Genomic DNA, 67,340 nt, shown 5'->3' with positions numbered 1-67,340 from the left:
GAAGCGGTGCTTGAAGCTGCCAGTTCCTTGCAATGGATCCAGGAGCCGTCAAGTTTGTCCGATGATCATCCGGAAGGTCGCGACGCGGCCGTCCAACAGATTTATGTTGAGCTACGGCGTGGAGAGCTTGCCGAGTGAAAAGGTTGGTTTTCCGAGATGGATCTCCATCTTTCATGCATGTTGCCGCGATTCCCGCGGAACTGGCGATGTGAGATGGGTTTTCAAGATTCTCATGCCGGCCCTTGCCGGGGTGAACCCCAAGGTTGCATTGCTGACGTCTCGAAATGAACGATAAACTGCATCTCAGAATCTCTCAGCTGGGTCCAGCTGCACCATATTCCCGGTCGAAGTCTCGTGAAATCCAAGACGACGTGGCTCACAATCGACGACGTGGGATGTTGCGTGGGATGGACTCAATACGTGAGCCTTGCCAATATGCAAGGCCGACGATGGATCACCAGACGCCCCTGCGGATGGCGTTACATTGTTGAGCGAAACCACTCCAGCTGCGACATGCGCTGCGTGGCACTTCACATCCCGCTCTCTCCACACGCCATACCAGGGCGGTGAAGTCGAACTGCGAGGGGCGGCAAGGTGGTCGCAAATCAAGGCTCAGCAGGAGGTTCGACAAAGAGGACGTCTCCGACCCCTGGCCAGCCAATCCGCGTCGTCGGGGAAGCCATGTTCAGGAACCCGGGCCGTTGTCCCGCAGCCCAAGGAGACTCCGATAACATTCACGTTAAGGGCTTCCCCACGCTCTCCATTTTTTGCAAAACCTCGATTCATGATTCGGGCTTCCCGCTTATCCACAGCACACAGTATGGAGCCATATTCGACTCAACACCAAAGCTGTTCCACCGAGTGTCCGGCCGTGTTGATCAGTACGTGAAAGTGGGTTTCTGCATCCCGCGAGCGATGAGAAAACAAGCGGTTCCGTCGATGGACTTGCAGCGTTGAGGGGGCCCCGGGGCAAATCTAGTCAGGGTGAGCTCAAGCTGTCGTCGCACCCGCGCCGTATCAAACTCCTGAAAATGACGAGATGCGATGGCTAGCGGCCGGCCGCGGGGGCGAATTTGTTGGATGAGCTGTTGATGAAAGATGTTGGATGTCCCGTGAGCCATCAACAAGGCCCTTCTTCTTGCGCCAAGCCGGTTGTTACGCCGAGCACCGACAGGGGTCCCGGGGTGAGGCTAGAAGTGTTTTCGGCTAGCCAGCCGGCCGGGAAGTGAGCTCCTGACGGCGACGCCGTTTCTGTTTCTGCGCACACTGGGCCCGGACATTCCCATCATCGCCACTCTTCGCGTTGGAGTGATCAGGATCGGGGGAGTGCACTACACGTGTAATAGGACCAGAAACCAGAGACCACCTTCCATATTGGCCGCCAATTGCTGCCCAAAGAGTCTCATCCCCCACGGCCGTGTTTACTTTTACGAGCACATGTCCACTTGAAGGCGTTCGCACTCCCCTCGCAATCCTGGCATTGGCCAACAACCCGCGGGGGACAATGGCCATTTCGCGGATCTCGAAGGGAAACAACCTGTCCTTTGGGCCATCACACTTGGCGCCGGCGATGCAACCAAGATCCCCAAGCTCGCCTCTTTTCGTTCCCACTCTTCAAACGGCCAACCTTGAAGCGGGATCCCTGCTTATGCAACAATCGCGGGGAGTACCTGGCCATCACCTGTGTGGAGGTGCCAAACGATGTTCCCGCACACTCGGTCCGTTCCTACCGATGTGGCTATTTGCACCTGGTACAATAAGCAGAAATCAAGGACGGAAACCACGAAATGGCGGAACGGTTCTGGTGAACGTTAACTAACCAAGATTTACACCCCGTTTAATCTCCCACGGTGCGGGCACTGCGGCCAGCCAACCATTCCCTATCTTAGAACTCTTACCCGTACCTCAGAGTACATACACAGTGGATGCCGTAGTCCGGCCGTGGTGGGCTGTTGTCGGCCGTGGCCCGTGGCCATCCACTTGCCCCCCCCTTCAAGGAGCCACCCCCGGGGCGCCCCCCCCCATTTCCTTACCAGGGCCCGGCGTGCTGTCATCCCGGAAAGGACCTTCGATGTCACCGTTTTCCGCATCTCACGGGTAATGTTCGGGTAACTGAGGTCCGCGGTGAGGTGCCGGTCGACTTATAAACCTTTAGTCCTTTCCTTATCTTGTGGTGTTTAATAGTTTTCGGAACGAGACGTCCCAGGACCAGTCCAGCTGTGCTGCGTGTGTCCACCTTCCCAGTACCGCCCCTTACGTCGAACAGGAATCACTTGTTCCTTCCCTCATACCAGCTTGCAGGGCTTGCCTTCGGAATTAGCAGACAAGCTCATCCGCCAGCACCCTCCTTAGATACACACCCAGCTGCCCTGTAACACGAAAAGCTCCCAGCACAAAGCTTGATCTATTCGCCGTGATGGCTTCTGTCAACCCGAATGCGTCGCCGGCCGGCAGTGTTGATACCAACACCACGCCTGATACCGATATTTCGCCCCCGGAAAGCCCAGTCCAGAAGAATGGGCCGTCCAAGGATCCTCGGGGGTCAGCTAAAACCAAGCTAGCTACCTTGACCCTGGAGGAAAAGGTAGTTTTTTTTTTTTTTGGCTTGCCCCTGAAGCTGGGCCGCACCGTTGGCTAGAACAAAGAAGGAACATGGTACTAACACGGAGCAGGTGTCTCTGCTAACGGCCGCAGACTTTTGGAGAACCAAGGGCATCCCGGAGAAGAACGTCCCGGCCATCAAGACGAGTGATGGGCCCAACGGTGCTCGTGGAGGTATCTTTGTCGGAGGGACGAAAGTGAGTTGACTTAGCTGGCAACCCCCCCTGGAAAATGGACAACTACCTTCGTCTTGGTGGTAATTGAGTGAGTGTATGGTTTACTGACCAGTCCTCCTCGCATATCTAGGCTGCGCTGTTCCCTTGCGGGATCTCGCTGGCTGCCACCTGGAACAAGGAGCTCTTGCATCAGGTCGGCTTGCACCTTGCAGATGAAGTCAAGGCGAGGTCGGCGGACGTGCTGTTGGCCCCGACGGTCTGCATGCACCGGCACCCGCTGGGCGGGCGGAACTTTGAGTCGTTCTCTGAGGACCCGATCTTGTGCGGCAAGCTGGCTGCGCAGTACATCAACGGTGTGCAAAAGAAGGGTGTTGCTGCCACCATCAAGCGTTAGTCCTCATCTCCAGGGAAATCCTGTCGTCTTTCTTACCCATTAACACGCACTAGACTTTGTGGGCAACGAGCAGGAAACGCACCGGTTGACCATCAACTCGATCATCGCCGAGCGACCGCTGCGCGAGCTGTACCTGCGGCCGTTTGAGATTGCGGTGCGTGAGGCTAAGCCGTGGGCGCTTATGTCGTCGTACAACCTGGTGAACGGGACGCACGCCGACATGAACACGCATGTTCTCCGGGACATTCTCCGCGGCGAGTGGGGATACGAGGGGTAAGCCAGCTATCCAACCATCCAGCTTTATCTAGTGGGCTGGTGGTTGAAGAGGATTACGAGCAGTAGAGCGCTAACCAGATACTTACACAGCACCATCATGTCGGATTGGGGTGGTGTCAACTCCACGGCCGAGTCTATCAAGGCAGGCTGTGACATCGAGTTCCCGTACTCGGACAAATGGCGGTTTGAGAAGGTCCTCGAGGCACTTAAGGAAGGGAAACTGGAGGAAGCGGACGTCGACCGGGCGGCCGAGAACGTGCTGACACTTGTTGAGCGCACCAAGGGCAGCGACTTGACACCCGAGGCCGAGGAGCGGGAGGACAACCGCGCGGAGACGCGGCAGCTGATCCACGAGCTGGGCGTGCAGGGCATCACGCTGCTCAAGAACGAAGGGGCCGTGCTGCCGATCGACCGTGAGACGGCGACGGTGGCCGTGATCGGGCCCAATGCCAACCGGGCGATCGCGGGCGGCGGCGGCAGTGCCAGCCTCAACCCCTACTACACCACGCTCCCGCTGGACAGCATCCGCAAGGTGGCCAAGAAGCCGGTGACGTTCAGCCAGGGGTGCCATATCCACAAGTGGCTGCCGGTAGCGTCCCCGCACTGCTCCGATAAGTCCGGCAAACGCGGCGTGTCGATCGAGTGGTTCAAGGGCGACAAGTTCGAAGGCGCTCCCGCGGTGGTGCAGCAACGGCCCAACACAGACCTGTTCGTGTGGGACTCGGCGCCCCTGACCGAGGTCGGGCCGCACTGGTCGGCCGTGGTGACGAGCTACCTGACGCCGCCGACGACGGGCACGCACACGCTGTCGTTCATGAGCGTCGGGCCCGGCAAGCTATACCTCGACGGCAAGCTGGCGCTGGACCTGTGGGACTGGACCGAGGAAGGCGAGGCCATGTTCGACGGCTCGGCCGACTACCTGGTGGATGTGGCCATGCAGGCGGGTCGCCCCGTCGAACTGCGCGTCGAGATGACCAACGAGCTGCGGCCTGTGTCTAAGCAGAAGGAGTTCAACATGACGCACAAGTATGGCGGTTGCCGTATTGGTTTCAAGACGGAGGACCAGGTCGATTATCTGGCGGAGGCGGTTGAGGCCGCGCGGGCTGCGGATGTGGCGGTTGTGGTTGTGGGTGTGGACGCCGAGTGGGAGTCGGAGGGTTATGACCGCAAGACTATGGATTTGCCCAAGGACGGTAGCCAGGATCGGCTTGTTGAGGCCGTGCTTGCGGCTAACCCAAGGACGGTGGTGGTTAACCAGTCGGGCTCGCCTGTGACTATGCCGTGGGCTGACCGCGTGCCGGCGATTATTCAGGCGTGGTACCAGGGGCAGGAGGCTGGCAATGCGCTGGCCGATGTGCTCTTTGGGCTGCAGAACCCGAGCGGGAAGCTTCCGGTAGGTTTTGCACTTCCCATTTTCTTACTTGAACCTGCTTTGCCTTGCTTTACACTATGATGATTCTATCATAGTTCAGTTACTTGATCAGCTGCTAACCTACTACTAGTGCACCTTCCCCCGCCTCCTCTCCGACACACCCGCCTACCACAACTGGCCCGGCGAAAACCTCGACGTGCTCTATGGCGAAGGCCTGCACATCGGCTACCGGCACTACGACCGCGCCGGCGTCGCCCCTCTCTTCCCCTTCGGCCACGGCCTATCCTACACCACCTTCGAGTACGGCCGGCCCTCGCTCAGCGCACGCGTCCTCGGCGCCGAACCGGGCGCCTCTATCGACTTGATCGTGGGTATCAGCAATGTGGGCGGCCGCAAGGGATGGGAGACGGTGCAGGTGTATGTGCATGATGATAAGAGCCGGTTGCCGAGGCCGGAGAAGGAGTTGGTGGCTTTCGAGAAGGTGGAGTTGGAGGCGGGTGAGACGAAGCATTTGCGGATTCCGATTGATCGGTATGCTGTTGGGTACTTTGATACGAGTGTCAATAAGTGGGTGGCGGAGGCTGGGACGTTTAGGGCGTTGGTTGCGGCTTCGGCGGGGGATGTCAAGTATGTTCCCTGTTTTTCATCACCTACCCCTTCGAGTTTGTTTACTAATGTGGTTTGCAGGTATGGTGCGCCGTTTGAGGTCAAGGAGACGTTTACCTGGGTGTTCTAAGGGTACTTACCTCCAGAACTACGATGATTGAGGTACGGATGACTGGTCCAATGAGATGATGATCCAGCGAGATTCTGGGCTATGGATGGATGACGGATGACGGATGAATGGTTGGAAAGGGGTTCCGTCGGTTCTTGTGTATCTCATCAGATGAATCTGAGTATCATCATGACCGCCTACTGATTTTTCCTCACTTGCGAGATGGGATGTTCGGCCGCTGGTTTCTGGCGTCGTTGATATGTGCCCGATGTGAATTCAGCCTTGGAGCTGGAACTTGAAGAACGAAATACCTCGTTGCCTTATCTGTCGATATTCCCTGGACTACATACAGTACTAAGGAAGGTTTACTTTACGACTGACCGGGATGCTGGGTGCTGGGTGCTGGGTGCTTCAAAAACAATAGGTCAGCCCGCTGTGGCCGGGAAAAGCGGCAGACTAAAATGGATAGCTCGAGTTTAATCTGTCAACATTCGATCAAATCTTGACGTTATATTCGGAGGCTGTCGCGACAAGGTGACCCCAGAATAGCACATTTTCCCAAGCAATACATTATTTCAAAGGTGGTTCAAATCTATGTATGTATGTACAAGGCAAATATTCTCGTGTTTCTTTCTCATTGGAGCTGGGGTTATTGTTACGTCGGGTTGGGACGGGACTTGGGAGCTTGGCTCGGGTATGAGATGCCGAGCTGGGCGTGTAGTGCGTGTAGTGTTGTGTCGTGTTATTCATGTAAGTTCAGGTTGGAGTTCATGCAGGTCTTGGCCTGCCCGGGTCTGGGCAGTGCGGGGACTGATTTCTTCCAAAGAGGGAGACTGGGTATTGGAGCGGGCGGGTTTGAAGCTGGGGGGAAGTGGTTGGTGGTTTATTTTATGGGTAGGGAGTACGAGGTCTTTTGGAAAGAACTTCGATATCTTTCATGAATCAACAACCTAGAGCTTGTTGTTTGCGTGTGACAAGTTCGAGAGACAGGACCTGAACTGGGTGCTGGGGCTGCACTAGGTACGTACCAGTCTGCCGGGTTACAGGGGCAGGAGCGCCTGAGCCAAGACCGAGAACCCCCTGCCAGCGGCTCTCCAGGCCTCCAATCCGGGTCGGGCGGATCCGTGGACACCTCAATCGGAGCTTTTGACAATTGCCCAGCTCGTTCCATTCTTTAGGCACCCGATCCGACCCCTATTCCCAACAACCTAACTTTTGTGTACTGCATTTGGCAGTCAAGCAGTTACCGACGACCGCGAAGTAGCCTCGAAAGCGCGCGCAAGACCATTGAGTACCGGCAGTGCCGCAGAACGAACAATCCGAAATTCATCAAAGCAGAAATTGTGTGGCGTCCGATCTCGATTTCGCGGCTCGCTGATCGACAACACGCCTTGGGTGGTTCCCCTCTCGCGCGCTGCGGGTAAAGGGCGATCCCTGATCTTCAAGACACCAACCCCAACCACAACCACTGGCAATCGACGCAAGATACGGATATAACCAAGTCGAACCATAACCGCACACGCGCAAGACACAATTCCTCGCGTCCAGGGCATGGCGGCACCGTACCGCCATCCTCAACACCATGGCTCGACCATATAGCAGCAAGCAAAACCCCAGCTCCTACTACTCCTCCTCCTCCTCCTACGGCTACTCCTACGCCCACCACCCCACCTCCCCCTCCTCCTCCACCTCCCTCCTAGACGACATCCACACCCTTTTATTCCGCGCCCTCCGCGCGCTAGTGCGTTTCTGGCGTGAACGCGGGCAGTTCATCGTGCGTGCGGCAGCGGCACGTGCGGTGCACCGGTTACGGCTGAATTTAAGCTGGGCGCGCGTGGTGAGCTTTCCGCATTTGTTGGTGGCGCTGTGGGTGGTGATGTTGGTTTGGGGGGAGAGGTGGGCTTTTGAATGGGGGGTTGGGGGGTGTAGGTGGGAGGGGTGGGAGGATTGGGTGAGTTTTTTCTCTTTCTTTTGTTTTCTGGCGGTGGTGGTGTTATGGGTGGGTGGTGACTGACGATGAGGTGATGACAGCCCGCCGGCGCGAACCCGCACCGCGTAGCCCTCGTAGCCGACCCGCAGCTCATCGACCCGCACTCGTACCCCGGCCGGCCGTGGCCGCTGAACCCGCTGACGATGCTCATCACCGACAACTACCTGCGGCGGTCGTACGGGCAGCTGCAGCGCCAGCTGGACCCGGATAGCGTGTTCTTTCTGGGGGACCTGTTTGACGGCGGACGGGAGTGGAAGACGGCGCATGGGAAGTTTGAGGACCCCGCTTGGGGGCCGCATCCGAAGGGTGAACAGAGGTATTTGAAGCAGTGGCATAAGTCGTATGGTGAGGTGTACTGGTTGAAGGAGTATGCGAGGTTTGGGGATATCTTTTTGAATCCGTGGGTCAAGACGGTTGGTGCTGGGCAGGAGGGTGGGAATAATAATAATAATGGTGATGGGCGGGATAAGAGGAGGAAGCTGGTGGCGAGTCTGCCGGGGAACCATGATCTCGGGTTTGGCGACCAGATCAAGGTGGCGGTGCGGGACCGGTTCGAGACGTACTTTGGCGAGGGCAACCGGATCGATGTAATTGGGAACCACACGTTTGTGTCGGTCGACACGGTGTCGATGAGCGCGGCCTCGTCGACGGAGGCGCAGCGGCATGATCTGAGGGAGATTTACGAGCCTGTCCAGCGGTTTCTGGGCGGGCTCAAGACGGAGAAGCCAAAGGCGGTGGAAAGGGAACTGCGGTATCTAAGGGGGGAGATCCCCGGGGGGCAGCAGAAGCATGCCATTGAGGATCTCGAGACGGCTACGTTTGACCGGGAGGGCAAAAACAAAGACAGACAAGCCAACGAAAATAAACCAGCCGACCTCCCCACCATCCTCCTCACCCACGTCCCCCTCTACCGACCCCCCGGCACACCCTGCGGCCCTCTCCGCGAGAAATACCCCCCGGCAACCCCCCCCAAAGGCCAAACCGACCCCGTCGTCCCCGACCACCGCAACGCCATCTCCGTCTCAGCCGGCTACCAATACCAAAACGTGCTCCGTGAGCCCGACTCCGAGGCCCTCGTAGCCCAGGTCGGCAACGTCGTCCACGCCTTCTCAGGCGACGACCACGACTACTGCGCCGTGACACACTCTGCGGCGCAGGCCTCGGTGCCTGAGATCACGGTGAAAAGTATCAGTATGGCGATGGGCGTGATGAAACCCGGGTTTTTGCTCGTCAGCTTGTATAACCCGATCGACCCGGCCACGGGGGAATCGTTGCTATCCTCACTCAACCCCAACACCGAGGGACCAACACCAAACCCCCCAAAAACCCTCCAAACACACCTCTGTCTCCTCCCCAGCCAGCTATCCACCTACCTCCGCTACGTCACCTTCGCGATTGTCTCCATAGCTGTGCTAGCCATCCGGGCCGTGCTGGTGCCGATACTAGGCCTGACACCGTTCGCCCTAGACCCGGCCCTGCTCAATGCCGTTCCGTCGGTATGGGCGGCCGGTGCTGGCCGGGGGGCACGACGGCGGAGTGTGCTGCTGCCGGTGTTTAAGGCTAAGGTGGAGGACTATGAGGAGTATGCGGTGCCGTCGCAGGCTCGCGGGTATGGGTATCAGCAGCAGTTTTCGTCGTCTTCATCTACGAATGGGACTGCTGGATTCACTGCTGGGTTTAGTGGTGGTGGTGGTGGTGCGCGTGATAGATCAGGATCAGGCAGTGTCCCGTCGTCAATGACCACCCACCAAAAATCACCTGGCGGCCATCAGCAGCATAGTAGGCGTAAGAGCCATGGGAAGGGGTCGGCGGCTGGGAAATGGGGGTGGGCTGGGGCTGGTGCTGGTGGGAGAGCGAGAGCGGCGCCGAGGATTGAGATTGCGAGTGAGGGGGAGGAGGAGGATGATGATGTTGTTAGGGGGGAAGGGGGGAAGTGGAAGGCGAGAGGGAAGAGGAGGAAAGGAGGAGCCGGCGGTGGTGGCGGGTCGGTGGTGGGTGTTGTGGTGAGGGAGTTGTGGACGACGGTGTGGAGGGTGGCGTGGATGGTGGTGGGGTATTTTGCGTGGTTGACTTGGAGGGGGTGAGAGTACATAAGAATACATATGGGATGATGGGTGCGGATAGGTGAAGGTGCAGTGTGGTGTATGATAATACCGGACGGACAGGTTTACTTCGGTTCAGGTTTGGGGGTAAAATACATAATGGGCGGGGAGACGATGTGAACTCCTTGGCTTGGGTAGATACGGGTTGCATATAAGCAAGCATACACATATTCAGCATAAAAAGGGATAGTCATAACGTCCTTGTTTACCATCTCCTTCTCGCCCTAGCAGATCATCATATGACCTCGATGGATAAGCCTCCACCCCATCACGTCCATCTCCATTCCAAATTCCCCCCCCGTAAATCCCAAGAAATCCCAGGAAATCCTTGGAAATTCAAGGCGATCCTCAGCTTCCCCGCCGCGCGTGCCTGCCTGCCGGTTCCATGCGAAGTGATCGTTTAGGTCGTTTCGGCACGCGTTTAAGTGCTTGCAGCAAGGCGTGCCTGCGGGCCAATGACGTCGCGTAGGGCTGGACGCGTTCGCCTGGGTTGCGGGGCTGGGGCCCGCTTTTTTCAGCTTGGATTGAGCTTGGTCCGCTTGGATATTGGGGGATTGGGGATTGCATTTGGAGAAGGGAGTTTGAGCGGGGATAATTAACGAGGAATTGGAAAGGGATTGAGGGGGGAGAGATACTGGAAATTGAGGATTACAGTAATAGGTTCGGAGGGTCAGTGAAAGTCAACCTTTTGGCGTTGAATTGGTTAAGAAACGAAAGTTTTCACAGTCATTAGGTCAAACAACCCCCAGAGGTCGGCCTGGTCAGCCCCCCGCTCCCCTGCATCGACCCCGTGCCCATTAATGAGGTGACGCCAAAAACCGCGTCGAACGCGCTTTTGCTGAACCCTGGGAATGGAGTGGTTCCTTCCCCCGAGCGGTTCCCCGTTCCTTGGACCCTCGCGTGCCCCCGTCCGTCAGCCTGGGTTTTTCCATGGATTGCTGCAAGGTTGCAAGGTTGTTTTTTCTTCTGCGTTCTCTGCATGGTCATGCCTGGTCTGAGCTGCGAGCTGCTGCAAAACTGCGTTTGCTTCCAGGTTGGAGCTCTTTCTCGCCTCCTTTTTCTTTTTGTTTGCATACCTGGACCGACTCTCACCTTTTGAGTCGTTGACTTTGGGAGCTTGCAACACTTTTCTCTTCTCATTCATCTCGACGACTGCGAACTGCAGAAGATTTGAGTAACGTCAATCTGAACACACCCATTTCACAGAGATCAATCGAACGCAAAGTTCGTTCGTTCAATTCTCCGACTGTGGCCATCAAGTTCTCAGCCTCCGCCATTTCACGGTTGTTGTCGTCCCCCACCCGACACCCGCTCTCCTCCACGACTGCCACTAGCCGTCAATTCCGACGAAGAAGACTTCTTCTTCTTCCATTGTCCCCATACCGGACTCCACCACCCATCCCGCAACAACACCACCACCACCACCTCACAACAAACAACAACAACAACAACACCATGTCCACCCTCAAGCGCAAAGCCGCCGCCGACGCCGCCGCCAACGCCAAAAAGGCAAAGCAAGGCAACATCATGTCCTTCTTCGGCGGTCCCAAGGCCAACACGCCCGGAAAGAACGGCACAACCGCACCCGTGCCGGTCTTTGAGCCGGCCGTGAAATTTGACAAGAACAAGTGGGCGGCGACGCTCGATCCGGAACAGCGCAAGCTGCTACAGCTCGAGATCGATACCCTGCACGAGAGCTGGCTGGCCCTGCTAAGGGATGAGCTGGTGAGCAAGGAGTTTTTGGATTTGAAGCGGTTTCTTGCGAGGGAACTTGGGGCGGGGAAGACGGTGTTTCCTCCTATGGAGGACGTGTATAGCTGGTAGGTCTTTTCTTCACTACCCCCCTCCTCTACCCCCTCTGCCTTTAAGAACAGAACTAACACAAAAATCCCCCAGGTCCCGCCACACCCCCTTCTCCACCGTCAAAGTCGTAATCCTCGGCCAAGACCCCTACCACAACCACAACCAAGCCCACGGCCTCGCCTTCTCCGTCCGCCCCCCGACCCCGGCCCCCCCCTCCCTCAAAAACATGTACAAAGCCCTCCAAAACGACTTCCCCACCTTCACCCCGCCCCCCAACCGCGGCGGTCTGCTCACCCCCTGGGCCGAGCGCGGCGTGCTGATGCTCAACACCTGCCTGACCGTGCGCATCCACGAAGCCAACAGCCACGCCAACCGCGGCTGGGAACGCTTCACGCAGCGCGTGATCGATCTCGTGGCTGCGCGGCGGGCGAGAGGGGTGGTGTTTATGGCGTGGGGGACCCCCGCGGGGAAGAGGGTGTTGAAGGTGGATGGGGGTAGGCATTTGGTGTTGAAGAGTGTGCATCCGTCGCCGTTGTCGGCTAGTAGGGGTTTTTTTACGTGTGGGCATTTTAAGGAGGCGAATGAGTGGTTGGCGGGGAGGTATGGGGAGGAGGGGAGGGTGGATTGGGCTTTGGGGGGTGAGGGGGCGAGTGTTTTGGGGAAGGGGAAACAAGAGGAGGGTGAGGAGGAGAAGTTGTTACTTCAGCAAGAACAGCAAGAAAAGGCCACGAAGCAGAAGGCGACAGTCAAGAAAAGTTTTGATGAAGAAGAGGGGTTTGATGAGGAAGCCGAGGAAGCCGAGAGGGAGGCTGCGTTAGAAGAAATGATGGTGGCTGCGGCAGAGGCGGCCGAGAAGAAACAACAGCTGGAGGCGGTAGAGAAGAAACAGGCGGAGGAGAAGGAAGAGAAGGGCGGCGAGCATGCAGCGGAGAAGAAGAAGGACGAGGAGGATGAGAGTGTGAGTGTGGAAGAGACGGCGGTGACGAATAAGGAGAATACCCAGAAGGAAAAGGAGAGGGAGGGCGGAGAAGCAGGCGAGGAGAAGACAGCAGCGGGGACATCAGATGCTGCGGATGGCGAGGAGAATGTTGAGCCCGAGTCTCGGGAAGCATGAAGTTCTCCCTCTTGTCATTTTTTTCTTTCTTGTTTTTTTCTTATATTCTTGACTGTTGACTGCTACTTTCCTATCGTCGTCATAAGGAGGAGGGGGCTCAAGGCGTAGGGTATCTGGGTAAACGGGGAACCCGCAGCGGGGGGGTTCCCTATGTGGGTATACGTGTAAGGAAGGCCCTTGGGGGATCTAGGTATAAGCTGACACTGTTGTTGAGCTGTCTTGTTAAATAGGTAGTTCCCTATATAAAAGCTGTCTGTCGGCTCATGCTTAAGGATATCACTATTCTTGAGGTTTGTCATTTTGTCTTCGTCTTGTCTTGTCTTTTCCCTCTTTGCGTCCATACTACGGGTAGGAAATGCGGAATGATCCATGCGGAGTATCTAGTTTTGTAGCCAGCTAGCTAGCCACTTCCTCGCATATGCACAAAATGAGGTTGCTTCATAGCCTGGGCCGTGTATTTATAGTGTAAGAATTTATGTGTTTTTGCTCTGCATCACACCCGAGTGGATTCGAATAATCCACCGCCATGCGATCAATGTCTTGGGCAGATGGGGATGATCGAGGGGTATTTATTCCTCCGGGGAGGTGAACCACGACATCGATCATGAATCGGGGATGGCATTGCTCAGATCCATCACATGGATGGGTTTGCGGTTGGGATGATCCGATTGCTGAGGGACTTTGTTTCTTCTTAAGTCTATCGACACGTGTATCCATCTTGATCTGACAACAGGGAGCAAGGTAGGTAGATCAGACGATCAAGACCGGCGATGACGGCAAACAATAATACTTCTCAGATCAACACTGGGAACTCGGGAGAGCCCGAGTTGCGTGCCGGCGGTGTGTGGACACCCGGACAAAGCGCAAATACGAAGCAAACGGCGTCGTTTGTTCAACTGGACGGGACCCTACACTGTTGCAGGCAGATTGAGGTCTTTAACAAACCGACAGTAGAATCGGAGCGATGCAAGGCGTCGAATCGATTGAGTGTTCTCATGATTGGACATTGCGCATCGGGAACAGTGAGCCAATCCCGCGCAGTTGAGGCGGCTGACCTACAATTGGCCATCTGTCAGCCTCGCCTGGGAGCTTTGCAGCTTCTTGCATATGAACAGTAATATTCGTCCCAAATACAGTTCGGACGATTCCACTTTAGCAAAACGGATATATCTCAACCGATCTGCCGGAACTGTCCGAATCACATTGAGTACTTTGGGGTAGGCCCGGCAGGATAGGGGCTGCGTCTCGCTCGAGTCATGTGTTGCGGTGGTGCTCATGCAACAACGGGAACTTTGTGCCGAAATGGCGAGAGACGGTGGTTGGTTGGTTGGTTGAATTGAAAGGTCGGTGCGAGCGTTGTGTGTTTCAGAAACCAAATTTTGTCAAAGAGATGAGTTGTTTGCACCGGATCAATGACAAAAGGGAACCGGGTGGTTGCTGTTTGTACAAGGGAGTTTTCTATCAGTTGTGGCCTGGTGACTTTGAACGGGTACAAAAGGATACAGAAGGAAACCCCACGAGCTGAGGCGGGGGGAAACGGAAGGGAATGAACGAAGAATAGGAAGAAAAAGAAAGAGGGACGAAAACGCGTGACAAGACCATCGAGTTACAGATTCCGAGATAGGCAAGCCGCCCACCTGACAACGAGCGCTGATTGGCCGTGCCTGAAATCAAGGGCCTGGGCATCAAAGCTGTAACATCCCGATGGGGCACCGACAGCGTTTTTTCACCACCTGCTTGACCGTTCACACGGACTCGGACGTGCCACAGGACGGAGTTTGTACGCTGGCGATCTCGTTATCGTAAATTGGGAGAAATTTCTGTGCATTTTCTTGAACGACCCGGTTTGAATCGGCCGTTTCCCTCGCGAAACCACAATCTCATCGTTTGGGGGTATTAAGGTGGGCTCTGTGCGTCCCTTGCATCCACAGGGCCAAGGGTCCTCAGCGACCCACACTTGATGCCGGTGCATGAAGAGCGGGATTCGTGACGGTGTGGGAGGGGTCTCCACTTCACTGTGTCTCGGTGCAATGCGTCCAAGGCTGGTTGGCTCTGTCCGCGGCCAAGCCGAGCAGAGGGCCGCGTTTTCTCAAGTTCAGGAAGTCGCGACTGGACAATTCGTCGCGTGTCCGGCGTGCCAGCTCAGACCTGGGGTTTTCTGGGGTGGCATTCTTCAAAGACGCCAGCTCGCGGGGGCATTGAGGGCCAATCGCGCGACAGTCTATTGCCTCGCCGTGATGCTAGAGTTTTGTGCACAACGCGGGGTTGATGAGTTGGCACTGACCTGATCATGCAGGCCTGCACGTCACGGGGATTTGCAGCCATTGAAAGCGGAGGACAGGGTTGAGAACCTGGCCAAAATCCAGAATTGTCCCATGTACATGACCTGGTGAGCTAAAATTTTCTCTTTTCGCCCTCTTCTTTCGCCTGATATCAAGGTTGAGAATTGGGGACGTTGGGGATATTTCTGGCCCGCCCAATCCAGAAATGGCGTTCGTGAAATTGGGGCTGCTGCAGGTTCGCGTGTCCTGGTGCAACCCCCAAATGCCGTAACTACCGGGTTGTTGAGAAATGGCACGGCCGAGTTCCCCAGTGTGGACGAATGTAGTGTGTAGATGTCTAAAAAGAATCTCCATTTTCATTGCGCCGCCCTGGCAATGGGAAAAGCCGCTGTTGTTGAACGGAGCAGGCCGAGAAATTTAAATAAGAAACGGGTGGGGCCGGCTGTGAGAATAAAACGGAGACATTGAAGAATTTAGGCACAGAAAAGAGCAAGAGTGACCTGATCTTCGACCCCGTGGCTACCTTTCGCTGCCGCTCAGCGGTCAGGCAAGAACAATCCGAGCTTCCGGGGGAAGGTCGGAGGGGTCTGCTGGCCACTTCCCTTTGCAGATGTTCCTTCTCACGTTGTACAGCCATACACAGAGGGTAAGTCCTACTCAGGTGGGGGTCGAAGGAAAAAAAAGAAAGAAACACCGAAGGCAGGCATGGAAAGAGCGAAGAGATGGAATTGAGCAGGACCTCAAGCCCGAGAAAAGTCTAAAATTAAATCAAGAAAGAAGACAATATCACAGCTGACCAACATCGCCAACACTCCCATCGCGAACGAGGGGTCCTTGAAACTAATCCAGCGTTGCGGGGGTCGTTGTGCTCGTTGTGCTCGCTGAGTCCGTTCAATGTGCCGTTCCTTGCTGTCGACGGCGTGTAACAATTCGGTGCGTCCGTCGCTCATTGGAGAGCCTAATCCAAATGTAGGCTGGTACCCAAGACACTATGTATCTTTTTGCGGCTAGTCCCAGCTGAGCGGGACATCTTCTTTGAATTGGCCTGGCTCGACGTAATTTCCTGGAGCGCGACCGGGCTGAGAATGGGGAGCCCCTGAAGATTCTCTTTCTTCTCCTCTCCACGCTTCTTTCTATTCGTTTTTCACAATTCATCTTTCTCTTTCGTTATCCATTCCTTGAGTTTGTATTCTCTCTCCACATCTTCTCGCAACGAAGCCAATTTTTTTGATCTCGTCTCCTTGTTCCAGTCTCAACTCATCCCAAGTCCAGACCCAGACCGGGATCCCCCTCCGCACACTCCCCTCCAGTCCCTGGCTCACCGTTTCGCCCCGGACCGGCATCGAATCGAACGCTACCCGCGTGCAACGGCGGAGACCCAATCGTTAGGGACCCCGAACAAGCAGCTCCAAGACCCTCCCACCCAGCCAAAATATTTCCTTGTCCTCCCCCCTCCACCCCTTTTCTTCAACCATCGCCGCCAAACTCGCGACGCGGATTGATTCCACGTCGCTTTGGCCAACCCAACACCCGGCGTCGCGCTGGATTCCTCTTCGCCCTTCCAAAACTTCCGCCGCCGGACCCTACCAACATACTATTTCCGCGTATTCGCCCATTTCCGAGACGGGCCTACGAAAGACAAGACCATGCCTAGCCTGTTTTCCCGCCTCAAGGGCCGGGACGGCAAGGCCAAAAATAAAAAGGCACTCGAAGATGCTGCGAACCAGCAGCCGCAAAAACCGCGATGGGACGACGCGTGGGCTCGCAAGACAATCGAGCCTGATGAGGTGCAGCAGTTGCTTCGGTTTTGCACAGAGGAATTGAAGGCACGGGGTATGTAATGGCATCAAACCCCAAAAAATGTTCCCCTGACTAGCGCGGCGCGTTCTGCGGTTCCTGCCGCTTGCTGCGCCCACTCTGCACAAGAACGCCGCGGCGCTTTTGCCCTTCCCCCACGCGGCGCGTCTGCTGCAGTAAAGAACCTCTTGTCCCACCCACCATCGGGCGAGCGAACATGCACAGAATACTCAGCTAACGGAACACCGCAGCGCTCGATCTCCCTTTCCTACTGCTCCCTTTCCGCCCAACCTCCGACCCGAGCGCCGTCCGGACTTTTGTGCGACACTTTTTCGACGGAAAAGATGGGGGTCAATTGATCCGCGGGGAGGCTCTAGCCCAGGAGCTGCGCATGACCGAGCCAATGGTATGTTTCGCGCGACAATTGCACTGCATGCCGTTCCTGGCAGATTGTTTGTGCTCTTTTTGAAGGCTGAGATGCTGATTTTGGGACAACACAGGTTATCGCTGGCGTGGTCAAGTGGTGCTGGAGCAGATTGCCCGGTGGCGTTGTTGGCTGGGACTCGTATGAGCTGTTCAAGGTCGGCGAGCAAGGTAAGTGGCAGGCAGATTCAGCCAGGACGCTTGGAGCAGAGCTAACAGAGCGGTGCAGACTCGCACATGGCCCGCGACTCCTTCAAGACCTTCATTCCTCTCAGCGTCGACAGCGACTTCAAGTCGAGAATTATCTTTGATTTCTTCGATCTTCTCGCCGCGATTGCGGCGCACAGCAAGACCAATGGGTTCGGCGGCCGCAAGCTGTCACGCATGGCCGCTTGGTGGGCGTTCGAGCACAACGACAACGGCAATGGATTCGAGGGCGGGTACAAGTCGTGGCTCAGGCAAGTCACGCCAACGCTGGGGTTCGCCGTTTGCACTCTTTACTAACTAGATCGTAGCGCGGCTGATGCGACGAGCCATTTGTTCTTCGCCTACCTCCGATCGCTCGCGCCCGAGCCCGTCCGCGGTGGCATCTCGCTGCTGCCCATGTCGCTGCAGAAGCTCCTGCAGGAGACCGAATACCCGCCCCAGCGCCCGGCGCTCATGCAGAGCTCTACCAACAGGGTGGCCATGATCGTCGATACCGTTTCGCCGACCCCCTTTGCCCTGCTACGGAGAGCCAACCACTTCCAATACCGCGACGACGACCGGGCGCTTCAGGAGTGGTCCGAGTACGAGGACCCGATCCAGGCGCTGACGGAGGAGTGCAGCCGTGTGCTCCGGGCCATTGCCGCGGCCAACCAGTCACAGGCTGTGTCGAGCTCAAAACACTCGACCAGCCTGCGCGACGCGTCCTGGTCTCGGTTTGAGGATATCGGGTTTGCTAGTGCGCTGGAAGAGGACGAGTCGGAAGATGACCCGGCGCAAGCCCTGCGCCGCGCGCAACAAGGGCTGAGGACTACGCCGGCGTCTGGCAATGGCGATCTGGGACGGCCGACGACCCCGTCGTGGGCGGACTTCCTCTCTTCGGGCTTTGTGGATGAGCGTGGCGGGCCTAACATGCTTCTCCCCCCTGACAAGGTGCTGCCGCCCATTGACACCGGCAACAACCCCCGGCAACGGAGTTCCCAGTCGCACAAGCCGAGGCTGGAGACTGCGTATCAGCTCGAGCCCGGTGAGCTGGCCAGCATTGTTCGCTTCGATCTCGATGATGCGTTTTGGTGGGTGTGGATGAGCAGTCTGGCGCCTGAAGAGACGCCCGAGCGCAAATCGGCCTTCGGGCGCTGTGCTGTGATTGAGACGATTATCCGGGCCGGCCGGTGGTTGGTTATGGAGGAGATCGTCAAGGGTGCCGCTCCCGACCCGGAGGAGGGTGCATACATCGCGGAGAAGAAGGGCTTCTTCAGCTGGACGCGCCGCGGCAAGGGGCTGAACAGGAGGAAGTCGACCGGGAAAAACGCGCTGGACAAGAACGGATCGCTCAAGGCGGGATCCGCCATTGGCCTCAGCAAGACGAGCATCGGGCCGGACCAGCAGGCCCGGATCCAGGCTGCGGCACTGCAGCTGCAGAAGCAGGAGCAGGAGAAGTCGTCGCCGGTTCAGGAACGGAGGGGACGGAAGGATACTGACTGGCTGAACGAGAAGACCAACAGCGTGCTCACGCTTCAGCCCAGCATCTTGAACGAGGCGTCGTCAGCTGCCAAGTGGGCTAGCAAGTACGACAAGGATGCGATTAAGAACGCGTACCTTGCCGATGCGAACGCTGGCCGCGGCATTAGCACGACCTCGCTCACCAACGGACATGCCGCCCCGGCCGATGAGCCGGAGCGCCGCCCGGAGCTCCCTCCCAAGGAGCCGTCTTCATCTGCCCTGCCGCGCACCGAGACCCCGACACCGCAGACTCCGATCCAAGAGAAGGAAGTTGAAACTCCCAAGGATATCCAGCCGGCGGAGCAAGTCAGCAGCAGCCTACCGCCGCCAGCCAAGGAGGTCGCAAGCCTCGAGCTGGCTCGCGAGCAGATGGGTTCTCCCGAGCCTGGCTTGGGTAGTGATGCGCAGAAGCAGAAGAAGCTCCACAAGGACATGGCCAAGCCAGCGATCGGTGGTGGTGGTTTCAAGAAGCTGTTCAGCCGCAAGAACAGGACCTCCAAGCTCCCGGACAATGCTGCGGAGCAGGTCAAGTCGTTCCTTGCTGCTGAGGAGTCCTCCCCGGCGCCCGCTGCTGCTACTGCTGCTGCTCCGGCTGTGCCCCAGAAGGCTCCCGAGCCGGAGGTTCAGTCTCCGGTCAAGGAGCAGCCCGCTGCCGTACAGAAGCCGCAGGCTGTTCCGGCCCGCGTGCCTGTGCCTGCCCAGCAGGCCGTCTCCCCGGTTTCCCCGGTTTCCCCTCCCAAACCTGCCCAGCCAATTTCGCCCGTGGCTGCTCCCACACAGGAGGACGCTTCGCGCTTCAACCAGGGCCCCCTTGTTGAGCAGCCCGCATTCGTTCCCGAGGACGATGCTGAGGACGATGTGGACGACGCCGCTCCCCCTCCGATTTCTCGTCACTCCCCGCACGTTCCCTCGCCTTCGGCCCAGGAACAGGAGCAGGAGACCCAGGCGGAAGAGAAGGATAGTTCTGCGCCGCCGCCCGTTGCGCGGTCTGTCGACCCCCAGGACCGCTGGGCCCAGATCCGCAAAAACGCGGCTGAGCGCGCTGCGTACCGCCAGGCCACGGCGCCCGCGAGGGCCTCGTCGAACTGGACGGATGACAGCAGCGAAGAGAGTAAGTTTCACAGTAGTCTCCGTAACAGTATTGTATCTTAGGCTAACGATCAACTACTAGCAATCGAGTCTCGCGTAGCCCGCATCAAGGCCAGAGTCGCGGAGCTGACCAACGTCGAGGGCAACGGTCCCAATGCCCGTGGACCGCCCCCTCCTATCCGCCGCTAGATAATGATTTGAACAACCACTCTCCCGGCGGATATACCCCCTCTCCTCTCCTGGCGCTGGACCCCGCCTATGGATCGATGGATTGATGGCTCGACCGATGGATGAACAGGGGCCCTGGAGAAACAGAACGAACTCGAAAACAAGGTGGAATGCTGCTTGACGTTTTGATATCTTTTTTATCCTGCGTTTCCAATTCGCTGATCTACAACTCCCAACTACTGCTCTGATCTGGCATTTCGTTTCTTTCTTTCTGCTTCCTCCGTTTTTTATCTTCCAAGCGACGAGCAGACGGACGAACGAGCCACGCCAGATCTTGCAGAACGTGCGCACTATTTGCCGCTGCTGCTCTTCGACGCCTCGATTTCTTCTTAATTACCTTCTACATCTTTCTCTCTGGACGAGTTTGGGAAGTTCGCCACAAATTTGGCTGGTTATTGATTGGCTCTCGTAATATACCAACCCAAAATATCTTGGGCTTCTTTTTGTTTGTTTTTTTTTCGTCCATTTTTCCGTGCTGCGTTGCCGCTCTTTCGGTTTACTTTATTCTCTGGTGTTGCCTTTTGAGAGGGGGAGAGAGAGAGTGAGAGAGAGAGACTGAGGAAGAGGGGCGTAAGTGGTGAAGGAGGGATGGATATCTGGCTGGCTGTTAGTTGCCGTCAACAAGCAAACAAACATGCACAACACACACACACCCTTCTCAGGCTGGGCTTTTCGTTTTCTCTCCGGCTTCTTTACTTTCTTGCCTGTGATACCATTAGAAAAAGTTTGCGGAACAGCCTAGCAATACAATGAGATACTCTCTGAATTTTCTTGAGCGGGGGATTTCGATGTGCAGCTACTGAGGGGCAATAATAATTGTTGCTGAGAAGGCCAGACAGAGACAGATGGTACGTATCGAGAGTGAGTGTGCCTGATGGGTGGGTTCGACAACAGAAACAACCGGTAGGAGCGGAGGGTGATATGGCAAACATGATACACATTTCTCATTACGCCGTCCGTCGTAGGTTAAGCACCCAAGTGAGTTAGTGTACAATACAGTACATCATGATACAATACACACAGACACACACTTTAACAAATGTTCTTTGAACCGGGTCAAACTCGCTCGCTCGCTCCAGACCCATCCACTCATCCTTATGGCCGCCCGCCCCCCGTCTAATTAAATAGAAGCAAAAAGGATATTGAATCACCCCTTTCTTTCGATCTTTTTCTTCCTTTTTCTTCCCTTTTTCGTTCCCTCTGGATGTTTCCCCCTGTGTATTGATGGTATTTATTGGTTCGTTGGTTGGCATGAGCCGTTTTGCCTTTTTTGCGTCTTGGTTTGAGTCGGAGATTTGAGCTGAGGTATTAAGACAGTGGAACACGAACGCCCAAAAGAACGCCTAAGAGAAAGCCGAAAAAGTAGCTAACTGACTGACGCCTTGCCGGCTTCCCGAAATTGAAAAGCGAGGAAATGGAGATGTAAAAGCAACGCCTACTTATGCTTCCAATAAACAAACGCCTTGAAGATGTAACAGAACAAGGAAAAGGAAGAAAGCAAGAAAAAAAAAAGGACATCCCATCCATCCATCTACACCCCCTTCTCCATCTCAACTCTCTCCCTCTCCACCAACGCCCTCTCATTCACCCCGCGAAACACGCGCTTCCCCACCTCGTAACTGCTAATCATGATCGCACACGCCGGCGCCACCCGCAACGTGCGCGGCACACAACCCCTAAACAGCCCCGACAGGCCCTCGGTGCGGAAGATGTGCCAGAGTAGACGGGCCATGTTGCCTTCTTCGGGGGCTGTTGATTTTAGGGTTGATGCTGGTGATGATGATGTTGTTGAAGTGGTTGAGGTGGTGGTGGTGGAGTTGGCATCGCGAAAGACCTGGGTACGAGTCTTGCCCACGTCAAAAGGCATAGTAACAATACTAGCGAACCCGCCCGACGCAGCACCAGCAATGAAGCTGTCAGTAAAAGTGTCGGCATGGTTCTCATGCCCCCGGCTGCGCGAGCGGCGACGGGCTCGGGCCTCGCGCGCTCCCGCCCGATCAAGCTGTTCCTTTTCCAAATCCAATTCCATCCCGCGGCCGCGTGCCCGTTCCCGCGCGTCAGTCAGCCGCCCCCGGATCGTCTCATACCCCCACCAGTACATGCCCGAGAATGGCACGTCACGCCAGAGGGTCAGCGTCAGGCCGCGCCAGAGCGCGCGGTAGCCGTGGACTGCCACCATGTCCTTGACGCCGCGTACCGTGGCGGCGAGGTGGTTGCCGCCTTGGACGGCTTGCAGACGGGTGCGGAAGAGTTCGATGGGGGATACGGCGGTGGCGGCTAGGACGCGGGCGGTGGACCCGGCTACGAGCGGGGCGTAGTCGTCGGGCACGGACTTGGCGATGGGGGAGTGGGTGCGGTTGAAGCGCAGCCATTCGTAGCCTGTGAAGTAGATGATGTTGGCTGGGATGGCCATTACCAGGGTGGGGGAGAGGCCGCGCCAGAGGGTGGGGAGGCCTTCGTTGCGGGCGATTTTGCGGAGGCCGTCGAAGGTGGAGGTGAAGGTGCGTTGTTGGGTTTGCTCGACGGCGCAGGCTATTTGGGAGGCTGTCGATTGCGCGGGGGTGTTCGCAGTGATAGCGGAAGTTGAAGGGCGGGGGCCGACGACGCAGGCCTCGGATGTGTTGTTGCTGAAAAAGACCTCGCGGCAGCAGGCGGTCACGCCGAGGTTGGAGGGGCGGAAGGCGGCGCCATTTGGTGTGAGCGTTGTTGGCAAGGCGAGCTTGGTGAAGTCGGCGGCTGGCGGTTGAGTGACGCCCTGGGCCTGCCAGCGGACGCGCACAACGTCGAGCGGCGTTGCTATACGGGGGTCCCAATGAGTCAGTCTTGCGCTGGCGGGGATAAAGGTAGAGAGTAATATCGGGAACCTACCTAGCAACCCCGTCAACAAACTCCCCGACGTAGCCGAGATCATCTTTTGGACGGCCGTGATCTCAACCGGCTCGGGGGGAAGGTCGCCCGGTGTGTCATGGTGGTGGTGGTTGGCTATTATGTCATGATTCTGACCCGCGCTGTGCGCATGCCCGCTCCCCGAAAACGAAGCCATCTATATCTCGCTCTTGTCGTAGAATCCCTATGCCACTGCAGCTTTTGTCTCACGGCCTGGCGATCCCAACAAAAAAGAGAAAGCAGAGCCGGGCTGGCTGCTGAGGCAACGCCTCTCTCAGTCGTATCTGCCGCAATTCAAATCCACGCTTGCGTACGTCTATCGCCGGTTATCGCAGGCCAGGTAGGTGTTGCAGAATTCGACGACCGTTTCGTACAATTCGTTTGCGCGAGAATTCGCAGAAATGGCCCAATCGGAATTTAATTGGTCGTCCTAAGTTTGTAACTCGGAAATCCCGTCGATCGTCGAAAGGCGGTATTCTCACAGGCGAGGAAGAGAAGAAAAGAAGAAAAAAATCACAAGTTCAACCAACCTGCGCGAATCGGAGGAGGGTGTGGTTCGCCAAACTTCCTCAGCGTCATCGAAAAAAGAAGATTCTCGACCAACCCTGGTCGGCACAAAAGTGGGGACTCCGGTCCTGTCGCCGACAAAGGCGGACGCCACCCCGTTTAAAGCCGAGTGCTACGCTGCCATCAGGATCGGCCTTATCACCACGTGCCTTGGCGGAAGCTTCGCTTATCTGATCATCTTCATCGCCCAAGCTCCTTGTTTGTCACCTTGATGTAATGAGCTAGAGGGGCACGAGGGAACAAGACAGGAAGATCACGGGCTTCCGCCGGCTTCTTCTTCTTCTATCCCATATCGGGAGACCGTCATGTAAATGGAGATGGAAATGGCGGGACGGCGAAGCTTGGAGAGACAAGCCATAACAGAAGATCCAACGAACTAACTTGCTGGACCAGAGACTAAAGTGGGGGCATATGCTCTTTACACTGCAACGGATGCTCGCAGTGGGAGAGAATGATCGCAACGGAAAAAGGTGCGAGGAATGGCGTGGAGTATCCGGTCGGCTGGTGCTCGACGGGTGGTGGAACCGGGCGCTCGGCCTGGGCAGACGAAGAGCACGAGAGCGCTTTGGTAGAGGGCAGATGAAGAGACACAAATCCACATTAATTGTTATGAAAGAAAGAAAATCATCTCGCTGGAGAGGTATGAATAATATACAACACCGCTAATCCAACCACCCCAAAATCACGACCATCGTGATGATGTGGATGAACCTGTACAGACGTTGTGTATAATTCTCAGCCCATATTGTGTGCCAGTTTTGCCCGTCGTGCCATTCTTCGTAGAATGTTATCGCCCACTAAGCAAATCAAATACAATGTTAGCCTCGGCTTGATAAGTCATCTGGATAAATATGAGATAAACGTCACCTACGTCGCGTGATTGCTCAGGTGAGGGATTGTAATAGCAGCGATCCGTCACGGAGTACATGTATGGGGGAGGCGGCGGTGGAGACGGCGGTGTTGTTATTGTTGAGAGCCGAGAAGTAAGAAGGGTAGGTGATGGCAAGATGGTGATCAAGTTGAGTTGCGATTGGGAAAGACGGAAGGGGAAGGGGGAAGATAACGCAGAAACCACGGACTGCGCTTGCCTTAAATAAGGAGGGCTTCAGTTGTTGATGCAGGTGTGACGTCCGAGGACGAGGTTGCAGGATCCACCTGTTGACTTATAAAACCTTACGATGAGCCAACTTGTCCTCCTTGTTTACCACGAACATCGCTAACGACTTCGATATTTGTTTTCTGAGTTCACTTGTCGACCCCTAAGACCTCGCGATGGGGTACACGCCCTCGCGATGGGTGGGCCAACTTGTCCTCCTATGCATCCTCGGCCCTTCGTTGTTGCCTTTGTCCGGGTCGACTATCACCTTGCTGGACTTGGACAATGAGGATAGCGACTACAGCTATAGCAGTGACTACAAGTATACCAGCGACTACGACTATGACCATAGTAAGGACGCCTTGTTGACGACAAATATCACCAACGAGTAGTTTGGAGCACGTCGAATCACACACATCGGTTACGTTCAATACCACAGTTACCACCGCTTATTCTTTTCTCAACTCATTTCAATATCCGTCGTTACTCGTCATTCGTTAGCCCAAACGTTCTCTTGATAATTATCGATAACAATCATGACGGACGAGATGTAAACAAATTCCTCAACATGTCCGCGTTGTATAATGACTCATCTATTGTGATGAAATAGAGAACTGAACGACCTACCCCCCAGGCCAGTCCCCTGGGTTGGCAGCCCTCAGGCCGACACTTCTTCTCGAGACTCCGTCGCCTCCGAGAAACCCCCCTCCTCCCCACGGCTCGGTCGTCGTGAGGGATTATGGCACCTTGTGAGGTGGCCTCGGACGACCAACGGGCCCCACGAAGCCCATCGCCTCGACACCGAAATACATTGCAGGTAGGTGGTACTTGTATGATAATTACAAAGTCGAGGCTAATTTCGGATGTGATGTGATTAGTGGATGTATACAGTGTACGACACATGGTACACGGGGAACGTGACTGTGGGGTGGTTACAATGAATACAGGACAGAAACTTCTTGACTTGCTGGTTTGGACGACCATGAGCTTGGTGATAGGAGTTTGTCTAGTAGCGATTGCGTACATCATGTACCATCGTTGAGTAGAAGAGGTTTGCGTTTTAGCGGCGGCGGCGGGGGAACAAGCGATAATCGGGTTCCTTTGAGGAACAGTTAGCTAGGGACTTTACTTAGGGGTTAATGGTTAGAGAGATACTGACACCCTCTCTCGCTGCGGCCGAAAAAAAAGCGGCAGACCAGGGACTTGGCTCCCGCTATTTTGGCCACAACGTGTCTCTGTACAATGAGACGAATCTCCTAACTTTCAATCTTGTTCATAAGTTGTTCAATCATTTCAGCATAGCTATTGATTGCCGAGTTCATGTCACTACAGCTGCAGCTATTGGTCTCAGACACGGGCTCTATCTCTGTATAATGACTAAACAATGCACCACAAAAAGAGGAACAACATAACGTTATGTTAGTGTCCTCGAGGTGTCCAAGACGACCGTTGAGAAAGGTAACGCTGTGCCATCCACCCAAATGCCGGTAAGGCAAAGTTGCCATGTAGGGGAGAGGGGTGGACCCTCGAAGTAAAAGAAGGAAAAGAAAACCTTAATGTATATCATCTCCCTCCTTAATAATTATGCCCCCCTGTTGTTCTCGTTTCTCCATGTTCTATTCCTCCCGCTGTACAATTTGGTTTCCCGCTGTTGGCTTATCTATCTACCTATTAGTTTACCTCCGTATTTGTCTGTCTGGCTGTCTGGTTGTCTGTGTATTTGTCTTTCCATTCGTCTTGCTATATCTATCTGGACATCTATCTCTCTGTCTATCTGCTTAGGTCTTGTCTGTCCGTCTGTCAATCTTTGTTTCTATCTGTCTTCTCTATTTTGTTTATCCATCCTTTTGTCTTTCTGTCAGTCTATCTATTAGCCCATCTATTTGTCTTTCTGTCTGCCTACCTGTTACCCTATCTGCCTGTCCGTTTGCCTGTCCGTCTGTCTCTGTCTGTCAGACTGTATGCCTGCTTGCCTATGTGTCCATGTGTCTCGCCTGTCCGCCTTCCCAGAATCCCAGGGAGAAAGAAATGCCGCTCTTCCCGTCTTCCCGTGCACGCGTACATTTCTCAACGTCAGATTTCATCATCCCTCATCATCATCTCCCCCCTCCCCCGTCTGCACATGACATGCATCTGACATGACATGTCCACTCGGTACTCTACACTCTAAACTCTACATCTGCAGTGCGGGGCCCCGGCCTCATTCCTTGATTACCTCCGCTGCAGGCGCGGAAACACAAAGCCCATCCGCCCACATCTCCGCCCACATCCCGTTGTAATATCAGCAAGTTTCCCGTCTCGGTAGTAGTTGGAGGCAGGCACTGGTAGGCACTGGCAGGCACTGGGCGGGTACATAATTACCCGTGAGCCGAGCGAGCCGAGTTCCGAATGACGCTGCGGCAGGCTGCCCAGAATGATGGCGGGGTTTGCCGGAAAGGGAGGGGGGTGGAAGTTCTTGGGAATGGGGATTCAACGGTTAATATATCCGGTAAGTTTTACCGGGCGTGTGTGTTGAATCGAGGTTGGGTGTGTCTGACAAGTCGATGAGCTTTTGAGAACTGGTTTGGTAAGAGGGATAATTTACTCGCCTGGGACGATGATGAGCCGGTCAACTTGAGATATAGCACAAATCGATGATCATTCTCCTCAAATGTAATCCGGTTGGTGAATCCGGTAAACGTCAACATGTTTGTTTAATATTGACTAGTTTGTACCTAGGTATCTTTCTACACGGCACCCTTTCCACCCACCCAATTGATCATTACCCGAACTCAAGGAATGTCCCATCCAAGTTCAACTACATATCCAATTTTGAGTTTACCATGCAATCATGCATCCACATCACACCATTTCCATCAGGGACATGGCGTCCTCTTCTGCCGCAAAACAGAAACGACTGTATCAATACCTAAGAGAGAAGAGAAAAACATAGATGGTTGTAGTTATGGTATTTCTCATTGTATCCGGACCAAAAGAAAATGCTGCAACAAAAGAAACCAAGGAAAAATAACGTAAAACTTCAGATAAATGCTCGCCATTATGCTCTTTCGGTAAATGAAACCACACAAAAATAAATAAGAAACATGAAAAAGGTTGTTGTATGATGCGCTGCCGAAGAAGTGAAGCCCCGTTGCCGGGAGTTAGTCAATACGGTCGAGGTAGAGACAGGATGCAAGATGAATGTACGGTGGGAGATAGGAAAGCCGCTCGTAGACAAAGGAGATGAGAATAGCGTTCTGCCACCGGTTGACCCTCTCCGTTCGTGTTTTTGAGAGGCCGTATTTTCGATGTCGAGTTTGTGCCAAAAGTGTGAAGAGAAAAAAGAAAGCTGAAAACTGTCCGCAACGTAACACTCAATCTGTCGGTTTTGACAATCATCGCCGATTTTGGGTTTGGGTTTTAACGTATGTTTTTCCTCAAGGTTCCACAATCATTCACACCTCTTACTCTTAGTGCAACTTCTCCTTCAGATACACCACCGCCGCGTAGCCGGCACAGCAGCCCCGGCTCATATTATGGTGGCACCACGGGCACTTAACCATAGTCGTGATCGCTCCGGAGATCCCCAGTAGTTTGTCCTCCACCACCGCGTCCGGCTTGGCCATGCACTCGTACAGCTTCGACGGCATATCGTGGTAGAACTTGCAGTTGCAGCACTGGACAAACATCTTAGCGATGGGCGCCATACCCGCCCCCGCCGGCGCGACCGGGTTTGTTGCAGCTGCCGGGCCCCGCCCAGCCTGAATCTGCATGTGTTTGGGTATCGCAGAGAGAACGGGTGGCCGTTCCGATGCCGCGGAGGAGGAGGCCGATGAGGAGGGCGCTGCTGCGGTGGAAGATGACCTGGGCTGCTTAAGGATGGAGACCGGAGTTGTTGTGTTTGCCCGAGCTGCAGGGGTTGAGGATCTCGAAGGGGCGGAAGTCGCCGCCGAGGGCATGGGGGCAGAGTTCGCCCGGGTCTGAGGCGGGGGCTTCGGGATCTGGTGAAGCGGGCTCGGAAGGGAAATGGGCGATGGGGGCGCAGCGGGAGTGGGAGTGTCGTTGGGCCGGAACGATTCCGAGAAGTCGGCAAAGTATGGGTTTCCGGGGGCCTGGAACTCTGGAGCAAAACCGTCGGGAGAACCGGGGCCGGCCGAGGGGGCAGCCGATCCGGTTGAGGGGGTTGTGCCCGGAGTCCAGTCCTGCTGGAAGTTCACAGGGGAAGTCTGTGTCTGGTAGTCATCCCCAAGGAAGTTGCTTTCCGGCTGCAAATCCGGCTCACGCGGCTTGACTTGCTTGTGCTGTGATTGCGTTTCTCGCCCGTCCGTGGTGTTTGCCTCGAACTCGTCCTTGGGAGGGCTCGGATGGCCATTCGGAGCACTCCATTGCGAGTCTTTCGGGGTCCCCATATTGCCGCGATCCACGGACGCCGTTGCTATGTGCCTCTGATGCCCGCCCAATGAGAAGTTGATAACCGGCGGCCCGTTGTGTGAGCTTTGGCTCCGCTTCCGGGACCGTGGGGGAATCGAAAAGCCGGGCTCGGATGATCTGGGATGAGACGTAGGAGGATGAACCGACCTCAGGGGCTCGGGGTGAAGTGTTTCTTCCTTGCCCTGTTCCGTGCCATCGAGCTGCTCAAAGTTGGTGACGGATGCCATGAACGAATCCGTATCAAAATCGAGCTCGAGTGGCAAGGCCGTCCTGCTCCACTTGTCCTCCGTTCCCATCTCGGCGCTTCGGCTCTGCCCCTCGTAACCGGCCCGTGGCGTTTCCGACCTGCTTGCGGCCAAGTCTTGGTGTTGTGGGTTGACGGGGCTTTCCTTGCTGGCCCCATTCACCGTCACCGGAACATCCTTTGCTGATTGCGGCCGGGAAGTGGACGGCGTTGTGGACGGCGATACATGTGATGAGCCATCGCCGAAACCAGACGATGAGGAAGATCCTTCGGAGACCCTCGAACCATCTTGCGGGTTATTTTCGTTAGGCTTGGGCTGGCTCGTAGTAGATATGACAGTCGTCGTGACGGGTGCGTCCTAATACAGGTTAGTACCTCACACTGCAAGTAAACTAAAAATCAAGAGATACGATTCTGCGAAAACACATACCGAAAGAGGAACCGGAGTGGCCCGCGCAGCCGCAGCAGCGGCAGCGGCAGCGGCAGATGCCTTACTCTCCGCTTTGGCCGTAGCCCGAGACTGCATCAGAGCCCGTAGCCTAAAGTACGGCGGAAGGGGTACCGACGACTTGGAATTCTCGGCGTAGGTTTCGCCGCCATTGGCTCCGTTTCCAGCGGACTTTACAGAGTCCTTGGAACCCCTGTTTTTCTTGCTGTGCTTGCTAGATTCCGGACCGGCAGTGGACGGGCCGTTAGAGCTGCTAGAGCTGTGAGAGGTGGAAGGACGTTCGAGGGGCTGTTCGTGCTGCCGAGGAGCCACAACCGCAGGCATGGGGAATGCAGGCATAGTTCTTGATGGTGCCGGGGCATCCGTGCTGGCAGAATACGGAACTGCCTTAAAAGCCAGGTATTCGGGATTACCCTGGTCGATGCTCTCCCGGCCAGTGGGCGTCTTGATTCCCACTAGTTTCATGGCTGCGGACACCGCATCTTGGGTGAGGGACGAGCGCCTCCCGTTCTGGCTCTGTCCGGAACTGGAGCTCGAAGAAGGCGGATAATGGCGGTTCGCGCTGGCAGCAAATATCTGCTCGTCGGCTAACCCGGCCATCGCTCGTTGTGCGGCCAGCGCTCTTTGGTGGAGGACATATCCGTTGCGGCTGGATTGCCCGGACGGCGATTCCTGAGAGTTGCTGGAAGCTTCTTGTTGAGAAAGATGATGGACCCCAGCGGTAGCACGAGGCGTGCGCTGCACCCTTGATGCTCTGGAAGGGGACGGTGATTGTGTCTCAGGTCGGAAGTGAGTTCCTGGGACAGGTTGGTGTTGGTTTGGGAGCACCGGTCCGTCGGACATGGACCTGCGCAACTCCTGTCGCGGAGAGAACCCATTTTCACCTAGCAAGTGGCGGGGGATCGACGAAGGGTCCAGCCTGCCGTCGCCGTACCAAACACCAGGGCTGGGCCCGGTCATCACCTCCGCCACCGCAGGCTGATGCCAGCGCGTGTGCTGGAGATTGTCTGCAGACGTCGTCCTTCCACCGTCCTCGGGCCGTCGCTGGAACTGAACACTTTGCACCATGCGCCGGTTGACAAGTTGAGGATCCGACATGGACCGATCCGCTGGCGTGAGGGTCAAAGCCCTGGCATCTTGGATTGTTGCTGCGGGCGCGGGCGGGGCTTTGCTGAGCCTCACGGTGTTCCGTTTCTTTGCGGCCCTAGCCTCCCTTTCGGCTTGCTCCTTCTCTTTCTTGCGGCGCTCAGCCTCCAACTTCTTGTCCTTTCTTCTTTGACCGTACCCCTCCCAGCTCGGAGACTGGCATATCGAGGACTGTTCCGACATGGCATCTTCATCCTCGCTGTCCTCGGGCGCTACAAATTTGACTTGCTTTTGAAAGGGCTCAGTGTTTGTGGGCGTGCCAAGACCATCGTCATCATCCTCGTCGTCGTCCTCTTCTGGTTCCCAGTTGTTGACTCTGCTCCGCCTTTCGTTGCTCGCGGCTGGGGGGATGGCAAGAGAAAGGGAAGGGGGCACAGCGGCCCGTCGTGTTGCTTTCACCATCAGGAACTGCTCCGGGGGTATCGAATCGACTGGGCGCTGGGGTCTGGGCGGAGGACCGTTGCTAGACTGGACTGGAAGTTCTGATGAAGGAAGAATAGCTAACGGGCTTCGTAGGCGGTCCGTTTGCTGGAATGCGAATTTCAATGTTAGAACCATGGATGTGTGTGTGTGTATTAAGCGGGGTAGGCAATCACAAAAACACAGTTGGTGATGAGCAAGCAACAAGCAAGGAAGTGAGCCAAGGGTGAGAGGAGGTCAGGGCAGCAACGCACCTTATATTTTTGTTCGAGCTCAATCATACGCTGAAAGCTGCTGTCCTTAAGCAGGTCCTCTGTTCTCCGTTCTATTTCAGCTATAGCCGTCTTGGGCATAGCCCCAACGCCGTAAGGGGAAAAGAGGATGTCCATTGTCACGATAAAAGCTGTGACCGGCGCCTGGAAGGAGGGTGTAAATAATGGGCGGCTCCCTCAGCAGAGGAAAACCTCCGGCGATGGGTATTGGGTACGTGCGACCACGGCAGGGGAGGGGGGGAAGGTCCAGGTATGTATGTAGGCGCATGTAAGTGTACGCAATGGGTTAAACGCGGTGCCGAGGGCGAGCTGCGTGGGAACTTGGGGCCTTGGAGTTGAGCGGTGATGGCAGCTTGCCCCATGTCACTCAACTTCCGTGGGCGTTCCATGTGTCCGTTTTACAGGGAGTGAGCGAGTTTGAGAGGGGAGAAGGCGGGAAAGGGGGGGGTGTGATGGAACAAGGCAAGGAGACCTTCCAATCCCAGGGGTTTGTTGGCGGCGCTCGATCCCGGGCTGGGCACTCTGATCTCCCGAAGCAAGTGTCTGAAATTCGGGTGCGCGTAGCCGCATCTGGTGGGTGAATGCACCGTGTCTGGGGCTACGGGTAAAATGCCTTGTCTCCTCCGTCCGTCCTTCATCCGGTGGCGAGCTCCCTCGCAGGTCGCACCTTTCGGACGGCTGTTATTACAAAGGAAGGCAGATTTTGTGAGTACCAGAGTACCTGATTCCGTCTAGGAGGACATCCCGTAAAGGGGGGGTGGGATTTGTGGGGCGTGCCTGGCGGACCTTGCGAGTTCATCGAGAACAAAAAGAAAAGAAGACCCGCAACCTGGGAACTTGCGCAAGCTGCAGTGGGTTTGTGGACTTCACTCAGAGCTGCAGGCGTCCCTTCCGCCCTGGGTCACTTTCAACAAGGGCAAGGACATCATGGGACCGCCGATGGCGAGACCCACGGGAGGGCAAACGCAGACCCGCAGATGCGCCGCAAAGAATAATTAGAAATAACGAAACTAAAACGGACAGCCAAGGGGAGGGTACAACACATGAGACCTGCAGGGCGCCATCGTTGCAGTCTGAAGAAGGGGGGAGAGAAACGGTGGCTCTCAGACGCTGCTGGGCCCCGGGCGCGGCAAACAAACCTTGGAGAGCGCCAAAACTGAGCGCCAAACTTGAGCGCAACCACAGCGCCAAAAACCAGGAATGCCAGTCCGCCGGGAACGACAGCAGAGCATGGAACGCAAGTTGCAAGGCCAACACGAGGTTGGCGCTGCGATCAGCCAGTCACGGCGTCAAAAAACCGGGGATTGAGAACCATTCTTGCGATTCTTGGGGCGCTGATCACGGCGCCCTGCAGCTGTGCGTTGTGCAAACCGTGTTCGCGCTTCTATTTTATTCTGTCGGAGTTTGACAAGCCCTAACGTGTTAGGAAAAAAAACCTGTAAAATGTCGTTGGTGGCACCGGGCCAAACGGAGCCCGCGGGATGTTGAAAACGAAAAGCAACCTCAAGCTGAAAGAAGAAAAGGGCCGTTGTGGGAAAAACTGTTCGTGTTTCCATAAGAGATGGAAACGGGTGCAAAGTTTTCGGCATCACGGAAAAGCACATTGAGAGAAGGAGCGGACCCAACCTCGTTCACTGGTTGAGTCACGCTTGCCTCAGTTCAAGTGAATCATGCCATTTGACCTGCAAAGTTGGTGGGAGGAAGGCACACCGGGGGGTACTCGGTAGGTACCTTCCCGCCCAAGACTTGAGGTTGAAGATGAAAACAGACAAGCAGAAAAAGACGAAATCGGCCAGGGCGGGAAGGAGCAAGGAGTTGTCTCTGATCGGAAAGCCCCCTGCACACTTGCCGCGCGCCCCGCCCTGATGAACCCCACCAGCTGAACCCCTGCCGGCCTGAGAGCTGCCAGTGCCGCCCGCGCTCAGGCGCTGGGATGGAACCTTCTGCTCCAGGCTCGGGGCTTGGCATCCTTTCTTCCACTTCCAAACTTCCCACATCGTCCTCCTCCTCATCGAATTATAGTTTACGCACAAGCTTTTCTTCGCCCTGCGCTAATCGTTGGCGCCGAGTAGCTCGGCGTACCTGGTGTGTCTGAGAAACCCGGAAACGCCGCCCTGGCGCCAAATCTCAGGAACGTGTCCGAAAGTGATCAGATCGATCGCGCGGGGGTTGTGTATGTGTGTGTTGTCCAATGGCTTGCGGGGCGTGCTGGACATGCTTGTGTGCAGATTTTCAATTGCTTTCAGCTCGTCTGCGAGGGGACAGGCGCATCTATCCCGGCGCGCGCCGCGGACTCTCATCGAGCGTCGCGCCCAGCTCTGGCGGCATCTTCGGCGCATATCACCCAACGAATCCTACCTCCCTGCCCGACTTTTTTCTTCACCGAAGTCCGGGAAATGGTTCGTGAAGGAGAAAAAAAAAAGGCAGTTCGACGTGGCACCGAGCCGAGCTTCCGGTCGGGCATTGCTGAGGCTCCTGTGCGCCCTTCTCCAGCTCCCCGATCCGATTCCGAGGGGTTGCGAGGACGAGGAGTCCAGAACCCGACTAGGACGATGGCGATATCTCGGCGCGGCGTATTCGCCAGACGCAGCATGAAGCATTTTTCGTCTCTTGGGACCAACCATTCGGCGGCATGGTTCGTCTCCGGGCATGCATCGTTTCTGCATCTTTCTGAGAATAGCTCAGGCACATGTACGTCGTCCACGGTAGACGACGCTCTGCTGACATAGGGGCTTTTTCTTCTTGTGTTAGCTAGGTGGTGAGACCAGCCCTGACCGACATTTTTCTGTGTGACATCGTCTACATAACAGCGTCGAGTCCAGAATGTCGGGCTCTGGCGCGGTCCCGTGTCGATCGATCCCTCGACCTGCAGCTGGCCAGCCCGGGCCTCGCAATTCCTCAGCTTTTGGTCAAGGATACGACGTCGGGGTAACGACCAAAGTCCGTGTTGCCTGGTTGCATGCGACTTTGACGGTGAAGGGCTGTTTGGTCCTTTGTCCTTTGACGCGTCGAACCCTCTCATCGTCGTGACGGCGAGTCAGCGGTCTGCTTGGTGTTTGCTCCGTTGTCGTTGCCCAAGTGGGCCCTTGCCAAGGTAATTTTGCTTTGGTGAGGCCAGGCAGGCAAAGGGGTTTTGAATTGGAAGTCTTTAATTTACGATACAAGCGGTCGAATCCCACGTGCAGCTCGGAATTCTGGCACGCGCTGCCGAAGACGCCCTATTCCCCGAGTTATTTCCCTGACTGAGAAAAAAAAGACGGGATATTACCCAGTGATTTTGCCATCTGGTGGACAGCAGCATCGGGGGTCTGGGAGTGGTGGTTTGGCCCCGTTGCGCGAAAACTTCACAAATTGAGGTTGACGCGTTCTGGTTCTCAACCGGCCGTTTGGCTCCACTCGCCTGGGACTTCCGTTGAATTCTTGGGCACCGTGGGCATCTGCTGCGAGCACGACGGCCCGAGGAAGGCACTCGATTGGTTCGGCCGGGCCAGACACAGTTACAGCACATACGGAGGACACATGCTGACAAGGAACACAAGGACTCGGGCCATGTGGGGGATCATACTCGATACTATGGTACGTGCAACTTCTATTCTTGAGGAGGTTGGCAGGACTTGGGTCAATTAATATGGCGGAGCTCAGCCGGCGCTCGGCAAGCGGAAAGACACCACAAGCGGGTGTCATGCTGCCCGCTTGTGTGTTCTGCCGGATGAATAGCCCCGCCATCCACTAACTCGGCCGCTTTACACCTGCTGCTACAAGCCTACAATACGACATTGGGTTGTTGGGCCCGCACCTCCTACACTGCCGATCATCCCCACGTTTTGCTTGTGCGGGATGGGAGTCGCCTTTTCTCGATCCGAAGACATGTCCGGTGCCTTGCCGGCGGTTTTCCCATATTCACAGGAGGAGCGGCCCCACAAAGACGGCCGGCAGAACGGCCCATACATAGTAAAGTCACAGAACAGGACCTGGAAGCGTTGTTGTCGTTGACGAAATCCCGATGTCCGATCTCGCCCGAGCTCACGGGAGGCTCTGCATTTTTCTTGCTCACTCTCTCCACATGGACGTGACGTGCCGCACTAGCGAACGTTGACTGCTAACTAGCTCCGGCAGACGGAGATCGCCAGGAAAAGCCCAGGAACCCGTCAGGCAATGACACCCTCCAGGCTGGCTCTGGCCGAGTCGAGCAACCGGGATTTCTGGTTGCTGTGCCTGTTCCTGTGGCGCTCCATCGCGTCTGGACTGGGCGAGTGATGCCACCATATCTCGTCGTTTTGCGGCTGGTTGTGTTGACCGAGCTGGCCGTGCCGCGCGGCTTTCTTCTTCTTCCGGAGGATTCCCCGAAGGCGCATGGAGAACTCATGGGGGATCTTGAGGCGGGCGGCCACCCACTTGTCGTCGGGGCGGTAAGTCGACACGATGTCGTCAGCCTCAGGCGTGGCGCTGGCGAGTAGCTGGTCGGTCGGCCAGGCGCGGACCAGCCTAGTGTGCTCGTGAGCGTGGCCGTGGGTGAGGGCGAGGAACTCAAGTGCCGATCGGACGGTGATGGAAATGGCGCGGGCGGGATCCACGAGATTCTTCATGAACCAGGACATGCAATTTGGATAAAGGACGGCGAAGTCGGTTTGGGACAGGTGTGTCGATCCCCGGATTGTCATCATCCAGGCCAGCGTGCCGGCGGAGCGGGCCTCGTCGCACACCCGCTCGACGCAGGCCAGGTTGTCGGCCCAGTGCATAAACGCCTCGCTGCCGATGGACAGGAGGGGCTTGTTGACCGTGCTGCCGTTACTGCTATTACTGCCGTCGCAGTCGGGCGTCGCCGGACCCCACGGATCGAGCAGCACGCCTTGCGTGATCCACGCGAGCCTGTCCGACGTCGACCGCAGCGCTTGCACCGTGGTCGCACCGCCAAACGAGTGGCCCATCATCGTCACGCTGGCCAGGTCCATCCGCCCTGTCCAGTCGGCCCAGTCGATGCCTTCTAGTCCGGCCGAGCTGGCCCCGACATGCACGTTTTGTTGTTTTTGTTCTTGTTGGTTGTTGCTGTTGCTGTTGCTGTTCCCTTGCCGCCGACCGGGACGACCACGAGGACGACAACGGCGGTTGGCCTGACGCACCTGCTCCCCCCGCCCGCGGTTGATCTGGTCTAGGACGTGGTAGGCTTCTTCGATTTCGGCCAGGCGCATCTCGATCTGGGCCCCGCGCAGTTCCTTGTCGACGCCGATGGGGTTGTGGGGGGAGGTATCTTGGGCGTTGTCTTTGGGAAAGAGGTAGTCGATTTTGTAGTAGGGTTTGTACTGGTCCCCCTTATTTTTGGCTCTGTCCTTGCGGTAGTAGTGTCTTTTCCGCTTGGACTCGTTTGGCTTGCTGGGCGCTTTCTTGTTTACGGATAGGCCGTCCTCTCCATGCATGCCGTCCTTCACAGAACCCCCCCGATCAAGCTCCTGACCATCGAGGTCCTCCGCATGCCCACCCGTGTTGACATATGTCCGGGCCCCGCTGCCGTCGCGGTGCTCGACGGCTACCACGATCAGGCCGTGGCTGGCGAGTTCACCGCAGATGGAGCTGTACAGGGTGCGTGAGCCGCCTAGGCCGTGGCTGAAGATGGCGACGGGGAATGTGGGCTTCGACTGGTGGTCCTCGTGATGGCGGTCCTCCTGGTGGTGGGGGGGTGTTTCTGCACTTTCCTTTTCGTGTACGTTTTCGTCGTTGTGCGCATTTGACCCCGTGATTCTGTCCTTGTCCTCGTCATTGCCATCGTCATCGTCAGAGTCCCTATTCCCTGTTCCGTCGTTGGGTTGGTTGTTATTCCCGTCTTCGCTTGTCCTTGCCTCTTCGCTTGTCTCGGCTTCCCTTGCCGCTTCTTCTTCTTCCCTTAGTCCGTGTCCCTCCGTCGGCATCGAGTCCACGAGCGTCTCGCCGCTGTCGTAACCGTAATGGCCGCCATTCCTATTGATGTTGTCGTCACCTTCGCCGTCACTAGCCCCTGTCCTGACGCGATCTCGTTTGTCCTCTTTCTCCTCGTCCTCGCTCTCCCCCATCTCATCCCCTCCCTTCTTCTCAACATCCTCGCTGCCCCCAAACTCAGGATCTCCAGCAGAGCCCAGTAAGTTCTCACCCGGCCACCGCCCCGCCAGCGGTGCGTTACGATACGCCGGCAGCTTGGTGAACATGCTGGTGGCTGCCATGTAGGCCGTCACAGGCCAGTGGGGGACGTTGAAGAACTTGGCGTAGCCTTTGCAGGTGGAGGCGCGGGGGCGGGGGAGCCAGGGGACGCGGCGGTATTTGGGGGGGTTTGTGTGGGTTTGTTGGTGTTGTTGTTGTTGTTGTTGTTGTTGTTGTTGTTGTTGTTGTGGGAGCTGGTTTAGTGGTGTTTTGCTTCGTTGTGTTTCGTCGCTCATGGCGCTGGTGGTGTCGGACCAGTCGTCGCTTGTGTTTGTGTTTGTGCTTGTGCTCCGGCTTTCTCTTCCACTTCCACTTCTGCGTGTGCTCTTGTTTTTCCATCTTCCATCCTCACTCCCTATCTCCTCACTACTCCTCCTCCCTCTCCCCCGTTCCCCATCCTCTTCCTCCTCCATCATTTTATCCCCCCTGAGATCCCCCCTGAGATCCCCCCTAGAACCCCCCATAGAATCCCCCTTCGGACCACGCCGGTCCAGCTCCGCCGGATAATAAACCGCAAACAGCACCGTCTCCAACCTCAGCGCGCTCCTCCCATTCCTCCGGATATGCGGGGCAAACGCCCGTGGCTGACGCGCCGGTAGCTCGGCTTCGAGGAACCCGACGTGGTAGGGGCCTGTGTAGGCTGGGAGGGTGTGCTGGAGGTGGTTGCGGGGGGTGCGGCGGGGTGGGGGGGCGGGTTTGATGGGGATGGTTTTTTTGGAGGCGGGGAGGGAGGGTTGGGAGGGGGAGGAAGAGGTGGTGGAGAAGGTGGTTGAGGAGGGTGAGGGTGATGATGGTGGAAGGGTCATTGTGGTTGTTGGTTGTTGGTTGTTGGTTGTTGGTTGTTGGTTGTTGGTTGTTGGTTGGTGGTGGTGGTGGTGGTTATTGGGATTGGTGATATTGGCCGTGAGCGAAAGACGACCATGTGGAATTGGTACCGATGTTAAAAGAGTGAGTTATGGAAATGGGTTTTATGTTGGAAGGGTGAGATTGGCATGTGTTAACTGCAAGGCGTGTCAGCGGACAGGAAATCTGCGTGCCGTGTCGCGTGCCTGTCTTACACAAAGCCAAACGTGGCAAAGTAGGTACCAAAAAGTCGGGCATCAATTGATGATAATAAATTCCATCCCATCCCTCCGTCCCAGCTCTCGTGCCTGGTTTCCCGTTCCTGGTCCTGACTTTTTTTCATTTTTCCCCCACAAGCCAAGACTTACTGTGGGATGTTCAATGACATCATCGGTTCCTGAGTGGAACTGTTCCTGAGAACCCCTTTCGGGAATGCCGGGGCGGAAAATCCGAGCGAATGATTGGTTCCGTTGCATGTGGAGCACACGGAGCCTGAGCCGCGAGAATCTTCTGGAGCCGCGCAGCAGGTAACGTTACGACGGCTTAGACGGACATCAAACGGATCTTGGGTAGATCGTGCACCGAGTTTATTATGCCAGGTAGGTGGACGGATGGGACATTAGATCGAGGTGGCTTGGTGGATAGATGAAGTCCTTGCCGTGCGCAGGGACGGGTGAGGGTGAGAGGGTCGGGTCGGGCCTTGCGGATGGAGGTGTGGTGCATGCTGTACGAGGAGATTGGGGGTCTGGTGTTAAAGTAGTTGGTTTCTACACGTGTATAAGAGGACGCCACAGCCGCTGATTATTCCACTTGGACTTCCATTGCGAGCGGCGTCTTTGGATTTCCTTTCTCGGCCTAGCGCCCGGTCGAGTCCGGGGTTTGTCCGGAGCCCGCCCGGCCGGAGGACCCACCTGCTCCGGCCGGTCCACCGTAAGTCGCGCTTTCCTTATACATAGTAACATATTTCAGGACTGGGAATTGTCGACTTATTCGAGCGGGGCAACAACACATAGCCCACAGCAATTCCATTCTTCACATTGACCACCCACCCGCCTTTTATTCATCCTTTCCATGGCTCACTCCCACACCCCCTTCACAGACTCAGCAAACTCGCGGAACCGCCTCGGCGCCGACCCCGTGACAGCCAAGATGGAGTCGTCGGTACGCTCCTCCGACCCATGCTTGACCGCCGTGTCCAGCGCGGTCATCAAGTGGGCATAGTCCTCGGCCATGCCAAAGCTGACGAAGCGTGCCCCCAGGTCGGCGGCGGACAGGTCGACGTGCACGATCTGGCGGTGCAGGACGGATGTGAGGATTTCGGCGATCTAAAGTGCATACGCATACGCGTTGCGTTGTTGTTAGCAAGAGAACGGAGGTACGTGGGACGTGGGACATGGGGGACTGACCTCGCTATAGGAAAGTAGCTCCGAGCCAAGAACGAGATAGTCCGTGTTATGCGGCACCTCGTCCGTCAGCGTGCGGACAGCGACAGCAGCAATATCGTCGGCCGACACCCACGGGATCTTGCCGTCGCCGGTGGCCGAGTAGACCTTGCTTTCGTCCCGGACACCGCGCAGGTGCATTTCCTGGTCGGCGAAGTTTTCTGTATCCCATCAGACCCCCTTTCTTTCCCAAACAACAAGAGAAAAAGAAAGAAAGAAAAACTCACCCTGAAACCAAGTCGGCCTCAAAACCGCCCACTCCACCCCCTCACCCTCCAACTCCGCCAAATACGCATGCACCGCCCCCATCGCCGGCCCCCCCTTCTCAATCGGCGACCCGCTCTGCAACACAAACCGCCTCACCCCTTGGCCGCGCGCAAAGTCTACAAACTCCTCCATCACCCGTGCACCACTTCCCGTCTCATGGGAACCGGCCTGCGGCGCGGGGGCGATTAGATACACGGCTGTCACCTGCAGGTCGTCTCCACCCTGGATTTGGGTTTCGAAGGGGTTCGACCAGGTTTCAGGGTTGTGCCAGTCGAAGACGACGTGGTGGACTCGGGGGTTGGGTCCGGCGACGGCGGCGGGGTCGGGCTGGGGGTGGGTTGGGTTGGAGGTGTTGGGCTGGCCGCGACGGGAGGCGACGAGGATGTGGTGGGGGTGAGAGGAGGAAGAGGAGAGTTGGGCGACGATGCGGGTGCCGACTGTGCCGGTGCCGCCGAGGATGAGGAGGGCGGGGGTCATGGTGTTGTTTGTGGATTCTGATCGGGGTTGTGGTTGTGAGATTTTGGTTGTGAGAGGTGTATTGGATGAGTTAGGACGGTGTAAGTGGGGTTGACTCTTATATCATGAATATCATGAGGGAAAGATGAACGATGAACAAACGCAACACAACCAAAAATAAAATATCAAGCGACCAAAACCAAGACTCTCATCATCGGACCCATGCAGTCAATCATCACCATGCCGTAGCGAAGAGGGGAATCGGTGAAGCTGACCAATCACCGGGGTTTACACGACCACAAGACTGCCCGATTCGGCGATTGCATCATAAATCCGGTCAGGGCTGCGGAGCTGCCTGCTGTAAGTCCGGCTGGTTATGTACGAGTTTCTCACAGTTGGGGGCCAAGGGGGCCAAAGGTTGGGTTAGGCTACAGAGACCGGTGACGGGTTTGGGTGACAACAGGCTGAGGTGGCAGACCCAGATGATCGAGATTGTAACAGATTGAGAAGTTCGGATACAATCCATGTCATGAGCATAAATAGGTATCTTTCACTTTGTCGCAAGACAAACGAGAAATGTAACCAGGCCCACACACAAACACCCGAAAGAGTTTTATGGTAGTTCAACGGTCAAATGAGATAGATCCGCTCATTCACCTCCTCTCTACCATCCCGAAAAACAGGATATGTATCGCGCTTCCAGTAATACTGCTGAACAAGGCCCGCCCTCCTAAACACCCACCTTTTGCCACCCTCAGCCTCGACCCTATCCAGAGCCATAATGACATCGACCCGCACATCCTTCGTATCTGTCCCGGTCCCCTCCAGGAGCAGCAGCCCCCAATTCTCGAGCGATGTGGCACGCAAAAAGTCGGGCGACCACTGGTCCGACACGCTCCGGGCCTGCCTGTTGTGCTTGAAGCCTTCGACGCCCGAGTTCTCACTCCATTCCATCTTCCTGATACGCCCTTCGATAGCAAGGTGACCGTACGAAGCCTGCCCGTTGGGCTGCGCCGAGACAACCACCTCGGCGACCCGGAACTGCGCGGTGAGCGTGTATGACGTCCACATGGACAAGCCGAGGATGTTCTCGTAGCGCCCGCCGTGCAGGTCATGACAGTCGAGCCGCACACCCGAGTCGACGCAGGCCCAGCTCCAGCTTGGAGCGCGGTATTTGGTCGGGTCGTAGAATTCGGGCCGCTTTGAGGCCGGGCTCCATGTGCTCCATATTAGGTCGAGATGGAGGTAATCGAGCCACATGCCTACAGCCTGGCGCAGTCCCGTCGACTCGGCAACGATGCTCATTACGCCGTGTAGAGCGACGAGTTTGTCGCTGCCCTGCGTTAGCTTCTTGTGGGAGTAGTCCTTGAGAAGCTCGCTCCAAGCGGAGTAGAAGGTTTCTACGTCCTTGTTGTTGGCGAGAGGGAATGTAGTAGGGTTCTCCTCGGCTGGGCGTTGGAAGTCGCAGAGGGTTTGGAATATCTCCTTGGGTCTGCGGTATCGTCGGTCCTGCTCCCAGTTCCACGTATCGCCTTCCGGCCGGCCTTCGGTTGCGTCGAGGCAGATGCACTCCCAGGAGATTGTCTTACGGCTGTAGTGAAGGGTGCGCGGTGCGAGCATCCGCTCCTGAAATACCCAGCCGCGGGATATGGTGCTGGAGCCGTCGGAGCTGCTCCATTCGTTCGGGCAGCGCCGCGGGACGCAAAAGCCGGCCGTGGCATCGCCTGTCAGGATGCACGCTCTGTGTTGCAAAGGCTCTCGTGTGACGAAGCACCCTGAGCTGCTGTCTTGGGCACCCCCAGCAGAGATGTTCAGCGCTGAGCACCGGTATATCTGCCCCATGATGGCCGATTCCGTCATCCAATCCTCTTTGGAGTCTTGAATGATGCAGAGTGAGTCGATCCATAGATACTGGTACCCGAGCTCCCGCGTGATCGCGACTGCATCCCGGAACGTTTTCGGGAGATCCTCTGGCCTGATTTCCTTCTTGAAAGCCTCAAAGTTGCTTTGGAGGAGGCGTAATGGCTGCGAGTCACCCCAGCGGTGACTGAGAGACACGAATTCTTTTCTCCCAAGGCCCACGCGTAGCCGAATGGTCTGGTCCTTCTTCCCAGATCCTAGGTCCAACAGCCGCGTAGGAAACCTGCTGGCCGACCGTACAGCTTTTCGACAAACAGCGTGCTCCCTTTTGCACTTAGCCAGCCAGTGTTTCGCCAGGTTGAACGAAGCGTCCGATCCGGTAGACACGCTTATCTGGGCGTCATGAACAACATCGATGGGGTCCTCCCGATTTGCTTCCCACTTTTCACCCCCTGACCGTAAATACTCAGTACGGTATACGAATAAGGCCTTCCGGCCATTTCTCTCCATTGGATAGCTCAGGTGCCAATCCAGCTCTAGGTTGATCGACACAAAAGAACCTGATTTTGCCTCGATCCTTTCCTCCCACTCCCTACAGCCCCACGTGAATTGCAAAGCAACACCCGCAATGTCAACGGACGGGCCGTCTTTTATGCGATCCAACTGCTCCGTACGACGCTGTCGTCGCCGTTGTCTCTCCTGACGGACCTGAGGCGTTACGTTGAGGGCGCTCAAGGGGTGGGGGCCGTAGCCCTCCATTGGGTCGGGGACATCGTTGTCGTTGTCGTTGTCGTTGTCGGCCCCCTTTTGCTCGTCATCAATGACCTGGTCGAGGGATCTCTCGGGGGCTATTGGGCAGAGGAGAGAGCATAAATGGCACCCATCCCTAGCCGAGGATTTCAAAGCTTCGAGAGAGGGCTGATGGGCGAACTGCTCCCGCCTTTCAGTGCACCCCCATGAATCGAATGTCATCTTGATTTCACCTATGCGGTCGTTGAGGAGGTGCGACTTGGAAATAGTTGCCGTGCACACGGCGCATAGTCTGTGAGGAGTCACCTTGGCGTTGATGTCTTCGGCCGCGGTAGTCGCGGTAGTCGCTGTGTCATGTTCTGTGGGGAGGATGCGACCTGAGGTCTTTCTTGCGCGCTTTCTGGTTGCCGTACCTTGGCCGAGAGAGCCGCGGCGTTTTCGCCCAGACCCAGCGGATTGCGTCTCGAAGCTTCGTAGTGGCATATCGCTTCCTATATAATATGGAAGGCTCGGATTCGGTGAAGACTTTGTAAACAAGCGTCTAGGGAAAACGAAGGCTGTTTAGGTGTTGCGAGGGTGACTTGGAACAGAACTTGATCAGGCTCTGGACGGCGCACAGTTCAAGAGACGTGTGACAATGTACATACCCGAGCAGGGGTCAAGCGGCAAGTGAGGGCCGAAAGTTATCCGAAGTTGAGCCGAAGGGTAGCTCTATCCATGTTTTCTCTCGGTGGCCGTTGAGGCGTGCAGTGCGACGAGGCTGCCGTTATGAGAGTGGAAGGAGCAGGAATATATATGGCACGTACTTGACCGTTGGATCGTGCCCCTTGGAGACAACCTCCACTCGTCAAGGTGTTGCGGGAGCTCCGCCGTCTTCGATCCACCAAGCGCGAGAGTTTTGATAAAGCTATGCCGATTGCTGTCGTCGTTGTGTTGCTGTCCGAGGCTTTGCATCAAACGTATCACTTTCTGTGAGACGGGTGTGTTGTTTGCGAGCAGAAGCCTATAGCTCGTCGAAATCCTGCGGCGAAGGAAGTTGCTTATGCTCGCAACTGTAGAACAGCCAATAAAAAACAGATTTAATAGCAAGCAGACTTGCACGGTACTATATCGGGGTATTTAACGTGTATCAATCACCACATAAAAACCATCGCATCGCATCGCATAGCATCGCATCGCATAGCATCGCATCGCATCGCATCGTTATCATCCACCCCCCAACCCTCTCTAACCTCTCTCCCCTAATATTCATTCCCAATTGTCAGTCATCCTTATGTATTCACACCCTCGAGGGCCCCCCATCACCACCACCACTCATCCTCAAACTCTCCTCAATCGCCCGTCTCAACTCCTCATCCTCTTCCTCCTCCTGCTGCCCAGTCCCTTCCCCTTCCCCCTCACCCACATTTACATCCACCCCCTTCCCCTTCCCATTCCCTTCTCCACCCTCCCCATGCTCCCCATTCCCATCATCTCCAGCCGGAACAGGACGTGATGCAGGCAGCGTACTAGCCCTCTTAGCCCTCCGAAACTCCTCCTCCGCCAAACTCTGCTTCTTAACATACTCCAGCACAATCTCCTCTTCGGTGCGCTGGCGCTCGGCGGCTTCGGTGAGAGTGCGGTGTTCGCGGGCTGATTCGGCTATGGCTAGGCGGAGTTGTTGGGTTTCTTCGTCCTCTTCTTCTTCTTCGTTCCTCCCTTCGTTTCCCCCTGCCTGGCCGGATGGGGATGTGGGTGTGGCGTGTGTGGCTGGGCGTGTGGGTGATTGAACACCCTCCTCTTGGGCTGGGTACCAGGTCCCGGTATTCGTGTTGCGGGAGGGTAAAGGAGGAGGTTGTTGATACCGGGTTGCGGTGAAGGTTGTGTCGCCCATTAGTTCGGGCACGGAAGGTTGGTGATGGCCACTTGCAGAGCCAGATCCAGAGCCGGATCCAGGACCAGAACCAGATCCAGATCCAGAACCCGAGGCAGGACCCCCAAAGCGATACTTGGCATTATCAAACTCTGCCAGGCCATCCCGCTGCATTTGCGCCTCCTCCTCAGCCTGTTGCTGCTGCACTAGCAGACTCTGTCGGACGGCCTCTTCGATCAGGGCTTGGTACTCTTCGTCTGAGATGTTGGTCCACTGTTCGTCTGTCATTGTTGCTGGCCCGTGCCCTTGTGTATTCGTGTGCCCAGCAGGTGTGGAAGTAGAAGCAGCACCCGGCCCCGGCACATCAGGCTGCGCCGTCTTCTGATCAATAATCCACCCAGCTGCATTCCGTTCCACCCCTCTTGCTGTGCCAGCCCCAGTCCCAGTCTGCTGTGAAGGTTGTAACTCAGCAGCCCGGCGCATCTCCATCACACTCGCCCGCACAGCCGCCTCAACCCGGGCATCCTCCTCGGCGTCGCCTGTCGAGGTCTGGGCGACCGACTGCTGAATGGCGCGCTCAAGGGATTCGTGATCTTCAGCAGCGGAGAAGACGCTGGATGCCGAGGTGGTGCTGGCAGTTGTTGGGCGGAAAGTGGAAGTGTTCGTCGTTGAGGACGTGGTTGTTGAAGGCGAGGCCAGGGAGGGAGAGACGAGGCCAGGAGAAACAGCCGAACCACTGCTCGCTCGCCGACGCGTCCACGGGAGATTCAACCTCGCCACCTTATGCCCACTTCCATTCCCTTCAGGATACTCCACGCCCCCCGGCCCCCCGCCATCTCTTCCCTCTTCCTGCCCCTCCGCCGCCTTCCCCTTCTGCTTCTGCTTCTGCTTAAACAAATAAAACCCCTTCAACTCCTCCCTCACACTGCCCCAGCGCACCAACACATCCCCCCTCTCCCTGCCCGACGCAGCCTCAAAATCCTCCTCCCCCTGCACCACCCGCGACGTAACCACATAATTCATCATACTCCTCGCAAACAACCCCCTCACGCCCACCCGAATCCCCTGCATCGTATACGCCGGCACGGCAAAAATAGCCGCCGCATTCTTGAAGAAGAACCCACCCACGCCTTTCCCAACCCCCTTGACAAACCCCACGCCACCTTCCTTTTCCGCGCCGCGCCAGGGTTGTGTGAACAAGCCCGAGGTGCCGTCGTAGAGGCCCAGGCCGAGTTCTTTACCCGCGATGCGCATGCCGCTGACGAGACCGGTGACTTTTTCGGGGGGGCGGACGGTGTCGTCGTTGTAGAGTTTGGGTGCGTTGCGGAAGCCGCGGGCGAGGCCGAGACAGGTGTTGGTGTAGACTTTGAAACCGGCGCCGACGATGCGGCCGACGCCGCGGCCGGCGGCGAGCGCCATGTCGATGTTTTCGGCGGTGGCGGAGGAGTCTTCGGGTTGGGCTGGAGCTGGACTTTGGTTGTTGGCCGGGGCTGGACCTGGGGGAGCTTGACCTGGTTCGGCGTGGCTTGCTGGGGGAGTTGGAGTGCCCGAGAGGGTTGAGGGCGTGTTGGCGGAGGAGGAGGAGGATTGGGGAGGGTGAGAAGAGAGGGCCGTGCTGGGGTCGACGATAGACGGGGATGGCTGGGATCCGACAAGTTCAGGCATTGTTGAGCTGTGCGTCGACGATGGAGAGAGAACCCCAGACGTCGTCGAATTCGAGTCGACCCGTTGCGGATGAAACGACACGGTCGAAGCCGAAGCCGAGGTTGACGCCAACGTCGACGTATCATCTGCCTGCCCCTTACCACCCTCCTCCTTCTCCTTCCCCTTCCCCTCCTCCTTCCCTTCCTTCCCCTTCCTTTTCTTAAACACCTCCCTCGGAAAGTCCGCCACCGTCATGGTCAACGCCCCCACATCCCCGACCACCGCCGAGATCACCGCCGACACGGGATCCCACGGCTGCTCCTCGGTGTGGTACTCAACCGGCCGGTACAGCTTGAGATCCGAATACTTAAGCCACCCCTCACGCACCAGCACCGTAGCTGCTAACGCGCTCAGCCGCACCTGCGACCGCCGCACCCGCCACACGGCCACCCGGCTCGGCGCCAGCGAGCACCGCATCATGTCGGTGTTGAGGAACTGGTGGAAGCTCTTCCCCCCAACATCCGCGCCCTGTTCTTGCTGGATACGCCCGCCCAGCTCGGCCGCGCGCGCTTGTGTCTCCGGCAGCAGCGCGTACTGGATCGCTTCCGCGAGGTTGTCCGCGGTGAGCTTCTTGTACGGGATGGGTGCCGGTCCGGCCCCGGCCTTGGCCACCATCGAGCCCCAGAAGATCTGGTCGCCGAAGAAAGGCACGACGATGGTCGCCCGTCCGGCCAGGATCCCCGCGGCTGTTGTGCCTGCCCCGCCGTGGTGCACCACCGCCGACACGCGCTTGAACAGCCAGTCGTGCGGGCAGTTGCCCAGCATGAACACCCCTTCCGGTATATCACCCCCGGCACTGCCGAACCCGCCCCAGCCCTTAGACACAATGGCTCGCACGCCCGACCGGATGACGGCGTCAAAGATAGTCTGCGTCAACCCATCCGGGTCGTCGACCACGATCGACCCAAAGCCGATGTACACCGGCGGCGGTCCCGCAGCGAGGAACGCGGCCAGGTCGGGCTCCGGCGTGTAGTTCGACTCGAGGTTGAGGAAGAAGAAGCCCGACACGGTGATCTCGGGGGTCCAGTCGGCGGGTTTCGGAGTCAGCGCGGGAGACCAACAGTATGTCGCCGGGATGCGCAACCGGTTGAGCAAGCCCGGAGCCCACAGCAGCGAGATGTATTCTAGCTCTAGGACGCTCACCCGGAACCGGTTGATCACGTCGCCTAACCCTTGCCAGGTCATCATCTCGACGAGTGCGTATGAGACGTAGTTGGTGATGGCCGCGTCTGTGTTGGCTGCCACCACGTCGGCGAGGGGGTGTGGGAAGGCACGGGTCGGTGTCCAGGGCATTCTGTCTGCGTTAGCCTTGCTGTTGCTGTGAGATGTATGTCTTAAAACCAGTTTAGAACTCACGTAAACATCATATGCAGCGGAATCCCCAACTTCTCCGCCACATGAATATGCGCAAAACTCGGCGGATTTGCAATAATCGCGTCCGCCACAAACGGCCTTACCCCGGGCGCACCAGGCAACACGAACCGCTCATCAACCGGCTCATCCTTCTTATGCTGCGGCGGCGCCACCCCCATGCCATCCCCAGCCTCAATACACGATCTCCAGCACCCCATCAAAATCTCCTGAATCTCCTGTCGCCGCCTCTTGATATCCCCGCTCTTGAGCGTGTCCAACCCGGGCATCAACCCGGGGTTCTTCACCATGAACGCCATCAGCTGTGCCGGGTCGCCGCCGATGTTGAAGAACTCCAGCCCGTTGTCCTCCACGAACTTGCGGAATGTCGCGTGCGTTGCGATCCGTACCCGATGGCCGTAGGTGTCGCGGAGGACCTGGCCGAGGGCGACGAACGGCTGCACGTCGCCGCGTGAGCCTACGATTTGGATGACTACGTTGAGTTTCGGTGGGGGGGTCTGGCCTGGCTGGCCGCCTAGGCTCGGTGGGATGTAGGCCGGGGGCAGCGGGCCGCTGGCGGGCTCGGTGTGGAGTTGTTGTTGTTGGCGTTGTAGGGTGGGTGCGAGGAGCTCGGAGAGTCGGTGGTTCTTTTCGTTGATGTGGATGTGAACCCGGCCCTCGGCTAGACATTGTTATGTTAGTACGAAATATGCTAGCGTCGAAGCACAGGAAGAGCAGGAGAAGGAGCAAACGCACTCGTCACGGCCGCGTCGGCGTTAAACCCCGCCTGCGAAAACTGCAGCTGGTCATGGTGCTCGCCGTACGCCGGCGGCGCCACGTCCAGCTCCTCGTCCTGGAGCTCCTCCTCGCTCATCGGCACCGCGTTGGTTCGCCCCTCGCGCGCCCGGCCGGTAAGCCTCCGGCGCAGTTTGTCGTCGGTCATTGTAGAAAATTTCTAGCAATCGAACCGGGTTTCGCGTTTCGATAACCCCGTGGAAATGTTGAGGTAGCGGGATATCTTGGCGATATGTGGAGGTAGCTATTTCGTAGACTCGGCGATGCGCAAAGCTCAGTTCTCCATCACGCAAACTCCAAATGAGGGGCAAAGTAGGTCCTGGTGATGACGATGACAGGGGATGAATTGGCAGGACCACTAAGAGTTACTCGGTATCGTGGACGCAAGCTGTTAAAGTGACTTAAACTGCCTTAAAAGAATCAGAATGGCATCGCAATCAGAAAGAATGAACGCCGGCAAAGAAACCTCCATACCTTGGTTTTGTGCGAATCTTGTGCAACACTCCTCTTGTGGCCTGGGTATGACGCAGCTCGGCCAGCTTCCTACTCGATGCGGGCGGGAACAAGCCAAAGCCGTTTACCCCCCAAGCCCAACCAGCGATTGGGTATCGAAAGCTGGGTCCGTAACACCTCCAATAGGTAACCTAGGCGGTACTACCAACGAGAAGCAAAAAGCAAAAAGCGAAATACGAAGCGAGTAAAGTAAGAAAGCTTAGAGCTTGAGCTTAGAAAATCAAAGACAGCGGCAAGACGCAGACCTAATTTGTATCCGCGCCAGGTTGCAAGGCACACAAAGAGTCAGATATTCCCATGTGAACTCGTCATTGGCGTACCTACCACCAATCCTGAATGCGAGCTGCGGCTGAAGGAATCAAGCTTCCAGTGGATTGGATTACATGCTATGTGGTTAACGCGGAAACGGGCGGGACTGCGCAATGCGTGCAGTACGGTGGCGCCTAACTGCGTTGGTTGGAAACGCGGGGTCATGTCAAGATTTACGTTCCTTAAACCACAGCATAAAACTACTTCAGCACCCATTCCCTTTGATATAAAACACAACTTGACAGTTTTATTTTCGTCAGATTCAAAATATAACTAGCAATACAATTCACAATGCATTTGACAATACACAGCACTCACCAAAACCTTCGCTCCCCAATGTTTTTGGACCGCCCTCCCTCAAGGACCGCCGTAGCGCAGCTTAATGCGGAGAGCGGGGCCGGGTCTTCAAGACCCATGCCGGTTCCTGCTCCGCCGGATCGTCGTCGTCGTTCCGCTACCTATGGAGCACCTCATGCCCGGTCCATTGGGCTCCGTTGTATGGTGGGAGCGACGAGTTTGCTTTTCGAATAACAACAGCAAGTTGTGGCTATGTTTAGCGTTTCCCAGGATCTTTGCAGCGGTTCTTCGACCAAGTTCCAAGGAGAAGATTGGACCCCTTGAATCTCGAATACAGTACCATGGGCTTTACTTCGCACTGTATTAAACCCAACCACAAGGCGGTTGTAACGCTAGAATATGCGTATCAAATCTGGGTTGGGGATGATATACAGTGCCAATAAGGTACATTATCACACTGTAAATCTAAGCCCTGCTGCGACGCGCGTCGGCACCTTACCAACGAAACTCCAACTCACCACACAACTCCCATAAAAAATCCAAACATAGCATCAACATGGTGGGGGTTCGCGGGGTTGAAAACCAGAGGCCTCCAGTTACATACACAGCAGACGACGTCAGCTACTAACCTGGAAGGTAAAACGACGATAAGGACGTCGCCTACCCCTGGTACGCGTCTCTGAGTGGAAGCGAAACCGTCGTCACCAATTTTAGGACACCAGTCCTAGGATCTCAACTCAAGCACACCGGCAGGCAAAAAAACAATGCAGCACCCGAAACCGTTCCGACTCCTATTCACCCGGACGATACGGACAAGAACATCTACACACACATCATATCACACCAAGCTCTCCCTCGCTTGCTCTAACTCCCGATCTCAAACTCCAACCCGCGATCCGCCATTAACCCCTGCCCAATGTTTCCCGCCGCATTTACTGCTTCTTCGTCTCCGGGGGCGGCGCGCCACCGGTCGTGGGGAGACCCATAAAGATCTTGAAGTAGTCCTGTGGTGCAAGCATGGTTAGTCAGTCATATCCAACATCATTTACAGATAACCCCCAAAGGCCAAACTCACGTAGATCATCCACTGCAGACCAGTCAGGGTACCAATCATGACGATACGGACCGGCAGGCCGTTCCACAACCCGCGGAAACCAATGTCCGCATATATCCTGGACGTGACCGTGCCAAAGCCCTCGCCGGCCTTGCGGTACGTGTTCAGCTTGCTGACCATCACGTCCGCCGGGTGCGACACGATGGCGCACAGGATACCGGCCAAGTAGCCACCCACAAACGACACGCCCGTCTGCGACGCCTTGCTGTAGTCGCTCTTGCTGCCCGGCAGCCGCTCGTAGATCATCTCGACGATGGTCTCGAACGACGCAAACTTCATCATCGTGTAGGGGATCTGCCGGCCCCACAGCGGGTAGAGGCCCTTGTACAGCCCGCCGAGCCCTTCGGCCGCCGTGATTTTGCTAAACCCGTCCAGCGTGCCGGTGTACTGCGCCGGGATCGTGCCCTGCATGCGCACCTTGACGGCCTCGAAGGGGCACAGCGCGATGTCGGCGAGGAATTCAGCCGATGCCGACGCCGACAGGTAGAGCGCCGTCTTGTACTTGTACGCGGCCTCGGGGCCTGCCAAGTCCGAGTACGTCTTCTTGAAGTACTCATACCACCCGTACTTGAACGCGCCCTGCGCCGAGTAGCCGAACAAGGTCGGGCTCCAGCCCGTGAAGATGCCGCGCACGCCCTCGCCGCGGAAGATCTTGCCCCAGGCCTGGAAGTTGCTCGTGTACAGCTTCGAGTCGACTTGCCGGCGTGTCTTGACGAGATCGAGGGGGGTGACGGCTGCGTGGGTGAGACCCTGCGCACATGTGAGTGATTTGGTCCTTGACTTGACTTACGGCAGAGGTCCGTTGCCATGTTGTTGGTGTTCCGGGCTCACTTACACATGCCATCATCCCGCCAAATGTGCAGGCGGCATAGTACTTCCCGGAGTAAAGCGGGATCTGGCCCGTCTTTTCTTGCGCTTTTTTGCTGGCTACCTCAAACTCCCGGGCCGCCTCGGCGCTCAGTTTTTGCGCCTTATTCTTTGCATCGTCGACCACCGAGTATGCCGGGTACAGTTCTAGACGGGCCTGGCGCGGCGTGGGCCCGTTGCTTTGCAGCTTGCCCGCGCGGGCATATGGGCTGCCGAACGTATGTTGGATTGTCTCGTAATTAGGGAACAGCGTCATCTTGGTTCCGGTGTCGTGAAGCTAGACTTACGAATTGACCGTGTTAGCTCGGCCACCCGTTCTCGCGCAATTGCCATAGTGTGAATGCGCTAGCAGCAAAAAGCCAATTGAGATCGTGAAGTGCCTAACGGCGGCTCGTGAGGGATTACCAGCCAATGAAGCCATTCACGCGATATCAGCACACTAGCCAGCCAGGACTATACTTACAGATTGATAACACTCGTCTACGCGCTCCAAACGGAGGTCGAATCACAACCAATGGTTGGTGGACAGAAGGAAGCGAGAGAAAAAAGATACAAACAGTGGGAAGGAGCAGAGTTGCGCGATCGATCTGAGGGGAAGTGGTGAAACAGGTTCCTCCCGCCTCCAAGATCCAACCAACATAGGTATTAGGTAAGCCCTCCCAATCTATGGCGTCTACACTACCCAGGCACTGTCCGGGTCTTGTGTTCCGATCCATGGAATCCTGCTCGGGAGCTCACTCATCGAGCGGCCCGATTGGGGGAGCAGGGCGGCTGTGGAGGGCAGCAGCATTCCATCAAGGGCGAGCCCGAGAGCCCGATAAGTCCAGATAGTATGGCACAGCAAACTCCTTCCCGATCTCACACGAGCTCAGCACCCGGGTTTTTCCATGCGATCCGGAGTTAAGAAATAGCTCCGGAGGCTCTGTTCTCTACTGTACCTCGCGTTGCGCTTCAGAAATGAATGCCGGGCGTGCCTGTTTCATTTGAATTCAAGTCCCTGTCGTCTTATTGCCTCTTCCCAAGCTGGCTCTTGGAGCTCGCTGTTGTCAAAAGTGCGAAGCCCGAGAGGAGCGCTAGCCGAATCAGTGACGTAGGATATTCTTATCTCGCTTATCGGAATGTTGATGGCGGCCGGGGCCCCGCAGTCCCCGCAACGCCATTGATTCTATCGAGACTGATAACCGCAGTTATAAACAAAAGATCGTTACGTCGTTTGATTTATGGTGAGAAAACTGGAGGGGAGGTTAAAGAGTTTACCGGGGCTTCCAGGCCCAATTTCGGTGATCTCAGGGTTGCAACATGAGAGGGGTTCCGAAGTCTGGGGCAAAAGGACAGGCTCAATTCCCTTCTTCAATGCCTAAACAAGAGGTTCCAGTTTATTGTTACTCCATATCCAGCTTCCACTTGTCAACCTCATTGCTTTCCTGTCAACCTCTTTTGAGTTTCGTCCTTCAATTGATACGATGTCTAAATACAAAGCCGCCAAGATGAGACCCACTATATTTTCCCAGTACAACACGTGATTGGACGCAGTCCCACGCCCAGATCAGTCACCTCAGAGCGAATCCGAATGACCTCAAAACTTCCGTCTTCTGTAACTCAGCTTCTGCCGCACACCGCCAACCCACAAAAAACCCGGCAGCAACAGCTTAACAAACGCCCACAATGACCAGCGTAGTAGCGCAACAGCCTCAACACGAGCCCAGCTCCTCCGAGCCCTTTGTTTCCAAGTGGGCATCGAGGTATCGCGGGGTACGTCAACCTACACACACCTCGCAGCCTCGTTATGGCAAACCTAACTCCCTGTATCACAGGCCACAGTCGAAGACCTCGACCCCCCCGCGGCCCTCTCCCTCACCCCCTCCGACACCATCTCCACCGCCCTGCAATCCGCCTTCGAGCGCGACTACACCCACCTCACCATCACCGACAGCTCGACGCGCGCACTGCTCGGCTACCTCTCCATCCCGCACCTGCAAGCGCTGCTCCAAGCCGGGCGCGTGCGGCCTGAGGACGAGGTGCGCGCCGCCATGATCAGGTTCCGTCGTCGCGGGGCTAAGTACAAGGTTATTACGATGGAGACGCCGTTGGAGGAGCTGGAGGCGTTTTTTGAGGGCCGCGAGACAGGTGGGCAGAAGCAGGATTTTGCGGTTATTACGGATGCGGGAAGACGGTTTGTGTTGGGGGTTGCGACGAGGGCGGATTTGGAGGAATTTGTGAAGAGGAGGCCGGCGTGAAAGCCTTTTCGTTATCTCCTAGGTGGTTTGATGATGGGTTGGTAGTCGATCAGGGCGATTTGGGTCAGGGTTGGGATTGATGCGTAGTGGGAGGAGAGGGGGTTGAGTGTGTGCATCAAAGGCGTTTGGTTAGGCATCTTATTGCTGGAAGCTTTCTGGTTTTGGGGCGGGCGGTACTGTGACATTCAACATGGACGAAAGAAAGGGAAAGACAGGCCGCATAATACCCCAAGAATGGCGGATGGGAACAGGCTCAGATTCCCCTCAGAGCTCACGCTATGGTGGGATGGTTGCTACTATGATGAAGTAGATTGAGAGCATATACAGGATCAACAGCAAGACACGCCGTGGTGTAATTTTGCGATACGCAGCTGGGTATGGACTCTGTCTCATTTACTGCATGCATACTTGATACTTGAAAAAGAAGAAAGACGGGGAAATCCAAGCGTCTATCGCCAATGCTCCCGCATCCGGGCCAACGGCAACACCTGCGTACAATACAACCCTCCTCCTCCGACATCAACAACCGCGCCCCTTGCTTACTCGGGGACAAAGTCGTACACCAGCTGCAGCTCAATGCGCTCGCTCCCCTTCGCAATCACCACGTTCCGCACGTACCGCCGCACGCCGTCGATGATCTTGAACCCCCAGATCTGCGTCGCGGTCCACCCCCTCTCGTTGTTCTCCACATAGCTGATCAGATGGCTCGTGCCGTTGGGACCGGTCTTCTCCTCCTCGCCCTCGAGCCACCCGCTCTTCAGGAACTCATCGGTGATTTCCTCGTTCGGCAGGAACTGCGTACGTCCCCGGACGTTACCAAAGAGCCAATCGCTGTGCTCGCGGTAGACGTTGTCCAGGCACCGCTTCTCAGTGGTGCCCTTCATGCCGCCCGTGCCGGTCTGATCGATCACGATGTGTGTGACGGGCGTAGCGGAGGGCTCGGCCGGAGGCGACGGGGGCGCGACGAATTGGTTGACGACGAGGGTCAAGCTCGCGACCGAGACGGCCTTGCGCGCCACCCAGCTCACGCCCTGGAGGGCGAGCCCGGCCTCGATGGGAGAAGAGAGGGTTTTGTTCTGTTTGGGGTTGAAGTGGGGGCGGGGTTAGTTTTTGGAGCCACCAAGTTTGCCGAGGTGGGACAGGGGTGGTGCTGGATTGGGGGATCACATGGGATTTTTTATTTTTGGTGGGTGAAATTGGGGATTTCTCCTCTTCTTTGGGTCGAGGCAGGTGATGAAAGCAAAAACAAGGTAGGGAAGGCAAAAGGAAAACAGAACGCACCATGTACCATTTACCGTTGAGGTCGGCAATGGTCTTGTTCGCGGGGGCAGCCATTTTGAGCGGTGTGTTGGGGTTGTTTGGAGGTTTGAATGTATAGGTTCGTTCCGAGTATCGGTCGAGACGCTAACAAGGCGGAAAGTTGGGATGAAAGTCACAAGTCGTCGCTTTGAAGTTGCAGTCGTAAGTTGTCTTGAAGAACAAGAAGCATGGAAAACAAGAGAGCGGAGGAAACAAATCCAACCCCCCTCGGCCTTCCCCTCGGGACCCTTAAGTACCTTCTTCGCATGGGCGTGAATGGGGTTGCCCACCGGGCGTTGTCCCCAGCTTTCCATCCTGGTGGGGAACAAATCTCCCCCCCTCCAAGTTGCAAGCCGAACAAGCCCCCAGCAGCCACCTTGTCACACAACATCACCCAAGTCCCCCCCACAAACACGCAACGCACGCGCACCTCGTCCGGCCGAGGTTCAAAAAAAGAGAAGTTACATGGCATAAGCGGCCCGCCTGCTATCCTTGGAACTTCCAAGGAGGCATTGTTCTCATACCAGTCCAATCTCCCCCTCCTCCGCCCAAAGAAACGCGGGGAGCAGTCTCCGTATTCAGCAAACCGCTCCGGAGATCCCACATGCTGCCCCAATGACGCGGTTGATCCTGGGGAAATGCGACTCTGAGAGGGGCAGGCTTGCGAGGCTCGGCATGGGGTTGCGAGGGCTTGCGAGGTGTTGTGCAGCTTGTGGCTTTTTCCCGCTACAGGCCAAGCCTTGGACTTCTCGGCGTCCGATCTTGAACCTCTAAAAGGCGTTGTGTGTTCCTTCTGCAGTCAGCCATGATGGCTTCATCAACGACTGGTGTCTCGGCAGGTAAAACTATTTTTTGCACTCGCAACGGATTCAGCCCGGTGAGAAATTCGTTAATGCCTGGATGACATGCGCCACTGCTCGGCACGCATTTCAGATCTGCAGGTCCTAGGGCATCCCGACACTGGATGGAAGTTACGCTCGGTAAGGTACCGATAGGGCCACTGTTTTAGCTGGCCGACCAAAATCAGACCAAACATCTGCAACAGGCAGCCATAGGGCCGCTGGTCCATTAACTGATGGATCCCTCAATAACAAAGGTCGACTCCCTATTTGCGGCTCAGATGTTTGAAGTTTGCTGACTCGCCGCACGACTTCCACATGTTGAAGATTGCTGTCCTGTCGCCGCTGACTTAGCGGACTCCGACACGGGCGCGGGGTAAATTTAAGAGGAGAAAGCAACTCTCAGCTGCAATGATGACTCAGCAAGTCGAGCCATTGACGACCCGAAACCGAGGACGCCTCTATAATTGAGGAAATGCGGCTTTGCACCGATTGGGGGGAGGGGAGAATAGTTAAGAGAGGAATGAACGCAAGTTCCAAGTGGCCTTGGCGCCTTGATTCAACTCTTCAACTCCCGTGACGACAGGTTGTTTTCGTCATAACCATAGCGAATCTCATCTTAAAAAAAGTTAAATCCGCTCACCCACATGATGGCTTATCGCCCGTCACAATACTTTTGTTATCTCACTCAGATTGAGGTGTTGCTGCTGTGTTTGAAGGCCCTGCTTGACATTCAGACGCGAATGGCCGAGTGGTCGAAGGCGCTACGTTATGCTACAGGGGTATGGCTGGCATATACAACCCTAACCCTCTCATATTTTGTGGTGTCCGTCATGTAAAAATCGCACTGTCGCACTTCCACACGGCAAACCAGGACTGCTATGATCTCAAAAGTCCTCAGGTAGAGTGACTACACTGCTATCTTGAAATAGGCCAACACATTTTGATCAGGTGAGTTAAAGTTGTAGCGTTTCTGCCGTTTCTTGCCGTGAATTCGACGTCCAAACTCAAGGTTTGGCCGAGTGGTCTGAGGCGCTGTGTACTGGGACAGGGGTATGGGCGACACATATAACCCTAGCCCTGTCTACGCATCATTCTCCCAGTGCCCAAACATGATGAAAAAACGTGTTGTCTTCGCAAAAAGGACCTCTTTGGATGAATTTTCACCGTAACCTCGGTAAATTTAGTCTCAGAAAAGCTGTATCCACTCGGCCGTATGGCCTATTATTACACGCCGCAATATTGCCGTTATCCCGCTCAAATTGATGTACTTCACCTGTGTTTTAGGGAGGTGCTCGACATCCAAACTCGAGGTTTGGCCGAGTGGTCACAGTCGCATTGGGTGCCCATTGCCACGTACAACCCTAACCCTCAATGATGGTCATCTACCAAACCTCCAAACCCGCAGCCACAGTCTCCGCATTCTGTTGTCTCTTCTGATATCTCCAAGTGATCACCAGCAATTTCGTGTGGAATCCCACTAGTATCCAACTGCCAGATACTCATCCGGAGGGGCCGAAGCCATCCTCGGACGTATTCGGCCTCGGCTCCCATCTAGACTGTTTCACCCCTGACAAGCCGAGTCAGAGACTCCAAATGCATCGTCGTGTACATACCTTTCCCCAGTATCCTCGTAACCTCTCACGTACTGCCCCTCGTCAAAGCCGAAAAGCCGGAGCACGTCGTGATGGTCGAGACGTATGTTGTCCAGTTAGTTCATATCACCCGCGGATGATGTCCTTGGCGTATACTGGCTACATGCACGATGCTGATCATCCGGTGCATGACATTCCCGGATAAGAGGCGTCACGAGATCCCCGAGAAAGAAAGCCGTGTAGAAAGTTTACGTTATATCGACCTTAGTGACGACTGAATCCACCAGGTCCTTTCATCAACACCCGAAGGCACACATAGTCGCCAGCTACTTTCTGAAGTTGATATTCTCCAACAGTGGGTTCTCATCTTGAAGAGGGTAGAAGGGTGCTCTTTGAGCCGAGTCTAAAGAGCATGCTGTCCATGGATGGATGCTGCAAACTCCGGCTCGTTCGACTTCAGGGGCGGATATATCAACGACAGTCAGGGGGAGTGGGCGTTCATGGGTCGCTCGTCCTCGGGTAGGTCGTCCAGAAGGGTTAGCCTGGATGGTCTGAACCATTGGCAACTGTGGAAAGACGGTCGGTTGGTCCCCTAGGCATTGGGTGGGTGTCGTTTTGATAAATACAACACGCGTAGAATAAGAATGAAGTTGAATCACCGGCTGTAAGGGATAACGAATGGGGCGGTGACTGTAATGGCCAGAACATTTACACTACACCCGACCGTAGATGACGTTACGACTATATATGTTAGCCAAGACCTCAACAACGGAGAGTCGAAACTCCATTCCCTGCTCCTGGACTTCCTGGCTTCTTGCAACCATGCATGGTGCCTTTGTCTCGAAACTCCTTTTTGAAACCCCGGTGTTTCAACCCCCAAACTCGGCGTCTCTCGGGCCAAGTTTCGACCGAACTTTAAGCGCCCTTAAGTATGTAGTAAGGTATGTATGTGGAAAATGAGTCTCCCAGTGTTCACCAGCCGACGTTTCGCCCCATCCCATGGTCTGAAGTCTTTGTATATTACTTGTAGTTTAAAAAAAGAGAACTGGGATATCCTAGTATTACATCCAACCTTTCTCCCCGAACCCCCTCGCTCGGAGAAGAAAATAATGTAGCCGCCGTCTTCATTCCATTCACTGTATTAAAATAACCCGCCCAACATTTGTGATCCCCCAGTTTTTCCCTTCCGCCAACCGACTTATCCCCCTTTTGTCAACCACCAGCCACCTGCCCGCCAACAGACATCCAAAATCCTGATAACCAATAATCAACCACCATCCCCAGGTCATGAAGATAAAAAGCCATCAAGGCCACCACTTCATAACCTTGTAGCTCTCAATCACCTCCTCGACCAACTCCTTGGTGATCTTGGGCTTCTCATACTTGAACCCCACCACCTGCTCTAACCTCGACCCGTCCATACTCAAGTCGGTATCCTTGAGCAGCTCGCGCTCCATAAACGGCGTCAACGGACCCGGCCGCGTGATCCCCGCCTCAGCAAGCAAGTCGGCCCAGGGCCCCAACAACTCGTCATTCACATCGTCGACGACGCTGTCCAGGTTGAGCTTGGCAAACGTGCTGATCAACTGCCCCTGGAACCCCGTTTCGATCCCAAACACCTGCCCGATGATGTCGGCCATGGCGCCCTGCGTGGTCGCGCCCTTGTCGACGACGTTGAAAGTGGGGACCTTGTTGCCCATGGCCTTGACGTCCCATCCAGCCTTGCCCTGACCGTTCGTCGTGTACCAGCCGGCGACGGCCCACAGAGCGCGCACCACGTCGTCGATGTGCGCCGTGTTGGTGCGCAGGTCTTTCGTCCAAAGCCACTTCATCTCGGACTCGAGCGCTTTGTAGACGCGCGCCATGCACAGAGCCGTGGCTACCCATTGCGAGGCATATGGCCCGTATATGTGGGGGAGCCGTACCACGGCGAGGTTGAGTCTGTGAAGTAGGGGAGGCAAAAGTCAGTAATTCGGAAGTTGATGTGTGATGTGTGTTACGTAGTGTGTTGGACGATTCAGGGGTTGGTAGATTTGCGTGTTACCCCACTCCCGTGAGAACATTTCAAGTTTAGGAAATTGGCTGAAGAAGAAAGAAAAAGGGGAAAAAGAAACGCCGACGAAAAAAAGAAGAGCGAAACCCGTACCCTTCAATTTTGGCCAGTTCTTCTTCCGCCTGCAGCTTGAAGATGGCGATCTTGCTCCATGGTTTCAACTTGTCGCTCTCCTTACTTGGCACTGAGTCTGGTTTGTAGACCATCCCGGTGCTGAGCTCAACGAAGCACTTGACGCCCCGCTTGGCCGCTTCCCGACCCAGCGTGAGCGACAGGTCGAGCGAGCGCAGCTTGTACACCTCGTCCTCTTGGGAGTAGCGGGTCTCGCCGCCGCAGTTGAAAACATAGTCCCACTGTTTCCCGTCGTCACGGTCGAAGATCTTAGGGAGGGATTCTGGGCGGAACGGTAAGCGATTCACTCGTGAACTGGGACACATCTGGGGGGAGGGGTTGGTTGCGAGAGAGAGGTATTGGAGGTGGGGGAGAAGTCTGGAAGCTTACGTTCTCTGCTCGCATCGGCCTGCACAAACTTGGGCCCGGCGCATGCCTTCTCAAACACGGGCGGCAGCCATGCCAGCTGTGGGAGGACTTTGTCGACGATGCGCACGTCGGATGCGAGGTCGTTCTCGTGGATGTGGAGGGCTAGGAAGCGGCCGATGTAGCCAAGACCGCCGATGATCAACACCGACGGCTTCTCCGCCATTATGATGTGTTGTCGTTGGGCGTAGTTTTGTGTGGTGTGCTGTGTGTGGTGTGGTGCGTGAAGTTGAGTTGGGTCGTGCTATGCTGTGCTGCGTTGAGAATGCCGTTTATTCCTGGCCTGCAATGGCGGGATGCTGCAGAAAAAAAAGGAGGGGGTATCAATTCCAGGGGCGGGCGAACGCGGGGTCGCGAATTTTGAAGTCTTTGGGGGAAACCGTGGTGGGGCCGTGTAAGACTTAAAAGAATCGTCGTCGTTGTCGTCGTAGCAGGCGTTTGTCGCAAATTACGAGGAGTAGAAGGGGCGAATATCGTAAACTGGTAAAACGGACTCTGTTTGTCGGATGTGTGGCTGAAATTCTGTCTTTATGTCCTGAGACAAAATTGCGAGCTGTCAGGAATGGGGTTCGTCTGAGGAGAAAAAGGTGGGCGGGACTTCGGCAGGGCTTCGAGAAGCTCGGCAGGGCAAGGGGCAAGAGCAGGGCAGGGGTAGGTGTGACGGAAGGGGACGATGCCCGAACGAGATGCTCACAAGACCCTCTCCTCCACTTGCTCGAAACAGCAGGATCGAAGAATCAAGGTGCAGAAACAGCAGTGATGGTAAGGGTGGAAACGAGTGAATAGTTGGACATTAAGTGCTTTGCTGGTTGCTAAGGTAGTTAGGTATAGTACCTGATTATGTGGAGTCAGTACTTTGGGCCGAATTCAACAACTTCTCTCCACACTTTCTCGCGGCCTGATTTAACTAATGAATTCAGTCCTCCTGGAAGAGGTCCGACCAAGCAAGAAGCAGAAAAAGCTCATTCATTGCCAAAGAAGGCGGTTTGCAGCGATGCCAAGGCACTGCAGTTTCCCACTGGACCTGCCTTGCAACTTCTCTGCAGGCCTGCTGCAGGTGGGGCTTTTGGGCGACGCTTTCCAAATCAAGGATCAATTCTTTTTTACCTTTTCCGCTTTTCCATGCATTTGTTTTTCGAAAGCACGTTTACGGAGTATCAAAATGCTCATCATCAGGCCTGCATACCTGTTATTTCCGAGACATGTGTCGTTTGTTTTTGTTCTCCATCGGTTCGCGTCTCCATGGGTGAACCTTCCGCCTTCAAGCTTGACCGTCCGAACCGCTTTTCATGAGCTCAGGAGGCACACCACCAGGATCATCCAGGCAAGGCGTTTCTTGCGCTCGTCTGGCGTCTCCTTTCGGCCGCACGGCTTCATGTCTTCAGCGCGCGCTCCCTGTCAGCAGGGGGTCTCCTCGGATTGGAGTTTCGGGGGGTGCCTTGGAGTGCCTTGGGGGACCCTAGGAAGGGTGTTCGTCATCCTCGAATAGGGGACCAATCGGAGCAGGGGTGGACAAACCGTCGATGACGTCCAGGCGTCCACTGCGAAGTTGGGGGATGCGACACCGCGACGGCGATGGTGGTATGATGGCAGGTCAGGAATGTCAGGCGATGCCGAACCACACCATACACTACACCACACTACATGCAGCCGGGGATCTCGTTTTTGGTAAGAGGACGGCATTCACGGGTCAGACAATGTCGATACGGCAACGACCCGAAACATTGGCGATGGGGGGAACGGTTCCTGGGTTGGTTCCACAGGCTGCACCCGGCCCACCCGAGCTTCACGTTGTCGAACTTTTTTTTCGTCCCCCTTCAACAAAACATCTCTTCGTCCTATGTTCGGGGACGACAGCCTCTCGGTCTCCCCCGAAGCAAGCCGCGACAGAGACAAAGCAAGCCCGGTAGGGAAGGCGAGAGGTCTGTGCTGAGGCGTTCCGTCTGTTTGCACTTCTTGGGTCGGGAACGTCGGTCAGTGGACACCAAGCTTCTGGTCCCCGATCAACCCTGTTCGAACGTCCGTCTATTCGGAAGAAGCTTCCCATGAGCCATCTTCGCAACTTCAGCCTGCTCACCGGTTCGTCGTTCCGTTTGCAGTCGGCCGTGGCGAAGCCGCGATTGGGTCTTTTCGCTTGGGGCTTGGGTCACACCACGAACGCCAGAACACCAAAACGCAAGAATTGCAAAAGTCAGCTTCGGGAAAGAAGTCAGCTGATGGATGCGGTGCCAAGGACCAGGCAACTCGGTCCATGCCAGTCCAGGGGTGAAATCCCCAAATCCCGGGCCGTCCACTGCGCCGCGGGAACCTGCGGTGGAATTTTTCTAGAAGGTTTCCTTCCGTGCTCGGCATGCAGCGAACCTTGTTTCGGCTTCTCTCCCGATTTCACACCACCGCATCACCGGCGATTATGCGTTTGGCCGGGGTCGCCGATGGTTTTCCCGGAACAAGGGCTTTCCTCCAACAACCGCACCCGTCGACGAGAGGAAAAAAGCCGAAATTTGGCTTGATGATAACGTTACACGCCAGGCCACTGGCAAGATGCGTTTTCAAGGCCTCTCGGAACCCTCTGCTGTGTATCCGATCGCCTGCTGCCGAGACCCAGCCGAGATGCAACCCTCTTTTTGCTCGCTCAACGGCTCCCGTGTTCCCTTGGCTCACCACCTCGAGCAAGGACCACATATCTCAAACGACAGCTGGAGAGTTGTCTTGACCCCGGAACTTGCCTTTCAACATGGGCCAGGCTCAAGACTAACTTTTGCCAAGCCGACGAAAAAAGCTTCAAAACTACACTACTGACAAACCCCTTTACGCTGCAGCAGTTTGATGCACGACGGGGTCGCAGGTAATGAGCCTCTGCAAGCCGACCCCACGGTGGCAAATGGGCAGATGGGCCAACTTTTTTTTCTCTCCTCAAACCCGAACGCCGGATGTCACGATCGGCAATGCGGGTAACCAGCAAGTCACTTAGTTACTTTTTTACCTTTCCTCCTCTCCTTTCTTGCTCTTGGCGCGAGAACCGGATTTCAACTTCCAAGTGCTGCGATAATCTCGGGCGATGCTCGTCCGCATCAGCAGCGTCCTAGCTCGAGCCGATCAGATTCAAGTGATAGGAAGAAGCCAAAAACGGAGATAAACGAAAAGCCAATTTTGCGGATATTCGTTCGTCCCCCGATGCCTCCTTGCCACCGAAACGCGGGGATGGAGTTTTCCGGCCCGATGTTACTCGATCTCTTGTGTCGTCCTATCCCTCATCTTCCCCTCAACGACCCTATCTGCTTTTAGTTTACGTCTTACCCAGAAGAGAACCAGTTACAGATGCCCCGGCCGATCACCGATGGGATGGAGTGCCGGACAGGGCAGTGAGGGTTGCTAGTGCTCCCATGTTCACTAACCCTTACCCTTACACTTAAACCATGTTACGACGAAGTCGCGGATACCAGAACGGGAACATTACGCGCCCGGTCAACATCCCAGATCATGAACATGACCCCCGAATCACCGAATCTGCCTTGCCAATGCCGAAAAGAACCAGGATCTCGACGGTGGGGTTCTCTTTACAATACACTACACTAAACCTGCCGAGATCCGAACCAGCAAAACAGCCGTGGCGATCTCGATCTTGTTGCGCATCATTGCTTATTCTTTCTTGTTTCCCCCCTTCTTATATCCAGCACACTTCACGTCGTTGGGTCTATTCTAAGTTCTGACACGGGTAAGAAAGCTTGAGGGTGAATCATGGAACCACGAAATAGCAGCAGCAAGGTTCAGGGGGTTGAAACAAGGTCCACTTGCATGGCTTCTCGTGAACCTTGTTTACACTCGTGTAGACCCTTATTTTGCTTTGGCTCAACCCTGACCATGGGCCTTTACCTCACCGAGCCTCACCGAACCTATCTTTGGTAGGTTGACCTTGCTCGCGTACCAGGGATGGATAGTGGGGAGAACTACACTACACTACGCAGTTAGTTAGGAGTGGATGTCCAGCGGCATCTTCCGTTTACGGTTTCCCCCACTCCGCCCGTGCCCCTTCAGCTTCCAAGACTTTGTTGGACCATGAGCTGAGAGGACAAGGCTGACTTGGGAGTGTCGCTGTTTTTGCGCTCCACGCACACGGGAGGGAAAGGCTAAGTTCGAGCTCAAAGCTGGTCACCCATCGTTCAGCTTGTTCTCGTGAGCCCGTGTTTGTGAGCGGCAATACATGGTATATCATAAAAAGGAAAACGGACGGGCTGGGATTTCATGACCTCATGTATCACATCCTCTCTCTCTCTCTCTCTCTCTTGGATTACCTCTTGTCCAGCGATCAGCAGTTTGACTAGGGACGGGACGGCGATAGCAGACCGACAATGCGTTCCCGGATAACTATCTAATTAGCGCACAAAATTCCCACGTCAAAGAACGAACAGAATATCTAACTGCCATGCAGGTATCTACACATTGCTTCTCGTGCCGCTGTTGACTTCATCGATTTGGCAATCCCCTTCCCTTTATCTCCCTACGGCATTGTAACTGTTGAAAATTCACCTTTCCGTTTTCCAAGAGAAAAACTGCTCCCCGGCTCAGGGGGGAAGGTTGGATAAGGAGCCGTTTATTTTCGGTGAGTGATTGTCAATCGGCTCCTGAGTCCTGGCTTGGAGGTCGAGAGTGTACAGAGTAAGCCGATCTCCTCCCGAAAGCAGGGTTGCTTGGCGATGGGCCCCGCTTGAGAAAAGCGGAATTGGCCAATGAAATCGTGTTAACATACTCTGGACTTTACCGACTCTTGGCTTTTTCGAATCGCTTGCCTTGTCAAGAGAAGGCTGCGCCAACTTTACCAGTAAGCGGGACTGCATTGAGCATGACCGTTACTCAGCAGCGTTGACATGAGTCGGCTGTCTCGAGCCGCGGGATGGCATGAAGATGAATGGATATAGAGGAGGGCTTGGAGCCGGGAGGTGATGGCGGGGTGTTTGTACACTATATAAACCCAAACTCGCTTCCATGGCTAAGGTGTGGTGTATGTACACTTGTAAGTTGTTTACATTCGTAAGTTGTAACAGCACTTGGACTCACAGAGAACACCGACAGAACATCGACAGAACATCGACAGAACATCAACAGAACATCAACAGAACACGATGGCGCGGCCCAGGAGAATTCTCTTCTTCACCAACAGCGACTTTGGCCAGGCCAACGTAGTGCTAGCGACCGCGCACGCCCTCCTTCACCACGACTCCCAAGTTGAGGTCCATATCGCCTCCTTCCGCGCCCTCGAGGAAGCAGTCCACCACACATCCACCTTCGCCCTCAAAACCGCCCCCCATAAACCCCATCAAGACGCAACAACGTCAACACCCATCACATTCCACCCCCTCGACGGTATCAGCTGGGGTCCGGCCACGTTCCGCCCCGAAGTCGGCGTGGCCGCTACCAACGACCTGACGCCGGGCCTCATCAACTCGGCCAAGAACATCCTCCTCATCCCGGCCGTCATGCTCCCCTGGCGGCCCGACGAGTTCCTCTCGCTTTACCGCCAGGCCGAGCGCATCCTCTCCGACGTCCGCCCAGACGTGACCGTCATCGACCCCATCTTCACCCCGGGCCTGACGCTTTGCCACCACCTCAAAACAAACTGGCTCGTCCTGGCCCCGAATACCCTCAAGGACTTTGCCCTCCCTATGCAACCTAGGCTGGCCATGTTGTGGAAATATCCTTTGTTTGTACCCCCCCCCCCCTTTTATTTTTTTATTTTATTTTTTTATTTTTATGTGTGTGTGTTGTTGTTGTTGTTGTTGTTGTTGTGTAAGAGTGTAAGAAGCATCCCCAACATAACTGACATACCAACCCATCCCATCCAGAGTCTGCTCCGCCCTCCCCTACCCTCTCCCCCGCTCCCTCATCCCCCTCAACATCCTCCTCAACCTCGTCGCCGCCTACGCCCTCCTCACCAACCCCCGCATCCGCGCCACCACAGCCCACCTCCGCGCTGCCTACGCCGACCCAACCATCTCCCTCATGACAGCCAACGAAATGGGCGTGCTCCGCGCCCCGCCCGCCGGCCTGCGCGTCCTCTGCGCCATTTCCCCGGATCTGGACTACCCGCTTTCTGTGATCCCGCCGCATTTGGTTCCGTGCGGACCGATTGTGCGCGCTGTTGCGCCGCTTGGTCGCGGGGGGCGCGGGGTTATGGACGCAGATGAGCCCGGGTCGTTGGAGGCGTGGCTCACGCGCGCCGGCGCGCAGACGATATACGTCAACCTGGGGACGCATCTCCGAGCGGACGTGGCCGAGGCGAGGGAGATGGCGGGGGCGTTTCGGGATGTGCTGGATCGGGCGGAGGCGGTGGGGTTTGGTGGTGGGCGGTTGCAGGTTTTGTGGAAGCTGGGGCGGAAGACGGGGGCTGTCGGTGGTGAAAAGTTGGAAAGAAATAAATTTGAAGGGGAGTGGAAGGGGGTGTGTGATGTGCTGAGGCCGGAGATGGAGAATGGGCGGGTGAAGGTGACGGACTGGGTGGACGCGGAGCCGAAGGCGGTGTTGGAGTCTGGGGGCGTGGTGTGCTCTGTGAATCATGGGGGGGCGAATTCGTTTTATGAAGCGTTGTGGTGAGTTTCAAACCCCCTTTTTTTTTCCTTTTTTTTTCCTTTTTTTTTCTT

General features: G+C 56.0%; 15 protein-coding genes across 15 annotated transcripts; 6 read left to right on the top strand and 9 right to left on the bottom strand.

Moving 5' to 3' along the window:
• Positions 1–2,416: 2,416 nt before the first annotated feature.
• C8A04DRAFT_40015 (uncharacterized protein) lies at positions 2,417–9,608 on the top strand (the record flags this gene model as incomplete). Its single annotated transcript, XM_062784795.1, has 8 exons — positions 2,417–2,584; positions 2,673–2,798; positions 2,908–3,166; positions 3,225–3,444; positions 3,538–4,840; positions 4,950–5,446; positions 7,152–7,485; positions 7,566–9,608. 8 exons carry the CDS (start codon positions 2,417–2,419, stop codon positions 9,606–9,608), a joined length of 4,950 nt encoding a protein of 1,649 aa, XP_062633669.1.
• Positions 9,609–11,081: 1,473 nt separating this feature from the next.
• On the top strand, positions 11,082–12,543 carry C8A04DRAFT_40014 (uracil-DNA glycosylase-like protein; the record flags this gene model as incomplete). Its single annotated transcript, XM_062784794.1, has 3 exons — positions 11,082–11,446; positions 11,523–12,109; positions 12,272–12,543. 3 exons carry the CDS (start codon positions 11,082–11,084, stop codon positions 12,541–12,543), a joined length of 1,224 nt encoding a protein of 407 aa, XP_062633668.1.
• A 3,928-nt stretch (positions 12,544–16,471) lies between these two features.
• C8A04DRAFT_40013 (uncharacterized protein) lies at positions 16,472–20,030 on the top strand (the record flags this gene model as incomplete). Its single annotated transcript, XM_062784793.1, has 6 exons — positions 16,472–16,658; positions 16,874–17,028; positions 17,123–17,216; positions 17,275–17,524; positions 17,561–19,863; positions 19,924–20,030. 6 exons carry the CDS (start codon positions 16,472–16,474, stop codon positions 20,028–20,030), a joined length of 3,096 nt encoding a protein of 1,031 aa, XP_062633667.1.
• Positions 20,031–21,600: 1,570 nt separating this feature from the next.
• On the bottom strand, positions 21,601–23,112 carry C8A04DRAFT_32174 (mitochondrial carrier protein MTM1; the record flags this gene model as incomplete). Its single annotated transcript, XM_062782002.1, has 2 exons — positions 21,601–22,865; positions 22,938–23,112. The coding sequence occupies 2 exons, from the start codon at positions 23,110–23,112 to the stop codon at positions 21,601–21,603; spliced, it is 1,440 nt and encodes a 479-aa protein (XP_062633666.1).
• A 1,682-nt stretch (positions 23,113–24,794) lies between these two features.
• C8A04DRAFT_32173 (uncharacterized protein) lies at positions 24,795–25,010 on the top strand (the record flags this gene model as incomplete). The annotated part of the gene is made up of 1 exon (XM_062782001.1): positions 24,795–25,010. One exon carries the CDS (start codon positions 24,795–24,797, stop codon positions 25,008–25,010), a length of 216 nt encoding a protein of 71 aa, XP_062633665.1.
• Positions 25,011–28,067: 3,057 nt separating this feature from the next.
• Positions 28,068–31,675, bottom strand: C8A04DRAFT_15091 (uncharacterized protein; the record flags this gene model as incomplete). Its single annotated transcript, XM_062778352.1, has 3 exons — positions 28,068–29,588; positions 29,697–31,394; positions 31,541–31,675. The coding sequence occupies 3 exons, from the start codon at positions 31,673–31,675 to the stop codon at positions 28,068–28,070; spliced, it is 3,354 nt and encodes a 1,117-aa protein (XP_062633664.1).
• Positions 31,676–35,706: 4,031 nt separating this feature from the next.
• On the bottom strand, positions 35,707–38,827 carry C8A04DRAFT_40010 (the record flags this gene model as incomplete). Its single annotated transcript, XM_062784792.1, has 5 exons — positions 35,707–36,924; positions 36,985–37,191; positions 37,558–38,024; positions 38,208–38,379; positions 38,813–38,827. The coding sequence occupies 5 exons, from the start codon at positions 38,825–38,827 to the stop codon at positions 35,707–35,709; spliced, it is 2,079 nt and encodes a 692-aa protein (XP_062633663.1).
• Positions 38,828–39,645: 818 nt separating this feature from the next.
• On the bottom strand, positions 39,646–40,755 carry C8A04DRAFT_15080 (uncharacterized protein; the record flags this gene model as incomplete). The annotated part of the gene is made up of 3 exons (XM_062778347.1): positions 39,646–39,894; positions 39,976–40,172; positions 40,239–40,755. The coding sequence occupies 3 exons, from the start codon at positions 40,753–40,755 to the stop codon at positions 39,646–39,648; spliced, it is 963 nt and encodes a 320-aa protein (XP_062633662.1).
• Positions 40,756–41,364: 609 nt separating this feature from the next.
• C8A04DRAFT_40008 (heterokaryon incompatibility protein-domain-containing protein) lies at positions 41,365–43,827 on the bottom strand (the record flags this gene model as incomplete). The annotated part of the gene is made up of 2 exons (XM_062784791.1): positions 41,365–43,703; positions 43,758–43,827. The coding sequence occupies 2 exons, from the start codon at positions 43,825–43,827 to the stop codon at positions 41,365–41,367; spliced, it is 2,409 nt and encodes an 802-aa protein (XP_062633661.1).
• Positions 43,828–44,623: 796 nt separating this feature from the next.
• On the bottom strand, positions 44,624–49,193 carry C8A04DRAFT_15065 (glycosyltransferase; the record flags this gene model as incomplete). Its single annotated transcript, XM_062778342.1, has 7 exons — positions 44,624–44,784; positions 44,836–45,129; positions 45,289–45,489; positions 45,547–46,868; positions 46,980–48,194; positions 48,257–48,932; positions 49,007–49,193. The coding sequence occupies 7 exons, from the start codon at positions 49,191–49,193 to the stop codon at positions 44,624–44,626; spliced, it is 4,056 nt and encodes a 1,351-aa protein (XP_062633660.1).
• A 1,903-nt stretch (positions 49,194–51,096) lies between these two features.
• On the bottom strand, positions 51,097–52,401 carry C8A04DRAFT_15084 (mitochondrial carrier domain-containing protein; the record flags this gene model as incomplete). The annotated part of the gene is made up of 3 exons (XM_062778349.1): positions 51,097–51,168; positions 51,240–52,028; positions 52,114–52,401. 3 exons carry the CDS (start codon positions 52,399–52,401, stop codon positions 51,097–51,099), a joined length of 1,149 nt encoding a protein of 382 aa, XP_062633659.1.
• A 1,409-nt stretch (positions 52,402–53,810) lies between these two features.
• On the top strand, positions 53,811–54,382 carry C8A04DRAFT_32166 (uncharacterized protein; the record flags this gene model as incomplete). Its single annotated transcript, XM_062782000.1, has 2 exons — positions 53,811–53,897; positions 53,960–54,382. 2 exons carry the CDS (start codon positions 53,811–53,813, stop codon positions 54,380–54,382), a joined length of 510 nt encoding a protein of 169 aa, XP_062633658.1.
• A 539-nt stretch (positions 54,383–54,921) lies between these two features.
• Positions 54,922–55,717, bottom strand: C8A04DRAFT_40004 (uncharacterized protein; the record flags this gene model as incomplete). The annotated part of the gene is made up of 2 exons (XM_062784790.1): positions 54,922–55,458; positions 55,664–55,717. The coding sequence occupies 2 exons, from the start codon at positions 55,715–55,717 to the stop codon at positions 54,922–54,924; spliced, it is 591 nt and encodes a 196-aa protein (XP_062633657.1).
• Positions 55,718–59,419: 3,702 nt separating this feature from the next.
• Positions 59,420–60,871, bottom strand: C8A04DRAFT_32164 (uncharacterized protein; the record flags this gene model as incomplete). The annotated part of the gene is made up of 3 exons (XM_062781999.1): positions 59,420–60,056; positions 60,262–60,562; positions 60,670–60,871. The coding sequence occupies 3 exons, from the start codon at positions 60,869–60,871 to the stop codon at positions 59,420–59,422; spliced, it is 1,140 nt and encodes a 379-aa protein (XP_062633656.1).
• Positions 60,872–65,825: 4,954 nt separating this feature from the next.
• Positions 65,826–67,293, top strand: C8A04DRAFT_40002 (uncharacterized protein; the record flags this gene model as incomplete). Its single annotated transcript, XM_062784789.1, has 2 exons — positions 65,826–66,403; positions 66,546–67,293. The coding sequence occupies 2 exons, from the start codon at positions 65,826–65,828 to the stop codon at positions 67,291–67,293; spliced, it is 1,326 nt and encodes a 441-aa protein (XP_062633655.1).
• Between the last annotated feature and the right edge of the window lie 47 nt (positions 67,294–67,340).

This window comes from Dichotomopilus funicola, assembly GCF_033296635.1.
Source record: "Dichotomopilus funicola strain CBS 141.50 unplaced genomic scaffold C8A04scaffold_82, whole genome shotgun sequence".
Lineage (NCBI taxonomy): Eukaryota > Fungi > Ascomycota > Sordariomycetes > Sordariales > Chaetomiaceae > Dichotomopilus > Dichotomopilus funicola.
Note: the sequence above shows the minus strand (reverse complement) of the source record. Positions and strands in the feature narration are given on the sequence as shown.